Raw genomic sequence first — 72,089 nt, 5'->3', positions numbered from 1 at the left:
GGAAGGGAACTTGGATATTATTTTTATTATTTCTTATTAAAAATGCAGGTCCCTGGACCCAACTCCAGACCTACCAAGTAAAAGTCTGAAGTGGAGTCAGCAATGTACCTGTTCAACAATTTCTACGCATGATCCTAATGTCCACTGAAAGATGTGACATACTGAATGCTAGTCCAACCACCAGCATTTGTGTAGGAACCAGGTCCTAGGCAATATTACATTATGAATCTAAGATCTCACAACTATTTTAATGGACTAGAATTTCGAAAATTGATAATATAAAAACATAAAAATACAGTTAAAATACTGATAGTCTCTCCAAATTCTACCACATTAATACAAGTATTTTCACATTTGCATATTACTGTCTACCCGTGTCCTCAAACATGCAGATTGTTCTTAGTTGCAAACCCAGTGTATTTTCCCCTATTTTTCTTAACATTATAGTATAAACATTTCCCTCTAATTCTCAAGGTTTCACAATTAGTATTTCAATGAATGCATACTATATTTTATATTTTAGTAAACTACAGTCCTAATTTCATACATTTAGTTTAATTCCAAAGTTTTCCTCCTACAGAGTATTGCAATCATCATCTTCATGCCCAGAGTTTTTTTTTTTTCCTTCAGATATTTTTATTACAATACATTTCTATTAATGAGATTACTGAGTCAAATAGTATTTTCCCATTTGTGACATTTCCTATATGGTACCATCTATGCCCAGAGGATGGTTAAACAAGTTTATGCTGTCCTTCTTTTGCCATCTTCAGGGAATTAATGTACCACTGTCCCTGAAGCATCAACAGCTCCAAAAAGATATATATATATCTCACATAGATAATACATATAAAATTTATATGTTATGTATTTATAAAATTTAGGCATATGTGTATATATATATATGTATATATGATTGTAATATTAGATAAGAAATGATCTTGGCATTTTTCACAGAACGAGAAAAAAAATTTCACAATTTATATGGAAACGTAAAAGGCCCCAAATAGCCAAAGCAATCTTGAGAAAGCAAAACGGAGCTGGAGGAATCAGGCTCCCTGACTTCAGACTATACTACAAGGCTACATTAATCAAGACAGTATGGTACTGGCACAAAAACAGAAATATAGATCAACGGAACAGGATAGAAAACTCAGAGATAAACCCACGCATATATGGTCACCTTATTTGTGATAAAGGAGGCAAGAATATAAAATGGAGAAAAGGCTGCCTCTTCAATAAGTGGTGCTGGGAAAACTCGACAGTTACATGTAAAGGAATGAAATTTGAACACTCCCTAACACCATACACAAAAATAAATTCAGAATGGATTAAAGACCTAAATGTAAGCCCAGGCACTATAAAACTCTTAGAGGAAAACATAGACAGAACACTCTAATGACATAAATCACAGCAAGATCCTATTTGACCCACCTCCTAGAGAAATGGAAATAAAAAAAAAAACAAATGGAACCTAATGAAACTTAAAAGCTTTTGCACAGCAAAGGAAAACATAAACAAGATGAAAAGACAACCCTCAGCATGGGAGAAAATATTTGCAAAGGAAGCAACTGGCAAAGGATTAATCTCTAAAATTTACAAGCAGCTCATGCAGCTCAATATCAAAGAAACAAGAACCCAATCCAAAAATGAGCAGAAGACCTAAATAGACATTTCTCCAAAGAAGATATACAGATTGCCAAAAACACGTGAAAGAACGCTCAACATCACTAATCATTAGAGAAATGCAAATAAAAACTACAAAGATGTATAACCTCACACCACTCAGAATGCTCATAATCAAAAAAAAAAAATCTAAAAACAGTAAATGCTGGAGAGGGTGTGGAGAAAAGGGAACCCTCTTGCACTGTTGGTGAGAATGTAAATTGATACGGCCACTATGGAGAACAGTATGGAGGTTCCTTAAAAAACTACAAGTAGAACTACCATATGACCGAGCAATCCCATTACTGGGCATATACCCTGAGAAAACCATAATTTAAAAAGAGTCATGTACCACATTATTCATTGCAGCTCTATTTACAATAGCCAGTAGATGGAAGCAACATAAGTGTCCATCGACAGATGAATGGATAAGGAAGATGTGGCACACACATACAATGGATTATTACCCAGCCATAAGAAGAAACGAAATTGAGTTATTTGTAGTGAGGTGGATGGACCTAGAGTCTGTTATACAGAGTGAAGTAAGTCAGAGAGAGAAAGACAAATACCATATTCTAACACATTTTTATGGAATTAAAAAAAAAAGTTTACGAAGAACCTAGGGTCAGGATGGGAATAAAGATACAGACCTACTAGAGAATAGACTTGACATGGGAGGGGGAAGTGTAAGCTGTGACAAAGTGAGAGAGGGGCATGGACATAAATACACTACCAAATGTAACATCGATAGCTATCGATAGCTAGTGGGATGCAGCCACATAGAACAGGGAGATCAGTTCAGTGCTTTGTGACCATTTAGATGGGTGGGATAGGGAGGGTGGGAGGGAGACACAACAGGGAGGAGATATGGGGCTATATATCTATATCTATATCTATATATATCTGATTCACTTTGTTTTAAAGGAGAAATTAACACACAATTTTAAAGCAATTATACTCCAATAAAGATGTTAAAAAAATAAAAGAAATGATCTCCAATAGTTGCTTTGATTACTAATCATGGTTAATATTTTTACATGATTTTGTTTCTTATGCTTATTTCGTCCTGTAAAAATTCTGTTCCTGTTTATTATAAGTATCTTAATTTTATTCTCAGAAATGTGTGTTAAAAATAACACTCTTGATTCAACGTTCAGTATTCTTTCCTGCATCATGATGCTGCCCAAATAATTGGGATAAAGTGTTGACTGGATCTAGTCGTAAATATAGGTGGAATAACATATATATATATATATATATATATATATATATATATATATATATATATATATATATAGTGATTTGGGAGAGGTACTAGAAATGCCACTTTCTAAAGCATTTCACATTACTCCAAATCCAAATTTTTGAAATTCATTCAGTTATATTTTGGCTTTAAGGTCTTTAAAGACCTCAAACTATAGTTAACTGCTATGGATGGATCACTTCTATGGATTGAATGTTTCCGTCCCCATAAAAAATCCATATTTTGAAGCACTAATCCCAAATGTGATGATATTCAGAGGTATGGCTTTAAGGAGATTTTTAGGTTTTGAAGAGGTCATGAAGGTGGAGCTCCCCATGATGGGATTGGTACCATTATAAGGAAATGAAGATAACAGAACTCTCTCTGTCATGTGAGGATACAGCAAGAAGGTAGCATTTACAAGCCAGGAAGAGGTCCTTCGTAAGTACCCAGTCATGATTGCATCCTGATCTTGGACTAACCTCCAAACCTGTGAGAATAAGTGTTGTTTAAGCCATCTAGTTTATGGTATTTGTTATAGCAGCCTGAGCTAAAACAGTAATCAAAATTAAACTTGTAACACCTTAATGAGGAATTAGCTTGACAATTCAGGGAATAGTAGTAGAATATTTTCCTATACATAAAAGAGATTAGGAAATGTTCAGGAAATGGAACATCATCGAAGGAAGGCAGATCATGGAATTAGAGTTTATTCTTGAGAGTCACAGGTCAGCAAGAATACATCAAAACTAACGGTGAGTGAGGGGAAAGGGGTAGATTACTTGCACACTTAGAGCACAGCAAAGCAGCAGTATACAAACACATTTATATAACAGGCAAAAAGAAATCTTTTTAAACTATATGATTTTTTTAAAAATCAAAGAAGTCATCATGGACTAAATCAGTACTTTGTTCATCTTCCTTCCATTTATTTTATACTTTAGTATTTCTTAAAACGAAAACAAAACTGCTGTAGAGTTATCACAATTTTCTACTGCTGCTTTTATGTCCCTTAGAATTTCATTAGGCTTAATATGCCAGTTGCCAAGCCTGTGTCCCGCCCACCATCGAATTTGTCTGGCTTCTGGTCTGGAAATTTTGTTTGTTCCCTCAGTTAATATCATCTTTCAACGTCATACTCATATTCCATCTCATGATGCAATTTCACAGCCTGGCTATGGTATTAACGAGTTGGATATTCTTTCATAAAAACTTGCCCATTGTCTCTGTTTTTCAAAAACATTTCTTATATTTCATGACCCAGCTCAAATGTCTCCTTTTTATTTTTAATATCTTTATTGGAGTACAATTGCTTTACAATGGTGTGTTAGTTTCTGCTTTATAATGAAGTGAATCAGTTATACATATACATATGTTCCCATATCTCTCCCTTGTTGCGTCTCCTTTCCTCCCACCCTAAATATCCCACATCTCTAGGTGGTCACAAAGCACCGAGCTGATCTCCTTGTGCTATGCGGCTGCTTCCCACTAGCAATCTATTTTACATTTGGTAGTGTATATATGTCCATGCCACTCTCTCACTCTGTCACAGCTTGCCATTCCCCCTCCCCATATCCTCAAGTCCATTCTCTAGTAAGTCTGTGTCTTTATTACTGTCTTAACCCTAGGTTCTTCAGGACATTTTCTTTTCTTAAATTCCATATATATGTGTTAGCATACGGTATTTGTCTTTTTCTTTCTGACTTACTGCACTCTGTATGACAGACTCTAGGTCCATCCACCTCATTACAAATAGCTCAATTTCGTTTCCTTTTATGGCTGAGTAATATTCCGTTTTATATATGTAGCACACCTTCTTTATCCATTCACCTGATGATGGAAACTTAGATTGTTTCCATCTCCTGGCTATTGTAAATAGAGCTGCAATGAACATTTTGGTACATGACTCATTTTGAATTATGTTTTTCTCAGGGTATATGGCCAGTAGTGGGATTGCTGGGTCATATGGTATTTCTATATGTAGTTTTCTAAGGAACCTCCATACTGTTCTCCATAGTGACTGTACCAATTCACATTCCCACCAGCAGTGCAAGAGTGTTCCCTTTTCTCCACACCCTCTCCAGCAGTTATTGTTTCTAGATATTTTGATGATGGCCATTCTGACCGGTGTGAGATGATATCTCATTGTAGTTTTGATATGCATTTCCCTAATGATTAATGATGTTGAGCATTCTTTCATGTGTTTGCTGGGTGTCTGGATATCTTCTTTGGAGAAATGTCTATTTAGGTCTTCAGCCCATTTTTGGACTGGGTTGTTTATTCTTTTGTTATTGAGCTGCATGAGCTGCTTGTAAATTTTGGAGATTAATCCTTTGTCAGTTGCTTCATTTGCAAATATTTTCTCCCATTTTGAGGGTTGTCTTTTGGTCTTGTTTATGGTTTCCTTTGCTGTGCAAAAGCTTTGCAGTTCCATTAGGTTCCATTTGTTTATTTCTGTTTTTATTTCCATTTCTCTAGGAGGTGAGTCAAAAAGGATCTTGCTGTAATTTATGTCATAGAGTGTTCTGCCTATGTATTCTTCTAAGAATTTGATATTTTCTGGCCTTACATTTAGGTCTTTAATCCATTTTGAGCTTATTTTTGTGTATGGTGTTAGGGAGTGATCTAGTATCATACTTTTACATGTACCTGTCCAGTTTTCACAGCACCACTTACTGAAAAGGCTATCCATTCTCCACTGTACATTCCTGCCTCCTTTATCAAAGATAAGGAGAACATATGTGCATGGGTTTATCTCTGGGCTTTCTACCCTGTTCCATTGATCTATATTTCAGTTTTCGTGCCAGTACCATACTCTCTTGATTACTGTAGCTTTGCAGTATAGTCTGAAGTAAGGGAGACTGATTCCTCCAGCTCCGTTTTTCTTTCTCAAGATTGCATTGGCTTTTCGGGATCTTTGGAGTTTCCATACAAACTGCGAAATTTTTTGTTCTACTTCTGTGAAAAATGTCCATGGTAGTTTGATAGGGATTTCATTGAATCTGTAGATTGCTTTGGGTAGTAGAGTCTTTTTCACAATGTGGATTCTTCCAATCCAAGAACATGGTATATCTCTCCATCTATTTGTATCATCTTTAATTTCTTTCATCAGAGTCTTTTAGTTTTCTACATACAGGTCTTTTGTCTCCTTAGGTTCGTTTATTCCTAGATATTTTATTCTTTTTGTTGCAATGGTAAATGGGAGTGTTTTCTTGATTTCACTTTCAGATTTTCATCATTAGTGTATAGGAATGCCAGAGACTTCTGTGCATTAGTTTTGTATCCTGCTACTTTACCAAATTCAATGAATAGCTCTAGTGGTTTTCCTGTAGCATATTTAGGATTCTCTAGGTATAGTATCATGTCATCTGCAAACAGTGACAACTTTACTTCTTCTTTTCTGATTTGGATTCCTTTTATTTACTTTTCTTCTCGGATTGCTGTGGCTAAAACTTCCAAAACTATGTTGAATAATAGTGGTGAGAGTGGGCAACCTTGTCTTTTTCCTAATCTTAGAGAAAATGCTTTCAGTTTTTCACAATTGAGGACGATGTTGGCTGTGGGTTTGTCATATATGGCCTTTATTATGTTGAGGAAAGATCCCTCTATGCCTACTTTCTGCAGGGTTTTTATCATAAATGCTGTTCAATTTTGTCAAAAGCTTTCTCTACATCTATTGAGATCACCATATGGATTTTCTCTTTCAATTTGTTGATATGATGTATCACATTGATTGATTTGCGTATATTGAAGAATCCTTACATACCTTAAATAAATCCCACTTGATCATGGTGTATGATCCTTTTAATGTGCTGTTGGATTCTGTTTGCTAGTGTTTTGTTGAGGATTTTTGTATCTATGATCATCAGTGTTATTGGCCTGTAATTTTCTTTCTTTGTGACATCCTTGTCTGGTTTTGGTATCAGGGTGATGGTGGCCTCGTAGAATGAGTTTGGGCGTTTTCCTCCCTCTGCTATATTTTGGAAGAGTTTGAGAAGGGTAGGTGTTATCTCTTTTCTAAATGTTTGATAGAATTTGCCTGTGAAGCCATCTGGTCATGGGCTTTTGTTTGTTGGAAGATTTTTAAACAGAGTTTCACTTTCAGTACTTGTGATTGGTCTTTTCATATTATCTATTTCTTCCTGATTCAGTCTTGGCAGGTTGTGCATTTCTAAGAATTTGTCCATTTCTTCCAGGTTGTCCATTTATTGGCATAGAGTTGCTTCTAGTAATCTCTCATGATCTTTTGTATTTCTGCAGTGTCAGTTGTTACTTCTCCTTTTTCATTTCTAATTCTATTGCTTTGAGTTTTCTCCCTTTTTTTCTTCATGAGTGTGGCTAATCATTTATCAATTTTGTTTATCTTCTCAAAGAAAGAGCTTTTAGTTTTACTGATCTTTGTTATCGTTTCCTTCATTTCTTTTTCATTTATTTCTGATCTGATCTTTTTGATTCCTTTATTTCTGCTAACATTGTTTTTTGTTGTTGTTGTTGTTCTTCTTTCTCTAATTGCTTTAGGTGCAAGGTTAGGTTGTTTATTCGATATGTTTCCTGTTTCTTAAGGTAGGATTGTATTGGTTTAAACTTCCCTCTTAGAGCTGCTTTTGTTGCATCCCACAGGATTTGGGTCGTCGTGTCTCCATTGTCATTTGTTTCCAGGTATTTTTTGATTTCCTGTTTGATTTCTTCAGTGATCACTTCGTTTTTAAGTAGTGTATTGTTTAGCCCCCATCTGTTTTTATTTTTTACAGATCTTTTTCTGTAGTTTATATCTAGTTTCATAGCATTGTGGTCGGAAAAGATACTTGATACAATTTCAATTTCTTTAATTTACCAAGGCTTAATTTGTGACCCAAGATATGATCTATCCTGGAGAATGTTCCATGAGCACTTAAGAAAAATGTGTATTCTGTTGTTTTTGGATGCAATGTCCTATAAATATCAATTAAATCCGTCTTGTTTAATGTATCATTTAAAGCTGTGTTTCCTTATTTATTTTCATTTTGGATGATATGTCTATTGGTGAAAGTGGAGTGTTAATGTCCCCTACTATGAATGTGTTACTGTCGATTTCCCCTTTTATGGCTCTTAGTATTTGCCTTATGTATTGAGGAGCTCCTATGTTGGGTACATAAATATTTACAATTGTTATATCTTCTTCTTGGATCTATCCCTTGATCGTTATGTATTGTCCTTCTTTCTCTCTTCTAATAGTCTTTATTTTAAAGTCTCTTTTGTTTGATATGAGAATTGCTAGTCCAGTTTTCTTTTGGTTTCCATTTGCATGGAATATCATTTTCCATCTCCTCACTTTCAGTCTGTATGTGTCTCTAGGTCTGAAGTGGGTCTCTTGTAGATAGCATATATATGGGCCTTGTTTTTGTATCCATGCAGCCAGTCTGTGTCTTTTGGTGGGAGCATTTAATCCATTTACATTTAAGGTAATTATCAATATGTATGTTCATATTCTTATTTTCTTAATTGTTTTGTGTTTGTTATTGTAGGTCTTTTCCTTCTCTTGTGTTTCTTGCCTAGAGAACATCCTTTCACATTTGTTGTAAAGCTGGTTTGGTGGTGTTGATGTCTCTGAGCTTTTGCTTGTCTGTAAAGGTTTTAATTTCTCCAACAAATCTGAATGAGATCCTTGCTTGGTAGCATAATATTGGAGGTAGGTTTTTCTCCTTCATCACTTTGAATATGTCCTGCCAGTCCCTTCTGGTTTGCAGAGTTTCTGCTGAAAGATCACCTGTTAACCTTATGGGCATTCATTTGTGTGTTATTTGTTGCTTTTCTCTTGCTGCTTATAATATGTTTTCTTTGTATTTAATTTTTGACAGTTTGATTAATATGTGTCTTGGCATGTTTCTCCTGGGATTTATCCTGTATGGGACTCTCTGTGTTGCCTGGACTTTATTAACTCTTTCCTTTCCCATATTAGGGAAGTTTTCAACTATAATCTCTTCAAATATTTTCTCAAGCCCTTTCTTTTTCTCTTCTTCTTCTGGAACCCCTATAATTCAAACGTTGGTGCGTTTAATATTGTGCCAGAGGTCTCTGACACTGTCCTCAATTCTTTTCATTCTTTTTTTCTTTATTCTGCTCTGCAGAAGTTTTTTCCAATATTCTATCTTCCAGGTCACCTATCTGTTCTTCTGCCTCAGTTATTTTCGTATTGATCCCTTCTAGAATATTTTTTGTTTCATTTATCGTTTCATTTCATTTATTGTTCATCATTGCTTGTTTCATCTTTAGTTCTTCTAGGTCCTTGTTAAATGTTTCTTGCATTTTCACTATTCTATTTTCAAGATTTTTGATCATCTTTTCTATCATTTGTTCTGAATTTTTTTTCAGGTAGACTGCCTATTTCCTCTTCATTTGCTAGGTCTGGTGGGTTTTTATCTTGCTCCTTCATCTGCTGTGTGCTTTTCTGTATTCTCATTTTGCTTATGTTACTGTGTTTGCGGTGTCCTTTTTGCAGGCTGAAGGTTCATATTTCCCTTTGTTTCTGGTGTCTGTTCCCAGTGTCTAAAGTTGGTTCAGTTGGTTGTGTACGTTTCCTGGTGGATGGGACTAGTGCCTGTGTTCTGGTGAATGAGGCTGGATCTTGTCTTTCTGGTGGGAAGGTCCATGTCTGGTGGTGTGTTTTGGGGTGTCTGTGGACTTATTATGATTTTAGGCAGTCTCTCTGCTAATGGTTGCGATTGTGTTCCTGACTTGCTAGTTGTTTGGCATAGGGTGCCCAGCACTGTAGCTTGTTGGTCATTGAGTTAAGCTGGGTGTTGCTGTTGAGATGGAGATCTCTGGGAGGTTTTTCCATTTGATATTACACAGAGCTGGGAAGTCTCTTGTGGACCAGTGTCCTCAAGTTGTCTCTCCCACCTCAGTGGCACAACCCTGACTCCTGGCTTCATCACAAAGAGACTTTCATCCACATGGCTCAGAATAAAATGGAGAAAAAGTAGAAAGAATGAAAGAAAGAAAGAGGATAAAATAAAATAAAGTAAGGTAAAATAAAATAATGTTATTTAAATAAAAAGATAAATATTAAGAAAAAAAATTTAAGTAAAAGAGAAAAAAATGGACAGATAGAACCCTAGGACAAATGGTGAAAGCAAAGCTATACAGACAAACTCTCACACAGAAGCATACACATACACACTCACAAAAAGAGGAAAAGGGAAAAAAATACTAAATCTTGCTCTCAAAGTTCACCTCCTCAATTTGGGATGATTCGTTGTCTATTCAGGTATTCCACAGATGCAGGGTACATCAAGTTGATTGTGGAGATTTAATCTGCTGTTCTTGAGGCTGCTGGGAGAGATTTCCCTTTCTCTTCTTTGTTCACACAGCTCCTGGTTTTCAGCTTTGGATTTGGCCCCGCCTCTGCATGTAGGTTGCCGGAGGGCGTCTGTTCTTCACTCAGACCGGACGGGGTTAAAGGAGCCACTGATTCAGGGGCTCTGGCTCACTCAAGCCAGGAGGAGGGAGGGGTATGGTGTGCAGGCGAGCCTGCATCCGCAGAGACCGGTGTGACGTTGCACCAGCCTGAGGTGCACCATGCATTCTCCCGGGTAAGTTGTCCCTGGATCTCGGGACCCTGGCAGTGGCAGACTGCACAGTATCTCCAGAAGGGAGGTGTGGAGAGTGACCTGTGCTCACACACAGGCTTCTTGGTGGCGGCAGCAGCAGCCTTAGTGTCTCATGCCCATCTCTAGTGTCCGTGCTGTTAGCCGTGGCTTGCGCCCATCTCTGGAGCTCCTTTAAGCAGTGCTCTTTATCCCCTCTCCTCGAACACCAGGAAACAAAGAGGAGAAAATGTCTCTTGCCTCTTTGGCAGGTCCATACTTTTTCCCTGACTCCCTCCCGGCTAGCCGTGTTGCACTAACCCCTTCAGGCTGTGTTCATGCCACCAGTCCTCTCCCTGTGCACCGACTAAAGCCCGAGTCTCAGCTCCCAGACCCCACCCACTCCGGCAGGTGAGCAGACAAGCCTCTCGGGCTGGTGAGTGCCAGTTGGCACCGATCCTCTGTGCTGGTTTCTCTCTGCCTGCCCTCCGCACGCCTGTGGCTGCACTCTCCTCCATGGCTCCATATCTCTCCCCCTCCGCCACCCGCAGTCTCCACCCACGAGGGGGCTTCTAGTGTGTGGAAATCTTTCCTCCTTCATGGCACCCTCCCACTGGTGCAGGTCCCATCCCTATTCTTTTGTGTCTGTTTATTCTTCTTTTATTTTGCCCTATCCAGATACATGGCGAATTTCTTGCCTTTTGGGAGGTCTGAGGTCTTCTGCCAGCATTCAGTAGGTGTTCTGTAGGAGTTGTTCCACGTGTAGATGTATTTCTGATGTATCTGTGGCGAGGCAGGTGATCTCTGCGTCTTACTCTTCTGCCATCTTCCCCCCTCCTCAATATCTCTTTTTTTACCCTTGTTGAATGAGTGAACGAATAAGTTAATTCATGAACTGGGCACACTAAAAATTATACTATCTAGTATCATCTGCATTCTTAAAAGTGCCCAGCTATTCTTTCGTTCATTTCTTGCTAATTTCTAATAAATTACAAATTATTGACTTATTAAATAAATCTTGAGTGCCAGCCACTCTCTTGGGAATATTCGTAAAGAAACAAAATGTGTTATCCTCACAGAGTTTACTTTTTACCACAGGATACACAAAATAAACGTAACAAATAAGTAAATTACACTGTGGAAAGCAGGAAATTTCATAGGAAAAAAGTACATGTAGGGTTGGGGACTGTTGCTATTTTAGATAGTGTGGTTAGATTAACTTCATTGAAAAATTGATATTTGAGCAAATATTTGAAAGAGAAAATTAGCCACATGGAAATCTGAGGAAATAACATTCTAGATAGAGAAATGGACCAGTGAAAAAAGCCCTAAATAATATTCCTGGGATGTGTGGAAGGATGACAATATGGCTTCATCAGATTGATGAAGAGGAAAAGATGAGATCAGAGAGAACAGCAGGTCAGATTATCTAGGAACTTGTTGGCAATAGTAAGCAGTTTGACATTAATTCTGAGTGAAATGAAGTATTAGAGTTTATTATTGTTGTTTTTTTATGTTAGTTTCTCTTAGATTTAACTTAACTTTGTTAATTCTAAATATATTTTTAAACAACTTTATTGATTAAATATATGTTCAATAAAATTTATCCATTTAATTTAATCCATTTTAACAACTTGCTGAGATTTGTCAGACACACACATTTGTCAAAGCACTGCCACAACCAAGATTCAGAACATTTCACTCACTCCTGAAAGGTGCTCTACAAATTTTTAAGCAGAGGAATGACGTGTTCTGATGTATGTTTTCTAAAGGAACACTCTATTTACAATGTTGTGGATATAAAGAGGAAAGGTTAAAAGCTGGAAGATCTCTTAGGAGGCTACTGTAGTACTACAAGAGAGAGAAAATAGTGGCTGAGAGCAGGATGGCAGCAGTGTGGTTGACAAGTGGTCAGATTTTAGACATACCTTGAGTCAACAGGATCCAACAAGGATTGTGAAAGAAAAAGAATTAAGATGTCTCTAACGTAACCTACTTTTATTTTTAATGAAAATGAGTCTTGATTTTAGTGTTTTCTGTAATCTTTTGATAGATAACTATTATCGAGACAAGGGAATCCTCTATTCCTTTTTTTTAAAAAAAATATTTAATGGAGTATAATTGCTTTACAATGGTGTGTTATTTTCTGCTTTATAACAAAGTGAATCAGTTATACATATACATATGTTCCCATATCTCTTCCCTCTTGCATCTCACTCCCTCACACCTTCCCTATACCATCCATCTAGGTGGTCACAAAGCACCGAGCTGATCTCCCTGTGTGATGCGGCTGCTTCCCACTAGCTATCTATTTTATGTTTGGTATTGTATATATGTCCATGCCACTCTCTCACTTTGTCACAGCTTACCCTTCCCTATCCCCATATCCTCAAGTCCATTCTCTAATAGGTCTGTGTCTTTATTCCTGTTGAACCCATAGGTTCTTCATGACATTTTTTTTCTTAGATTCCATATATATGTGTTAGTATACGGTATTTGTCTTTCTCTTTCTGACTTACTTCACTGTGTATGACAGACTCTAGGCCCATCCACCTCACAACAATAACTCAATTTCGTTTCTTTTAATGGCTGAGTACTATTCCATTGTATATATGTGCCACCTCTTCTTTATCCATTCACCCGATGATGGACACTTAGGTTGATTCCATATCCTGGCAATTGTAAATAGAGCTGCAATGAACATTTCGGTACATGACACTTTTTGAATTATGGTTTTCTCAGGGTATATGCGCATAGTGGGATTGCTGGGTCATATGGTAGTTCTTTATCTAGTTTTCTAAGGAATCTCCATACTGTTCGCTATAGTGGCTGTACCAATTCACATTCCCACCAACACTGCAAGAGTGTTCCATTTACTCCAAACGCTCTCCAGCATTTATTGTTGCTAGATTTTTTGATGATGGCCATTCTGACTGGTGTGAGATGATATCTCATTGTAGTTTTGATTTGAATTTCTCTAATGATTAATGATGTTGAGAATTCTTTCATGTGTTTGTTAGTAGTCTGTATATCTTCTTTGGAGAAATATCTATTTAGGTCTTCTGCCCATTTTTGGATTGGGTTGTTTGTCTTTTTGTTATTGAGCTGCATGAGCTGCTTATAAATTTTGGAGATTAATCCTTTGTCAGTTACTTCACTTGCACATACTTTCTCCAATTCTGAGGGTTGTCTTTTGGTCTTGTTTATGGTTTCCTTTGCTGTTCAAAAGCTTTGAAGTTTCATTAGGTCCCATTTGTTTTTTGTTTTTATTTCCATTTCTCTAGGAGGTGGGTCAAAAAGGATCTTGCTGTGATTTATGTCATAGAGAATTCTGACTATATTTTCCTCTAAGAGTTTGATAGTTTCTCACTTTATATTTAGGTCTTTAATCCATTTTAAGTTTATTTTTGTTTATGGTGTTAGGGAGTGTTCTAATCTCATACTTTTACATGTACGTGTCCAGATCTCCCAGCACCACTTATTGAAGAGGCTGTCCTTTCTCCACTGTACATTCCTGCCTCCTTTATCAAAGATAAGGGGACCATATGTGTGTGGGTTTATCTCTGGGCTTTATATCCTGTTCCATTGATCTATATTTCTGTTTTTGTGACAGTACCATACTGTCTTGATAACTGTAGCTTTGTAGTATAGTCTGAAATAAGGGCACCTGATTCCTCCAGCTCCATTTTTTGTTCTCAAGACTGCTTTGGCTATTCAGGGTCTTTTGTGTTTCCATAAATATTGTGAAATTTTTTATTCTAGTTCTGTGAAAAATGCCAGTGGCAATTTTGTATGGATTGCATTGAATCTGTAGACTGCTTTGGGTAGTAGAGTCATTTTCACAATGTTGATTCTTCCAATCTAAGAACATGGTATATCCCTCCAACTATTTCTATCATTTTTAATTTCTTACATCAGTGTCCTATAATTTTCTGCATAGAGGTCTTTTGTCTCCTTAGGTAGCTTTATTCTAAGATATTTTATTCTTTTTGTTGCAGTGAAAATGGGAGTGTTTTCTTGATTTCAATTTCAGAATTTTCATCATTAGTGTCTATGAATGCCAGAGATTTCTGTGTATTAATTTTGTATCCTGCCACTTTACCAAATTCATTAATTAGCTCTAGTAGTTTTCTGGTAGCATCTTTAGGATTCCCTATGTAAAATATCATGTCATCTGAAAACAGTGACAGTTTTACTTCTTCCTTTACGATTTGGATTCCTTTTTTTTTTTTTTTTTCTGCAGTACACAGGCCTCTCACCATTGTGGCCTCTCCTGTTGTGGAGCACAGGCTCTGGACGCGCAGATCCAGTGGCCAGGGCTCCCGGGTCCAGCCGCTCCGCGGCATGTGGGATCCTCCCAGACCAGGGCACGAACCCGAGTCCCCTGCATCGGTAGGCAGACTCTCAACCACTGCACCACCAGGGAAGACCTGGATTCCTTTTATTTCCTTTTCTTCTCTGATTGCTGTGGCTAAAACTTCCAAAACTATGTTGAATACTAGTGGTGAAAGTGGGTACCCTTTTCTTGTTCCTGATTTTAGTGGAAATGGTTTCAGTTTTTCACCATTAAGGATGATGTTGGCTGTGGGTTTGACATATATGTCCTTTATTATGTTGAGGAAAGTTCCCTCTATGCCTTCTTTCTGCAGGAATTTTATCATAATAGGTGTTGAATTTTGTCGAAAGCTTTCTCTGCATCTATTGAGATGATCATATGGTTTTTCTCCTTCAGTTTTTTTAATATGGTGTATCACATTGATTGATTTGCGTATATTGAAGAATCCTTGCCTCCTGGAATAAAATCTGCTTGATCATGTTGTATAACCTTTTAATGTGCTGTTGGAATCCGTGTGCTAGTATTTTGTTGAGGATTTTTGCCTCTATGTTCATCAGTGATACTGGCATGTAGTTTTCTTTCTTTGTGACATCCTTCTCTGGTTTTGGTATCAGGGTGACAGTGGACTCACAGAATGAGTTTGGGAGTGTTCCTCCCTCTGCTATATTTTGGAAGAGTTCGAGAAGGATAGGTGTTAGCTCTTCTCTAAATGTTTGATAGAATTCGCCTGTGAAGCCTTCTGGTCCTGGGCTTTGGTTTGCTGGAAAATTTTTAATCACAGTTTCAATTTCAGTGCTTGTGATTGGTCTCTCATATTTTGTGTTTCTTCCTGATTCAGTCTTGGCAGATTGTGCATTTCTAAGAATTTTTCCATTTCTTTCATGTTGTCCATTTTATTGGCATAGAGATGCTTGTAGTAATCTCTCATGATCTTTTGTATTTCTGCAGTGTCATTTGTTACTTCTCCGTTTTCAATTCTAATTCTATTGATTTGAGTCTTCTCCCTTTTTTGCTTGATGATTCTGTCTAATGGTTTATCAATTCTGTTTATCTTCTCAAAGAACCAGCTTTTAGTTTTATTGATCTTTGCTATTATTTCCTTCATTTCTTTTTCATTTATTTCTGATCTGATCTTTATGATTTATTTATTTTGCTAACCTTGGGGGTTTTTCGTTCTTCTTTCTCTAATTGCATTAGGTGCAAGGTTATGTTGTTTATTCGAGATGTTTCCTGTTCCTTAAGGTAGGATTGTATTGCTATAAACTTCCCTCTTAGAAATGCTTTTGCTGCATCCCATAGGTTTTGGGTGTCGTGTCTCCATTGTCATTTGTTTCTAGGTATTTGTTCAATTCCTCTTTGATTTCTTCAGTGATCACTTCGTTATGAAGTAGTGTATTGTTTAGCCTCCATGTATTTGTATTTTTTACAGAACTTTTCCTGTAATAGGTATCTAGTCGCATAGCATTGCGGTTGGAAAAGACTTCATACAATTTCAATTTTCTTAAATTTACTAAGGCTTGAGTTGTAACTGAAGATATGATCTATCCTGCAGAATATTCCATGAGCACTTGAGAAAAGTGTGTATTCTGTTGTTTTTGGATGGAATGCCTTATAAATATCAATTAAATCCACCTTGTTTAATGTATCATTTAAAGCTTTTGATTCCTTAATTATTTTCATTTTGGTTGATCTCTCCATTGGTGAAAGTGGGGTGTAAAAGTCCCCTAGTATGAATGTGTTACTGTCTATTTCCCCTTTTATGGCTGTTAGTGTTTGCCTTATGTATTGATATGCTCCTATGTTGGGTGTATATATATTCCAATTGCTATGTTTTCTTCTTGGAATGATCCCTTGATCATTATGTAGTGTCCTTCTTTGTCTCTTGTAATAGTCTTTATTTTAATGTCTATTTTGTCTTATATGAGAATTGCTACTCCAGCTTTCTTTCGGTTTCCATCTGCATGGATTATCTTTTTCCATCCCCTCACTTTCAGTCTGTATGTGTCCCTAGGTCTGTAGTGGGTCTCTTGTAGACAGCATATATATGGGTCTTGTTTTTGTATCCATTCAGCCAGTCTGTTTCTTTTGGTGGGAGCATTTAGTCCATTTACATTTAAGGTAATTATCGATATGTATGTTCCTATTCCCATTTTCTTAATTGTTTTGGGTTTGTTATTGTAGGTCATTTCCTTCTCTTGTGTTTCTTGCCTAGAGAAGGTTCTTTAGCATTTGTTGTAAAGCTGGTTTGGTGGTGCTCAACTCTCTGATCTTTTGGTTGTCTGTAATGTTTTTAATTTGTCCATCAAATCTGAATGAGATGCTTGCTGGGTAGAGCAATCTTGGTTGTAGGTTTTTCTCCTTCACCACTTTAAATATGTCCTGCCACTCCCTTCTGGCTTGCAGAGTTTCTGCTGAACGATCACCTGTTAATGTTATGGGGATTCCCTTGTGGGTTATTTGGTTTTTTTCCCTTACTGCTTTTAATATGTTTTCTTTGTATTTAATTTTAACCATTTTATTTATATATGTCTTGGCATGTTTCTCCTTGAATTTATACTGTATGGGACTCTCTGTGCTTCCTGGACTTGATTAACTCTTTCCTTTCTGATATTAGGGAAATTTTCAACTATAATCTCTTCAAATATTTCTCAGTCCCTTTCTTTTCCTCTTCTTCTTCTGGGACCCATATAATTCGAATATTGGTGCATTTAATGTTGTCCCAGAGGTCTCTGAGACTGTCCTCAGTTCTTTTCATTCATTTTTCTTTATTCTGCTCTGCAGTAATTTTTTCCACTGTTTTATCTTCCAGATCACTTATCCGGTCTTCTGCCTCAGTTATTCTGCTATTGATCCATTCTAGAGTATTTTTAATTTCATTTATTGTGTTGTTCATCATTGCCTATTTCATCTTTAATTCTTCTACGTCCTTGTTAAATGTTTCTTGCATTTTCTCTATTCTATTTGCAAGACTTTGGATCATCTTTACTATCATTATTCTGAATTCTTTTTCAGGTAGACTGACTATTTTCCCTTCATTTGTTAGGTCTGGTGTGTTTTTATGTTGCTCCTTCATCTGCTGTGTGTTTTTCTGTCTTCTCATTTTGCTTCTTACTGTGTTTGTGGTCACGTTTTTGCAGGCTGCAAGTTCATAGTTCCCCTTGTTTTGGTGTCTGTCCCCAGTGGCTAAAGTTGGTTCAGTGGGTTGTGTAGGTTTTCTGGTGGAGGAGACTAGTGCCTGTGTTCTGGTGGATGAGGCTGGATCTTGTCTTTCTGGTGGGCAGGTCCACGTCTGGTGGTGTGTTTTGTGGTGTCTGTGGCCTTATTCTGATTTTAGGCACCCTCTCTGCTAATCAGTGGGGTTTTCTTCCTGTCTTGCTAATTGTTTGGCATAGGTTGTCCAGCAGTGTAGCTTGCTGGTCGTTGAGTGAAGCTGGGTGCTCGTTTTGAGATGGAGATCTCTGGGAGATATTAGCCATGTGATATTACATGGGGATGGGAGGTCTCTTGTGCTCCAGTGTCCTCAAGCTGGCTTTCCCACCTCAGAGGCACAGCACTGACTCCTTGCTGCAGCACCAAGATCCTTTCATCCACATGGCTCAGAATAAAAAAGAGAAAATGTAGAAGGAAATAAAGAGGATAAAATAAAATAAAACAAGATAAAGTAAAATTATTAAAATAAAAAATAATTATTAAGAAAAAATTCTTTTTAAAAAGTAAAAAAATGAAAAATAAGTAAGTATGGGCAGAACTCTAGGACAAATGTTGAAAGCAAAGCTATACAGACAAACTCTCACACAGAAGCATACACATACACAGTCACAAAAAGAGCAAAAGGGGAATAAATAATAAATCTTGCTCTCAAAGTCCACCTCCTCAATTTGTGGTGATTAATTGTCCATTCAGGCATTCCACAGATGCAGGGTACATGAAGTTGATTGTTGATATTTAATCTACTGCTCCTGAGGCTGCTGGGTTTAATTTCCCTTTCTCTTCTTCTTTCATACAGCTCTGGGGCTCATCTTTGGATATGGCCCCACCTCTGCATGTAGGTCGCCAGAGGGTGTCTGTTCTTCGCTCAGACAAGACGGGGTTAAAGGAGCCGCTGATTCAGAGGCTCTGGCTCACTCAGGCTGGGCGGAAGGAGGGGTACGGAGTGTGGGTCGAGCCTATGGTGGCAGAGGCCAGTGGGACGTTGTACCAGTGTGAGGTGCGCCATGCGTTCTTCTGGGGAAGTTTTCCCTGAATCCCAGGACCCTGGCAGTGGTGGGCTGAACAGGCTTCCCGGAAGGGAGGTGTGGATAGTGACCTGTGCTCGCACACAGGCTTCTTGCTGGTGGCAGCAGCAGCCTTAGCGTCTCATGCCTGTCTCTGTGGTCCATGCTGTTAGATGTGTCTCTCTCCCGTCTATGGAGCTCCTTTAAGCATCTCTCTTAATCCCCTCTCCTCGAGCACTAGGAAACAAAGAGGGAAGAAAATGTCTCTTGCCTCTTTGTCAGGTCCAGAGTTTTGCCCGGATTCCTCCCAGCTAGCCGTGGTGCACTATCCCCTTCAGGCTGTGTTCACGCCACCAGTCCTCTCCCTGCGATCTGACCAAAACCCACGCCTCAGCTCCCAGCCCCCTCCCACCCCATTGGGTGAGCAGACAAGCCTCTCGGGCTGGTGAGTTTTGGTCAGAACCGATCCTCTGTGTGGGAATCTCTCTGCATTGCCCTCCGCACCACTGTTGTTGTGTTCTCCTCCACAGCTCCAAAGCTTTTCCCCTCCACCACCTGCGGTCTCTGCCCACGAAGGGGCTTCCTAGTGTGTGGAAACCTTTCCTCCTTCACAGCTCCCTCCCTGAGGTGCAGGTCCCATCCCTATTCTTTTGTCTCTGTTTTTTTCTTTTTTCTTTTGCTCTACCCAGGTATGTGGGGAGTTTCTTGCCTTTTGGGAAGTCTGAGGTCTTCTGCCAGCGTTCAGTAGGTGTTCTGTAGGAGTTGTTCTACATGTAGATGTATTTCCGATGTATGTTTCGGGAGGAAGGTTATCTCCACATCTTACTCTTCCACCTTCTTCCCCCTCTCCCCCTCTATTCCTTTTTAAATTAGTGTTTTCATCTTAAATAAATGCTGAAATTTATAAAATACTTTTCTGAAGACCTACAATTCTTGTTTTCAGAATAAAGTAGATAAGGAAAGAATATAAAGTTGGAATGTTTATGATATTTCGAGTATTTCTATTCTCAGGCAAGACTAGCTTCAAGCGAGAAGACAGTGAAAGATGAGCTGCAGGCGTTTTCATTTCCTGGGGGAAAAGCTTAAGTTTTATGACAGAAATAGGCATGTATCTGTGTATGTGCTCTGTTCAGCTCAGTGTTTGGCACAGAATATTTGCTCAAGAAATATTTGTTGACAGAGGAAACAAAGAAGTGAGAATGGATGATTCTACTGAACACCACAAATTATTCTAAATATAAACTTTCAACTTGTAAGATAACAAAACCGGAGGTTGCTCTGGCAACATCTCAAAGTTGATCAGTCATATATATGTATTAACTTTCTTCTACAAGCCAAACAGTGTTCTGGGTGCCATGGTTAATTAAAAAAAAAGATTTGATTACTGTCCATGAAGGGCTTTCAGTCTGGTTGGAAGACAATATTAGGATCAACCTGACAAATAAATAACAATGTAAGTGTCATAGTGTTTTTAGGGGAAGTTGAGCTTTGAAAAAGATACCTACAGAAGGGGAAAAAATTGTAGGAAAAAAACGAGAGTAATATTAATAAAATAATAAAGGCAATAATATCACTAATAAAGTCTTACACTTGTGTAGTGATTTAACATTTACACAACCCTTTCACATCTTCTTTGTCATTGAAACTGAACAACAATTTGTTTTAATGAGTAGGTTATGTACTGGTATTCTTTTTGTCAGATGACTTAACCCAAATCACAAAATAACTGCTACTTAATTGTGGAGTTAAGTCTCAAATCCATTTTTTGTGTCTCCTCCAAGTTAGAAATTGATTGAAAAGAGGAGATAGCCTACAAGAGTATGGATGAGAAATAGTCTAGGTATATAGATTTGGAAATACCCACAGAAAAGTGGAAATTGAAGTCATAATAACAAATGAATGCTTCCAAGTACAGTGTGTAAAGTGGAAGTCCAAAAACTGAACGCCTGGAAGAAACTTTGAGTTGCATATGGGAGGAAGAAGAAGTGACAGAAATGAATATAAATAGTGGTTAGGAAGGATGAAAGAAAACAATAATAGTAGAAATTCCAAAAAGTTACAGTGGGAGACACATTTCCAATGAAAGCAAGAAGTCACTAGGTAATGAAGATGGAAACAAGGACATAGTATTTTGTAAAAGGTTATTACAGGGGACCATTAAAAGAGTGCCTTTAAGAGAAGAACTAGAGAAGGGGACAAGAAAGGAGAATTGAAGAGAAAAGTAAGAGCACTAAGAAAAAAGTTACAAATACAATGGTTAAAGCTATAAAGGTAATTAATAAATGAACTAAAAATAGCTACAATCATACTAGAAAAAGAGAAAATGAATAAAAGCTTCAACCATTTTGGAAGAAAACCAACAAAAAATGTATAAAATTGAGAAGAAACCATATAAATATGTCATTTAGAGATATGGAAGTAATCAGCAAACAAAAACACATTAATATGTGCCTATGTCTTTCTGTATGTATGGGGGATTAAATTATACTGATACATCTATATCTCATCATCAAATAGAGTGAGATGACCTCAAATTAATGGTAGCTTTGGATAAAAAGATCAGATTAGGTAATTATAGTGAGATTGGAATTGACATACATACACTAATATGTATAAAATAGATAACTAATAAGAAACTGCTATACAAAAAAAAATAAAATTCAAAAAAAGATAATTATAGTGTCAGAAAAAAATGACTTCCTAAGTCATGACTGTATATTGTACATACATTTTTTAACATCTTTATTGTTGTATAATTTATAAATAATTGATTTTCTGCTTTATAACAAAGTTAATCAGCTTTACATATACATATATCCCCATATCTCTCCCCTCTTGCATCCCCCTCCATCCCACCCTCCCTATCCCACCCCTCTAGGTGGTCACAAAGCACAAAGCTGATTTCCCTATGCTATGGGGCTGCTTCCCACTAGCTATTGATTTTATATTTGGTGGTGTATATATGTCCATGCCACTGTCTCACTTTGTTCCAGCTTACCATTCCTCCCCCCCTTGCCCTCAAGTCTATTCTCTAGAAGATCTGCATCTTTATTCCCATCCTGACCCTAGGTTCTTCATAATCGTTTTTTTTTAGATTCCATAAAAATGTGTTAGAATATGGTATTTGTTTTTCTCTCTCTCACTTACTTCACTCTGTATGACAGACTCTATATCCATCCACCTCAGTACAAATAATTCAATTTCACTGCTTTTTATGACTAATATTCCATTGTATATATGTGCCACAACTTCTTTATCCATTCATCTGTTGATGGACACTTAGGTTGCTTCCATGTCCTGGTATTGTAAATGGAGCTGCAATGGACATTGTGGTACATGACTCTTCTTGAATTATGGTTTTCTAAGGGTATATGGCCAGTAGTGGGATTGCTGGGTCGTATGGTAGTTTTATTTTTAGTTTTATAAGGAGCCTCCATATTGTTCTCCATAGTGGCTGTATCAATTTACATTCCTACCAATAGTGCAGGAGGCTTCTGTTTTCTCCACACCCTTTCAGCATTTATTGTTTGTAGATTTTTTTGATGATGGACATTCTGACTAGTGTGAGGTGATACATCATTGTAGTGTTTTTGTTTTTTGGTTTTTGTTTTTTGCGGTATGCAGACCTCTCACTGTTGTGGCCTCTCCCGTTGCGGAGCACAGGCTCTGGACGTGCAGGCTCAGCAACCATGGCCCTCGGGCCCAGTCACTCCATGGCAAGTGGGATCTTCCCAGACTGGGGCAAGAACCCGTGACCCCTGCATTGGCAGATGGACTCTCAACCACTGTGCCACCAGGGAAGCCCCATCATTATAGTTTTTATTTGCATTTCTCTAATGATTAGTGATGTTAAGCATTCTTTCATGTGTTATTGGCAATCTGTATATCTTTTTTGAAGAAATGTCTATTTAGGTCTTCTGCCCATTTTTGGATTGGGTTGTTTGTTTCTTTGATATTGAGCTGCATGAGCTGCTTATAAATTTTGGAGATTAATCCTTTGTCAGTTGCTTCCTTTGCAAATATTTTCTCCTTTTCTGAGGGTTGTCTTTTCATCTTGTTTATGGCTTCCTTTGCTGTGCAAAAGCTTTTAAGTTTCATTAGGTCTCATCTGTTTATTTTTGTTTTTATTTCAATTTCTCTAGAAGGTGGGTCAAAAAGGATCTTAGTGTGATTTATGTCATAGAGTGTTCTGCCTCTGTTTTCCTCTAAGAGTTTAATAGTGTCTGGCCTTACATTTAGGTCTTTAATCCATTCTGAATTTATTTTTGTGTATGGTGTTAGGGAGTGTTCTAATTTCATACTTTTACATTTACCTGTCCAGTTTTCCCAGCACCATTTATTAAAGAGGCTCTCCTTTCTCCACTGTATATTCTTGCCTCCTTTATCAAAGATAAGGTGTTCATAAGTGCGTGGGTTTATCTCTGGGCTTTCTGTAGTGTTCCATTGATCTATATTTCTATTTTTGTGCCAGTACCATAGTGTCTTCATTACTGTAGCTTTGTGGTATAATCTGATTTCAGGGAGCCTAACACCTCCAGCTCCATTTTTGTTTCTCAAGATTGCTTTGGGTATTCAGGGCCTTTTACGTTTCCATCCAAATTGAGAAAATTTTTGTCCTAGTTCTGTGAAAAATACCTTTGATATTTTGATAGGCATTGCATTGAATCTGTAGATTCCTTTGGATACTATAGTCTTTTTTACAATATTGATTCTTTCAATCCAAGAACATGGTATATCTCTCCATCTGTTTGTATCAATATTAATTTCTTTCATCAGTGTATTAGAGCTTTCTGCATACAGGTCTTTTGTCTCCTGCATACAGGTCTTTTGTATTCCTAGGTATTTTATTCTTTTTGTTGCCATGGTAAATGGGAGTGTTTCCTTAATTTCTCTTTCAGATTTTTCATCATTAGTCTATAGGAATGCAAGAGATTTCTGTGCATTAATTTTGTATCCTGCTACTTTACCAAATTCATTGCTTAGTGTTATTAGTTTTCTGGTAGCATGTTTAGGATTCTCTATTTGTAGTATTATCATGTCATCGGCAAACAGTGACAATTTTACTTCTTATTTCCTGATTTGGATTCATTTTATTTCTTTTTTCTTCTCTGATTGCTATGGCTAAAACTTCCAAAACTATGTTGAATAATAGCAGTCAGAGTGGGCAACCTTATCTTGTTCCTGATCTTAGTGGAAATGGTTTCACTTTTTCACCATTGAGGTTGATGTTGGCTGTGGGTTTGTCATATATGGCCTTTATTATGTTGAGGGAAGTTCACTCTATGCCTTCTTTCTGAAGGGTTTTTATCATAAATGGGTGTTGAAATTTGTCAAAAGCTTTCTGTACATCTATTGAGATGATCATATGGTTTTTCTCCTTCAATTTCTTAATATGGTGTATCACGTTGATTGATTTGCTTATATTGAAGAATCTTTGCATTCCTGGAATAAACCCCACTTGATCATGGTGTATGATCCTTTTAATGTGCAGTTGGATTCTGTTTGCTAGTATTTTGGTGAGGATTTTTGCATCTATGTTCATCAGTGATATTGGCCTGTAGTTTTCTTTCTTTGTGACATCTTTGTCTGGTTTTGGTATCAGGGTGATGGTGGCCTCGTAGAATGAGTTTGGGAGTTTTCCTCCCTCTGCTATATTTTGGAAGTTTGAGAAGGGTAGGTGTTAGCTCTTCTCTAAGTTTTTGATAGAATTTGCCTGTGAAGTCTTCTGGTCCTGGGCTTTTGTTTGTTGCAAGATTTTTAATCACAGTTTCAATTTCAGTGTTTGTGATTGGTCTGTTCATATTTTCTATTTATTCCTAGTCCAGTCTTGGCATGTTTTGCATTTCTAAGAATTCATCCATTTTTTCCAGGCTCTCCATTTCATTGGCGTAGAGTTGCCTGTAGAATATTGGTGTGTTTAACGTTTTTCCAGAGGTCTCTGAGACTGTCCTCAATTCTTTTCATTCTCTTCTCTTTATTCTGCTCTGCAGTAGTTATTTCCACTATTTTATCTTCCAGGTTATTTATCCACTCTTCTTACTCAGTTATTCCACTACTGGTTCCTTCTAGCAAATTTTGCATTTCACTTATTGTGTAGTTCATCATTGATTGTTTGCTCTTTAATTCTTCTAGGTCCTTCTTAAACTTTTTTGGTATTTTCTCCATTCTATTTCCAAGATTTTGGATAACTTTTACTATCATTATTCTGAATTCTTTTTCAAGTAGACTGCATATTTCCTCTTCATTTCTTTTGTCTGCTGGGTTTTTACCTTGCTCCTTCATCTGTTGTGTGTTTCTATGTCTTCTCATTTTGCTTAACTTACTCTGTTTGTGGTCACGTTTTTGCAGGCTGCAGGTTCGTAGTTCCCTTTGTTTTGGGGGTCTTCCCTCAGTGGCTAAGGTTGATTCACTGAGTTGTGTAGGCTTCCTGCTGGAGGGGACTAGTGCCTGTGTTATGTTGGATGAGACTGAATCTTGTCTTTCTGGTGGGCAGGTCCACATCCAGTGATGAGTTTTGGGGTGTCTGTGACCTTATTATGATTTTAGGCAGCCACTCTGCTAATGGATGGTGCTGCATTCCTGTCTTGCTAGCTGTTTGTCATAGAGTTCCCAAACTGTAGCTTGCTGGTTGTTGAGTAGAACTGGTTTTGGTGTTGTGATGGAGATCTATGGGAGGTTTACGCTGTTTAATATTACATGGAGCTGGGAGGTCTCTGTTGGACCAATGTCCTGAACACGGCTCTCCCACCTTAGAGGCACAGACCTGACACACGGCCAGAGCACCCAGACACTGTCATCCACACGGCTGAATATAAAGGGGGGGGGGAAAGAAAGAAACAAGAAAAAAAAATGTAAATAAATAAAATAAAATAATTAAAGTAAAAATAATAATTAAAAATAAAAAAATAAAATGTAATTACAAAAAGCAGGAAAGAAGAGAGCTACTAAACCAAAAACAACAAGTCCACCAATGAAAACAAGTGGTAGAAAGTATACTAAACAAACAAACAAACAAACAAAAATGGACAGGCAGAACCCTAGGACAAATTGTAAAAGTAAAGCTATACAGACAAAATCACACAGAAGCATACACATACACACTCACAGAGAGAAAAAAAAGGAAAAAAATAATATAATTGCTCCCAAAATCCAATGCCTCAATCTGGGATGATTCGTTGTCTATTAGGATATTCCACTGGTGCAGGGTACAAGTTGATTGTGGAAGTTTAATCCGCTGCTCCTGAGGCTGCTGGGAGAGATTTCCTTTTCTCTTCTTTGTTTGCACAGCTCTTGGATTTCAGCTTTGGTTTTGGCCCTTCCTTTCTTTCTAAGTCGTCTGAGGGCGTCTCTTCTTCACTCAGAAAAGACGAGGTTAAAGTAGCAGCTGAGGGCTTCCCTGGTGGCACAGTGGTCAAGAATCTGCCTGCCAAAGCAAGGGACACGGGTTTGAGCCATGGCCCGGGAAGATCCCACATGTCGAGGAGCAACTAAGCCCATGTGCCACAACTACACTGCCTGAGCTTTAGAGACCACGAGCCACAACTACTGAGTCCATGTGCCACAGCTACTGAAGCCTTTGTGCCTAGAGCCTGTGTTCTGCAACAGGAGAAGCCATGACAATGAGAAGCCCGCACACTACAACGAAGAGTAGCCCCGGCTCACTGCAACTAGAGAAAGCTGACGCAAAACAACGGACACCCAACACAGCCAAAAATTAAAAAATAAAATAAGAAATTAAAAATAATAAATAAAGTAGAAGCTGATTAGGGGGCTCTGGCTCACTCAGGTCAGGGGGAGGTAGGGGTGTGGAATGTGGGGCAAGACTGTGGTGGCAGAGGCCAGTGTCACATTGCAACAGCCTGAGGTGTTCTGTGTGTTCTCTCAGGGAAGTTGTCCCTGGATCACAGGACCGTGACAGTGACCGGCTGCACAGGATCCAGGAGGGGAGGTGTGGATAATGACCTGTGTTCACACACAGGCTTCTTGGTAGCTGCAGTAGCAGCATTAGCATCTCATGCTCATCTCTGGGTTCTGCACTGATAGCCACGGCCCAAATCCATCTCTGGAGCTCATTTAGGCAGTGCACTTAATCCCCTCTCCTCGTGCACTGTGAAACAAAGAGGCAAGAAAAACTGTCTTGCCTCTTTGGCAGTTCCAGACTTTTCCCCAGACACCATCCTGGCTAGCTGTGGTACACTAACTCCCTTCAGGCTGTGTTCACACAACCAACCCCAGTCTTCTCCCTGGGATCAGACCTCTGAAGCCTGAGCATCAGCTCCCAGGCCCACCTGCCCCAGCGGGTGAGCAGAAAAGCCTCTCGGGCTGGTTAGTGCTGGTTGGCACCGATCCTCTTTGCGGGAATCTCTCTGCTTTACCCTCTGTGCCTCTGTTGCTTGCTTTCCTCCATGGTTCCTAAGATTCTCCTGCACCACCTGCCATCTGCACCAGTGAAGGGGCTTAGTGTGTGGAAACTTCTCCTCCTTCACAGCTCCCTCCCACTGGTTCAGGTCCCATCCCTATTCTTTGTCTCTGGTTTTTCTTTTCTCTTTTGCACTACCCAGGTACGTGGGGAGTCTCTTGTATTTTGGGAGGTCTGAGGTCTTCTGCCAGCGTTCAGTAGGTGTTCTGTAGGAATTGTTCCACATGTAGATGTATTTCTCTTATATTTGTAGGGAGGAAGGTGATCTCCACATTTTACTCTTCCCCCATCTTGAAGGTCTCCTCCTGTACATACATCTTTGAAATTTTTCCAAAACTCAGAATCAGAGTGGTCCTTAAGAATTCCTCTATCTTTTCTTAAGAAGGATTCTATGGAAGAGTCTGAGAAGTATAGGTGTTAGCTCATCTCTAAATGTTTGATAGAATTTGCCTGTGAACCCAACTGGTCCTGGGCTTTTGTTTGTTGAAAGATTTTTAATCACAGTTTCAATTTCAGTGCTTGTGATTGGTCTGTTCATATTTTCTATTTCTTCCTGATTCAGTCATGGCAGGTTGTGCATTTCTAAGAATTTGTCAATTTCTTCCAGGTTGTCCATTTTATTGTCATAGAGTTGCTTGAAGTAATCTCTCATGATCTTTTGTATCTCTGCAGTGTCAGTTGTTATTTCTCTTTTTCATTTCTACTTCTATTTATTTGAGTCTTCTCCCTTTTTTCTTGATGAGTCTAGCTAATTGTTTACCAATTTTGTTTATCTTCCCAAAGAACCAGCTTTTAGTTTTATTGATCTTTGGTATCATTTCCTTCATTTCTTTTTCATTTATTTCTGATCTGATCTTTACGATTTCTTTCCTTCTGCTAATTTTGGGGATTTTTTGTTCTTCTTTCTCTAATTGCTTTAGGTGCAAGGTTAGGTTGTTTATTCTAGATGTTTCCTGTTTCTTAAGTTAGGACTGTATTGCTATAAACTTCTCTCTTAGAACTGCTTTTGCTGAATCCCATAGGTTTTGGGTCGTCATCTCTCCATTGTCATTTATTTCTAGGTATTTTTTTGATTTCCTATTTGATTTCTTCAGTGATCACTTGGTTATTAAGTAGCATACTGTTTAACCTCCAAGTGTTTGTATTTTTTACAGGCCTTTTCCTGTAATTCATATCAAGTCTCATAGCATTGTGGTTTGAAAAGATACTTGATACAATTTCAATATTCTTAAATTTACAAAGGTTTGATTTGTGACCCAAGATATGATCTATCCTGGAGAATGTTCCATAAGCACTTGACATAAATGAGTATTCTTTTGTTTTTGGATGGAATGTCCTATAAATATCAATTAAGTCCATCTTGTTTAATGTATAATTTGAAGTTTGTGTCTCCTTATTTATTTTCATTTTGGATGATCTGTTCAATGGTGAAAGTGGGGTGTTAAAGTTCCCTACTATGAATGTGTTACTGTCTATTTCCCCTTTTATGGCTCTTAGTATTTGCCTTATGTATCGAGGTGTTCCTATATTGGGTGCATAAATATTTACAATTGTTATATCTTCTTCGTGGATCAATCCCTTGATCATTCTGTAGTGTCCTTCTTTGTCTCTTTTAATAGTCCTTATTTTAAAGTCTATTTTGTCTGATATGAGAATTGCTACTCCAGCTTTTGTTTGGTTTCGATTTGCATGGAATATCTTTTTCCATATCCGCACTTTCAGTCTTTATGTGTCCTTTGGTCTGAAGTGGGTCTCTTGTAGACAGCACATATATGGGTCTTGTTTTTGTATCAATTCAGCCAGTCTAGGTCTTTTAGTGGGAGCTTTTAATCCATTTACAGTTAAGGTACTTATCGATATGTATGTTTCTATTCCCATTTTCTTAATTGTTTTGGGTTTGTTATTGTAGGTCTTTTCCTTCTCTTGTGGTTTTTGCCTAGAGAAGTTCTTTTAGCATTTGTTGGAAGGCCTGTTTGGTGGTGTTGAACAGTCTCAGCTTTTTCTTATCTGTAAAGATTTTAATTTCTCCATCAAATCTGAATGTGATCCTTCCTGGGTATAGTAGGAACACTCGCAATCTCATTCTATGAGGCCACCCTCACCCTGATACCAAAATCAGACAAGGATATCACAAAGAAAGAAAACTAGAGGCTAATATCACTGATGAATATAGATGCTAGAATCCTCAACAAAATACTAGCAAAAAGAATCCGACAGCACATTAAAAGGCTCATCTCACATGACCAAGTGGGGTTTATTCCAGGAATGCAAGCATTCTTCAATATACGCAAATCAATCAATGTGATACACCATATTAACAAACTGATGGAAAGAAACCATATGATCAGCTCAGTAGACACAGAGAAGGCTTTTGGCAAAATTCAACACCGATTTATGATAAAAACACTGCAGAAAGTAGGCATAGAGAGAACTTTCCTCAACATAATAAAGGCCATATATGACAAAGCCACAGCCAACATTGTCCTCAATGGTGAAAAACTGAAACCATTTCCACTAAGATCAGGAACAATGTAAGGTTGCGCACAATCACCACTCTTATTCAATATAGTTTTGGAAGTTTTAGCCACAGCAATCAGAGAAGAAAAAGAAATATACCGAATCGAAATCAGAAAAGAAGAAGTAAATCTGTCACTGTTTGCAAAACACCTGATACTATACATAGGAAATCCTAAAGATGCTACCAGAAATCTACTAGAGGAATCAATGAATCTGGTAAAGTAGCAGGGTACAACATTAATGAACAGAAATCTCTGGCATTCCTATATAGTAATGATGATAAATCTGAATGTGAAATTAAGAAAACATTCCCATTTACCACTGCAACAAAAAGAATAAATATATAGGAATAAACCTCCTAAAGGATACAAAAGACCAGTATTCAAAAAATTATAAGACACTGATGAAAGAAATGAAATATGATACAAATAGATGGAGAGATATACCATGTTCTTGGATTGGAAGAATCAACATTGTGAAAATGACTCTACTACCCAAAGCAATCTACAGATTCAATGCAATCCCTATCAAACTACCACTGGCATTTTTCACAGAACTAGAACAAAAATTTCACAATTTCCATGGAAATACAAAAGACCCAGAATAGCCAAAGCAATCTTGAGAACGAAAAACAGAGTTGGAGGAATCAGGCTCCCTTACTTCAGACTATACTACAAAGCTACAGTAATCAAGACAGTATGGTACTGGAACTGAAACAGAAATATAGATCAATGGAACAGAATAGAAAGCCCAGAGATAAACCCATGCACATATGGTCAACTTACCTTTGATAAAGGAGGCAGGAATGCACAGTGGAGATAGCACAGCCTCTTCAATAAGTGGTGCTGGAAAAACTGGCAGGTACATGCAAATGTGTGAGGTTAGATCACTCCCTAACACCATACACAATAATAAGCTCAAAATGGATTAAAGACCTAAATGTAAGGACAGAAACTATCAAACTCTTAGAGGAAAATATAGGCAGAACAATGTATGACATAAATTACAGCAAGATCCTTTTGGACCCACCACCTAGAGAAATGGAAATAAAAACAAAAATAAACAAATGGGACCTAAGATAACTGCCAAGCTTTTGCACAGCAAAGGAAACCATAAACAAGACCAAAAGACAACCCTCAGAATGGGAGAAAATATTTGCAAATGAAGCAACTGACAAAGGATTAATCTCCAAAATTTACAAGCAGCTCATGCAGCTCAATAACAACAAAACAAAAAACCCATTCCAAAAATGGGCAGAAGAGCTAAGTAGACATTTCTCCAAAGAAGATATACAGATTGCCAACAAACACTTGAAAGAATGCTCAACATCATTAATCATTAGAGAAATGCAAATCGAAACTACAATGAGATATCATCTCTCAGCAGTCAGGATGGCCGTCATCAAAAAAGCTAGAAACAAAAATGCTGGAGAAGGTGTGGAGAAAAGGGAACACTCTTACAATGCTGGTGGGAACGTGAATTGGTACAGCCACTATGGAGAACAGTTTGGAGCTTCCTTAGAAAAGTACAAATAGAACTATCATACAACCCAGCAATCCCACTACTGGGCATATACCCTGAGAAAGCCATAATTTAAAAAGAGTCATGTACCAAAATGTTCACTGCAGCTCTATTTACAATTGCCAGGATATGGAAGCAACCTAAGTGTACATCATTGGATGAATGGATAAAGAATATTTGGCATATATTCACAATGGAATATTACTCAGTCATAAAAAGAAACGAAATTGAGTTATTTGTATTGAGGTGGATGGACCTAGAATCTGTCATACAGAGTGAAGTAAGTCAGAAAAAGAAAGACAAATACTGTATAGTAACACATATATATGAAATCTAAGAAAAAAAATTTCATGAAGGACCTATGGGTAAGATGGGAATGAAGACACAGGCCTACTAGAGAATGAACTTGAGGATATTGGGAGCGGGAATGGTAAGCTCTGGCAAAATGAGAAAGTGGCATGGACATATATACACTAACAAACTTAAAATAGATAGCTAGTGGGAAGCAGCCACATAGCACAGGGAGATCAGCTCAGTGCTTTGTGACCACCTAGAGGTGTAGGATAGGGAGGGTTAGAGGGAGAGAGACACAAGATGGAAGAGATTTGGGAATATATGCATATGTATAACTGATTCACTTCATTATAAAGCAGAAACTAACACACCATTGTAAAGCAATTATACTCCAATAAAGATGTAAAAAGAAAAATAAGGATTATATGAGGTAATTATGTTCATTCAATGTCACCATCATTTCTTGAGTTCTAGTAGTTCAGTTACCTCTGCTACCTCATTAGGGGTATTCCCTTCCTATTCTAACCCAATTATGAGCAGATATATTGCTTCTTTCAGCCACCATTAGAGAACACTAAACACTTCCTCCTGTGCTGTCTACACCAGTGTCAATTTATAGTTCATGTAGTTTGATTCCTCATTTTGGAGATGAAACAACAGGCCCAGAATAGGGAAGAGGTTCACTTGCCTTATTTTATCATGTTGCAACATGTGTTTTAGGAAAAATGTATATATGTAACCTAGCCCCACAGTTACTATCTGTTTAACTTCAATTTGTTTTTTGGCTGATTTCACGTAGAATAAATACTTTGAAGTGCATTCCAGTTTTATACAAATAATACCTACTTTCCTTGAATAACAACAATGAATCACCTTGTAACCTCCTTTTTTGAGGTGTTTTCTGATTATTTGGTTGGCCTTCTTTGGCCCTTAATTAATTCTAGAATTTGACAAGATGAGCTATTTAATCAAATGCTTAGTATTGAGTATAATGGCATGTTAACCTCTGTGTGCTCAGTAAATGACAATACCTGTTGGAAAATGAAATAAGCTATCAATTATCTGATTTTATTAAGCAGAGGGTGACAGCTAAAATATAGATTGGTTTGTTTATTAACTTAAACATTTTGTACTAAATGTGTTTTTTTTTTTTTACCTTGTGTTCATAGAGCCTGGATGAAATTAAAATCTACATGTGTCATTATTTGAGGAATCTTGATAAGGTTGGGGCTCCTTCAATATGCATAATACAATATCAGATACTATATTAGGTATTTTATATAGTTCTTTTCCCTGTAAAATGTCCTGTTAATGTCCCATTTTGCATTGAGGAAAATGATGCTCCAAATGATTAAGAAAGTTCCTCAAAAGTATCCTGCTACTAAGTGGTAGAGTAAGGATTCAAATCAAATCTGTCTTACTCCAAAGCTGTAGTAGCAGCCATTAAATTATACAACATGTATGACACTTCCTATTTTCAAACTGCTTTAGTTCTTTGGGGAGAGATTAGGAAATCTCCTTTGTTTACGCATTTCAGTATAGTAAAACTTCATTTATTGCAATGCTCAGAGTTTTGGAGTTGTTGACAGTTTATTATTTACTGAGGACTAGTTTTTAATTTTTTAACCCCTGTTGAAAACTACCTTATGGATAAGATAATTTCTGCCAATATAGAAATCCAAGAATAAATAAAAGAAATTACAGATACATTTGATTATATAAAAATTTAAAAAATTGCACAGCAAAATAAACCATAAAAAATTAATAGACATGTGAGAATTGTGGACAATCCAACAAAGAAGACAGATAAAGAATTAACTTCCAAGTATACAAAGGGTCTTTCATAAATTGACAAAAAAATTATAAATAACTGATGATAAAAATGAACAAAGAATACAAAGGAATGATTCTTAAATGATTAAACCCAAGGTGACACAAAACATTCAAAGGATGTTCAAACTCAATTGTTGTCAGGGAAATGCAAATAAAAGTATCAATGATATAATTTTGTATCCATTGGAGTGTCAAAAGGAAGAACTATTGCTGACTGGGATGCAGCGAAGTATATAATATTATTTATTGCCTTTAAATAAAACAATAACAAAACCTCACTCTCTCTCATGTTTTCTACACCACTCCTCCCATCCTCCAATCCCCTTCACCACATGTGGATGTGTTTGTGTGTGTGTGTGTGTGTGTGTGTGTGTGTGTGTGTGTGTGTTTGAAGGTTTGATACAGTACAGTGACTCTTAGAGAAATGTATGGAATGATACATAGTAGACTGTTGATAAATGTCATTTAGGGAGGAGATAAAAAGTAACAATGGATGGGAGTAGAAATGGGGAGTGGGGAGAAAGCAAAATTAAAGGACTGAAGTAAAACAAATCTGGAATGTATAATATCCCATCATGTAAAATTATGTGTGTTTTCATAAGTGAGTTGGAAATAAAAACAAGAGTGTTAGATATATGTCTACTGAATTTTAAGGATGACCAGGGTATCATCAAGTGATAAAGTAACATATAAAGTACTGCATATGCGTGATTTTATTTCAGTCAAAACAATTTATCTATCTATCTGCTTACTTATGCTTGTAAGTAGAAGATGATGTAAATGAAAAAAGGACACGAGGTTGCTAACACTGGTTACCACAAGAGGATAGAAATGTAGGGACATTTGGAATGGAGGAATGGGCATGAGGATATAAATGATTTTCTTTATATATTTTGTATTACTCTGGTTGTAATAATAAATACGTATTAATTTTGTTACTAAAAATACATATAAAGGAAAGTTAACCATACAGAAAGAAAATCAGTAAGAAAACATTGGCTTTAAATGACACATTAGACAAGATGAACTTTATACTGAGCATTTCATGCAAAAGTAATGAAATACACATCATTCTCAAGTGCACATGGAATGTTCTCAAGTATAGATCATGTTAGGCCACAAAGCAAGTCTTAATAAGTCTAAGAAGAAGGAATTTATATCAAACATATTTTCCCACCACAGTGGCATGAAAATAGAAATAAATTACAAGAAGAAAACTGGAAAAAATGACAGATATGTGGAGCTTAAACAACATGCTACTGAAAAAAAATGAATGTTTCAAAGAAGAAATAAAACTATACCTTAAGGCAAATGAAAATGGAATTACAAGTTATCAAGTAATATGGAATGCAGCTAAAGAAGTCTTAAGGAGGAAGTTCATCATGATAAATGCTTGCCTCAAGAAACAAGAAAAAATTTAAATAAGCAAACTAACTTTACACCTCAAGGAACTAGAAAAAGCAAAACAAACTAAGCCCAAAGTTAGAAGAGAGAAGGTAGTAAGAAAGATTAGAGCAGAAATAATAAATGAAATAAAGCCTAAAAGGCCAATAGAAGAGATCAGTGAAACTAAGAGTTGGTTCTCTAAAAAATTAAAAAGATAAACAAATCTTTAGTAAAATCACCAAGAAGAAAAGAGAGACGATTCATATAAATAAAATTAGACAAGTAAGAGGAGACATTACAACAGATAGAATAGAAATACAAATGATCATGAGACTACTATAAACAATTATACACCAAAAAATTGTACAACTTAGAAGAAATAGATAAACCCTAAAACAATATGACATACCAAGACTGAATCATGAAGAAATAGAAAATCTGAACAGACAGATTACTAGTAAGCAGATTGAACCAGTAATTTAAAACTTCCCAAAAAACGAAAGTCCAAGACCAGATGGCTTCACTGGTGACTTCAACCAAATATTTAAAGGATAATTAATACAAATCCTTCTCAAACTCTTTCAAAAATTAGAAGAAGAATTAACACTGCCAAACTCATTTATGAGGCCAGCATTACTCTGATACTGAAACCACACAAAAACACCACAAGGAAAAAAAAAGGATCAATATCCCTGAGGAACATAGATGCAAAAATCCTCCATAAAATATTAGCAAACTGAATTCAACAATACATTTAAAGGATCATACACAATGATTAAGTGGCATTTATTCCAGGGATGGATGGATGGTTCAATATCTGCAAATCAATATGTTATATCACATTCATAAAATGAAGCATAAAAACATATGACCATCTCAATAGATGTAGAAAAATCATTTGCAAGATTCAACATTTATTTATAATAAAAACGCTCAAAATGTTACATAAGGAATATACATCAGCATAATAAAAGTCATATATGAAAAACCCACAGCTAACATCATATTCAATGATATAAAACTGAAAGCTATTTCTATGAGATCAGGAACAAGAAAAGAATGCCCACTCCACCACTTATATTCAATGTAGCATTGGATGTCCTAACCAGAGAAGTTAGGCAAGAAGAGGAAATAAAAAACATCCAAGTCAGAAAAGAAAAGAAACAGTAACTATTTGGAGATGACTTGATACTACAAATAGAAAAACTTAAAGATTGCACCCAAAATGGTGAGAACTAACAAATACATTCAGTAAAGCTGCAGGATATAAAATCAATAAACAAAAATCTGATGTGCTTTTCTACACTAACAATGAACTAACAGAAAGAGAAATTAAGAAAACAATTCCATTTATATTTGTATCAAAAAGAATAAAGTACCTAGAAATAAATTAACCAGGAGATGAAAGACCTGTTCACTGAAAACCACAAGTCATTGATAAAAGAAATTGAAAAAGACACAAATAAATGGAGAGCTATTCCATGTTTATGTATTGAAAGAATTAATATTGTTGAAATGTCTGCACTCCCCAAAGCAATCTACAGATACAAATCAATATCAAATTTCCAATGGCATTTTTAACAGAATAAAACTAAAAATCCTAAAATTTGTATGGAACCATAAAAGACACCAAGTAGCTAAAGTAGTCTTGAGGAAGAACAAAGCTGGAGGCACCATATTCTTTGATTTAAAACGATATTACAAAACTATAACAATCAAAACAGTATAGTTTTGGCATAAAAGCAGACACTTAGATCAATGGAACAGAATAGAGAACCCAGAAATAAACCCACCCAGATACAGTCAATTTATTTACAACAAATGAGCCAAGAATATACAATGAGGAAATGACAGTCTTCAATAAATTGTGTTGAGAAAAGGGAAGAGCCAAATGCAAAATAATGAAAGTGTACTATATTTTATACCATACACAAAAATTTACTCAAGACAAATCAATGATTTGAACATAAGACCTGAAATCATAAGATTCCTAGAAGTGAATACAGGCAGTAAGATTCTTGATATAAGTCAGTGATAATTTTTTGGATTTGACACGAACAGCAAAGGCAACAAAAACAAAACTAAGCAGGTGGGACTAGATCAAACTAAAAAGCTTTTGCATAGAAAAAAAACTATTAACAAAATGAAAAGACAAACCTACAGAATGGGAGAAAATATTTGTAAATTGTATATCTGATAAGTGGTTAATATTCAAAATATGTAAATAACACATAAAACTCAAAAGGAAAATAAACAATTCAATTAAAACATGGACAGAGGATCTGAATAGTCGTTTTCCCAAAGAAGGCATATTGATGACCAACAGGTACATGAAAATGTGCTCACTATCACTAATCATCAGGGAATTGCAAATCAAAACCACAGTGAGATATTGCCTCACATCTATTAGAATGGTTATTATCAACAAGACAAGAAAAAATTGTTGATGAGGACTGGGGAAAAGGGAAACCTTGTGCACTATTGGTAGGAATGTAAATTAGTGTAGTCACTAGGGAAAACTGTATGCAGGTTTTTCAAAAAGTTAAAAATAGAACTACCATATAATCCAGCGATCCCACTTCTGGTTAATCAGAAGAAAATGAAAACACTAACTCAAAAGAATATTTGCACCCTCATGTTTATTGCAGTATTATTTACAATAGGAAAGATATGAAAACAACATGAGTATCTATCAATGGATGAATAAAGAAGTTGCAGAATATATATTCATACCTATATATGTATGTGTGTGTGTGTGTGTGTGTGTGTGTGTGTATATATATATATACAATGTAAAAGTATTCAGCCATAAAAAAGAAGGAATTTGTGAGACATTCAAGATGGCAGAGGAGTAAGACGTGGAGATCAACTTCCTCCCCACAAATACATCAAAAATACATCTACATGTGGAGCAAATCCTACAGAACACATACTCAATGCTAGCAAAACACCTCAGACTTCCCAAAAGGCAAGAAAATCCCTATGTACCTGGGTAGGGAAAAAGAAAAAATAGAGACAAAAGGATAGGGATGGGACCTGCAACTCTGGGAGGGAGCTATAAAGGAAGAAAAGTTTCCACACACTAGGAAAACCCTTCACTTGCTGAAATGGGGGGTGGGTGGGAGGGAAGCTTCAGAGCCACGGAGGAGTGCTCAGCAACAGTGGTGCAGAGAGCAAGGAGGAGAGATTCCCACACAGAGGATTGGTGCTGACCAGCACTCACCAGCCTGAGAGGCTTGTCTGCTCACCCATGGGTGTGGGTGGGGACTTGGAGCTGAGGCTCGAGCTTTGGAGGTCAGATCCCAGGGAGAGGACTAGGGTTGGCTATGTGAACACAGCCTGGAGGAGGCTAATGCACAACAGGTAGCTGGGCGGGAGTCCGGGAAAAACTCTGGACCTGGCTAAGAGGCAAGAAACCATTGTTTCGGGGTGCACGAGGAGAGGAGACTCCTCCCCTGTCTGCCCACAGAAGGCAGAGCACTGCCTAAATGAGCTCCAGAGATGGGAGCAAGCTGCGGCTATCTGATCAGACCACAGAGACAGGCATAAAAAGCTAACACTGCAGCTGCAGCCACCAAGAATCCTGTGTACAAGCACAGGTCACTATCCACAACCTCCTCTGGGAGTCTGTGCAGCACACAACTGCGTGGGCAGTGTGATCAAGGGACACTTCTCCAGGAGAAAAAATAGAGTGACTCAGACTGTTGAAATGTCTTGCGGGCCTCTACCATAACTACAGTACCTTTCCCTCCCCCTGACCTGAGTGAGCCAGAGCCCTAATCAGTTGTTGATTTAACCACTTCCTGTCTGGGCAGGAACAGATACCTGAGGGTGACCTACACACAGGGGTGTGGCCAAAACCAAAGTTGAACTCCAGAAGCTGTGAGAACAAAGAAGAGAAATAGAAATTTCTCCATGCAGCCTCAGGAGCAGCAGATTAAATCCCCACAATCAGCTTGATGTACACTGAATCTGGGGAATACATGAATAGACAAAGAATCATCCCAAAATTGAGGAGGTGGACTTTGGGAGCAACTGTATACTTGAGGTTGCTGTCTGCAAATGATTTGTTTCTGATTTTTACATTTATCTTAGTATAGTTTTGAGCGCTTGTTACCATTGGCATATTTGTTTATTGGTTTGGTTGTTTTGGTTTTTAAATTATTATTATTTTCTTAATTTTAAATTATTATTTTTATTATTATTTATTTTCTTTGCCTTTTTTCTCCCTTGTCTTCTGAGCTGTCTGGCTGACAGGGTCCTTGTGTTCCGCCCTGGTGTCAGGCCTGACCTTCTGAAGTGTGAGAGGCAAGTTCAGGACATTGGAACACCAGAGACCTTCCAGAGCACATACTATCAATCAGTGAGAGCTCTCCCAGAGGTATCCATCTCAACGTTAAGACCCAGCTAAACCAAATGGTCAGGAGAGTCCAGTGCTGGATGTCCAATGCCAAACAACCTGCAAGACAGGAACACAACCCCACCCATTACCAGAGAGGCAGCCTAAAATCACACTAAGTTCACAGACAGCCCAAAACACACCACTGGACGTGGTACTGCCCACTAGAAAGAAAAGATCCAGTCCCACCCAACAGAACACAGGCACCAGTCCCCTCCATCAGGAAACTGACAAAAGCCATTGAATCAACCTCACCCACTGGGGGGAAAACACCAAAAATAATGGGAACTACAAACCTGAAGCCTGCTAAAAGGAGACCATAAACACAGTAAATTAAGCAAAGTGAGAATAGAGAGAAACACACAGCAGATGAAGGAGCAAGGTAAAAACCCAGAAGACCAAACAAATGAAGAGAAAATAGGCAGTCTACCTGAAAAAGAATTCAGAGTGATGATTGTAAAGACGATCCATGATCTTGGAAATAGAATGGAGAATATACAAGAAACATGTAACAAGAATCCAGAAGAACAAAAGAGCAAACAAACAATGAAGAACAACACGATAAATGAAATTAAAAATTCTCTAGAAGGAATCAATAGCAGCATAACTGGTAAAAAACGTATAAGTAACATGGAAGATAAAATAGGGGAAATAACTGCTGCAGAGCAGATTAAAGAAAAAAGAATGAAAAGAATTAGGAACTGTCTCAGAGACCACAGGGACAACATTAAAGGCTCAAATATTCGAATTATAGGGGTCCCAGGAGAAGAAGAGGAAAAGAAAGTGTTCAGAAAATATTTGAAGAGATTATAGTTGAAAACTTCTCTAACATGGGAAAGGAAATAATCAATCAAGTCCAGGAAGTGCAGAAAGTCCCATACAGGATAAATCCAAGGAGAAACATGCCAAGACATATCATTAAAACTATCAAAAATTAAATAAAAAGAAAAAATATTAAAAGCAACAGGGGAAAAGCAACAAATAACATACAAGGAATCCCCATAAGGTTAACAGCTGAAGCTTCAGCAGAAACTCTGCAAGCCAGAAGGGAGTGGCAAGACACATTTAAAGTGATGAAAGGGAAAAACCTACAACCAAGATTACCCTAGCCAGCAAGGATATAATTCAGATTCAATGGAGAAATTAAAACGTTAACAGAGGAGCAAATTTAAGAGAATTCAGCACTAACAAATCAGCTCTAAAACAAATACAAAAGGAACTTCTCTAGGCAGGAAACACAAGAGAAGGAAGAGACCTACAAAAACAAACCCAAAACAATTAAGAAAATGGTAATAGAAACATAAATATTGATAATTACCTTAAATTTAAATGGATTAAATGTTCCAACTGAAAGACACAGGCTTGCTGAATGTTTACAAAAACAAGACCCATACACGCTGTCTACAAGAGACACACTTCAGACCTTGGAACACACACAGACTGAAACTGAGGAGATGGAAAATGTTATTCCATGCAAATGGAAACCAAAAGAAAGCTGAAGTGGCAATTCTCATATTAGACACAATAGACTTTAAAATAAAGTCTATTACAAGAGTCAAGGTATGACACTACAAAATTATCAGGGGATCAATCCAAGAAGAAGACAATGATTGTAAATATTTATGCACCCAAAATAGGAAAACCTCAATACATAAGGCAAATGCAAACAGCCATAAAAGGGGAAATCAACATTAACACAGAAATAGTAGGGGACTTTGAACCCCACTTTTAACACTGAACAGATCATCCAAACTGAAAATAAATAAGGAAACACAAGCTTTCAATGACACATTAAACAAGATGGACTTAATTGATATTTATAGAACATTCCATCCAAAAATAACAGAATACACTTTTGTCTCACGTGCTCATGGAACATACTCCAGAATAGATCATATCTTGGGTGACAAATCAAGCCTTGGTAAATTTAAGAAAATTGAAATCATATCAAGTACTTTTTCCAACCACAACACTATGAGACTAGATATCAATTACAGGAAAAAAATCTGTAAAAAATATAAACACATGGAGGCTAAAAAATACATCACTTAATAACCAAGAGAACACTGAAGAAATCAAAGAGGAAATAAAAAATACATAGAAAAAAAGACAAAGAAAACATGACAACCCAAAACCTATGGGATGCAGCAAAAGCTGTTCTAAGAGGGAAGATTATAGCAATACCATCCTACTTCAAGAAACAAAAAACATCTCAAATAAACAACCTAACCTTACACCTAAAACAATTAGGGAAAGAAGAACAAAAATCCCCAAAGTTAGCAGAAGGAAAGAAATCATAAACATCAGATGAGGAATAAATGAAAAAGAAATGAAACAATAGCAAACATCAATAAAACTAAAAGCTGGATTTTAGAGAAGGTAAACAAAATAGATAAACCATTAGCCAGACTCATCAAGAAAAAAAGGGAGAACACTCAAATAAATAGAAATAGAAATGAAAAAGGAGAAGTAACAACTGACACTTCAGAAATACAAAGGATCAGGAGAGATTACTACAAGCAACTATATGCCAATAAAATGGACAACTTGGAAGAAATGGACAAATTCTTAGTAAAGCACAACCTTCTGAGACTGAACCAGGAAGAAATAGGACATATAAACAGATGAAACCCAAGCACTGAAATTGAAACTGTGCTTAAAAATCTTCCAACAAACAAAAGCCCAGGAAAAAATGGCTTCACATGCGAATTCTATCAAACATTTAGAGAAGAGCTAACACCTATACTTCTCAAACTCTTGCACAATATAACAGAGAAAGGAACACTCCCAAACACATTCTACAATGCTACTATCACCCTGATAAGAAAACCAGAAAATGATGTCACAGAGAAAGAAAATTACAGTCCAATATCACTATGAACTTAGATGCAAAAATCCTCAACAAAATTCTAGCAAAAAAATCCAACAGCACATTAAAAGGATCATACACCATGATCAAGTGGGGTTTATCCCAAGAATGCAATGATTCTTCTGTATATGCAAATCAATTAATATGAAACACTATATTAACAAACTGAAGAATAAAAACCATATGATCATCTCAATAGATGCAGAAAAAGCTTTGACAAAATTCAACACCCATATATGATTTAAAAAAACCCTCCAGAAAGTAGGCATAGAGGGAACTAATCTCAGCGTAATAAAGGCCATACAGGACAAACACACAGCCAACATTGTCCTCAGTGGTGCAAAACTGAAACCACTTTCACTAAGATCAGGAACAAGACAAGGTTGCCCACCCTCACCACTATTATTCAAAATTGTTTTGGAAGTATTAGCCACAGCAATCAGAAAGAAAAAGAAATAAAGGTAATCCAAATCAGAAAAGAAGTAAAGCTGTCACTGTTTTCAGATGCCATGATATTTTACATACAGAATCCTAAGGATGCTAACAGAAAACTCCTGTAGCTAATCAATAAATTTGGTAAAGTAGCAGGATACAAAATTAATGCACAGAAATCTCTGGCATTCCTATACATTAATGGTGAAAAATCTGAAAAGAATTTAAGGAAACGCTCACATTTACTATTGTAACAAAAAGAATAAAATACCTAGGAATAAACATATCAAAGGAGACAAAAGACCTGTAGGCAGAAAAGTATAAGACAGTGATGAAAGAAATTAAAGATGATACAAACAGATGGAGAGATATACCATGTTTTTGGGTTGGAAGAATCAACATTGTGAAAATGACTCTACTACACAAAGCAGTCTACAGATTCAATGCAATCCCTATGAAACTACCACTGGCATTTTTCACAGACCTAGAAAAAATCTTTCACTCTTTGTATGGAAACACAAAAGACCCTGATTAGCCAAAGCAATCTTGAGAAAGAAAAATGGAGCTGGAGGAATCAGGCTCCCTGACTTCAGACTATACTACAAAGTTACTGTAATCACGTCAGTATGGTACTGGCAGAAAAAACAGAAATATAGATCAATGGATCAGGATAGAAAGCCCAAAGATAAACTCACACACATATGGTCACCTTATTTTTGATAAAGGAGTCAAGAATTTACAGTGTAAAAATGAACGCCTCTTCAGTAATTGGTGCTGGGAAAACTGGACATCTATATATAAAAGAATGAAATTAGAACACTCCCTAACACCATACACAAAAATAAACTCAAAATGGATTAAAGACCTAAATGTAAGGCCAGACACCATCAAACTGTTAGAGGAAAACATAGGCAGAACACTTTATGACATAAATCTCAGCAAGATCCTTTTTGACCCACCTCCTAGAGAAATGGAAATAAAAATAAACAGATGGAATCTAATGAAACTTAAAAGGGTTTGCACAGCAAAGGAAACCATAAAGAAGACCAAAAGACAACCCTCAAAATGGGAGAAAATATTTGCAAATGAAGCAACTGAAAAAGGATTAATCTCCAGAATTTACAAGTAGCTCATGCAGCTCAGTATCAAAAAACCCCAAGAACCCAATCCAAAAATGTACAGAAGACCTAAATAGACATTTCTCCAAAGAAGATACACAGATTGCCAACAAACACATGAAAGGATGCTCAACATCACTAATCATTAGAGAAATGCAAATCAAAGCTACAATGAGGTATCACCTCACACCAGTCAGAATGGCCATCATCAAAAATCTACTAACAGTAAATGCTGGAGAGTGTGTGGAAGAAACAGAACCCTCCTACACTGTTGGTGGAATGTAAATTCGTACAAGCATTATGGAGAACACTATGGAAGTTCCTTAAGAAACTAAATATAGAATTATCATATGATCCAGCAATCGTACTCCTAGGCATATACCTAAGGAAAACCCTAATTCGAAAAGATACATGCACTCCAATGTTCATTGCAGCACTATTTACAATAGCCAGGACGTGGAAGCAACTGAAATATCCATTGATAGAGGAATGTATTAAGAATATGTGGTACATATATACTATGGATATATCTCAGCAATTAAAAAGAACAAAATAATGCAATTTGCAGCAAGATGGATGGACCTAGAGGTTTTCATACTGAGTGAAGTAAGTCAGAAAGAGGACAAGTATATGATATCACTTATCTGTGGAATCTACAAAAATGGTACAAATGAACTCATTTACCAAACAGAAATAGAGTTACAGATGTAAAAAAGAAACTTTTGGTTACCAGGGGGGAAAGTGGGGAGAGGGATAAATTGGGAAATTGCGATTTACATATACACACTACTATATATAAAATAGATAGCTAATAAGGACCTACTGTATAGCACAGGGAACTCTACTCAATACTCTGTAATGACCTATATGGGAAAAGAATCTAAAAGAGTGGATATTTGTATATGTATAACTGATTCACTTTGCTGTACACCTGAAACTTACACAACATTGTAAATAAACTATACTCTAAGAAAAATTATTAAAAAAGGAAAAAGACAAATACTGTATGATCTCAGTTATATGCAGGAATTTTTTTTAAAAAAATGAAAACAAAAAACTGAATTACAGAAAATGGATTGGTTTTTGTCAGATGTGGAGAGGCTAGGGAGTGGACAAAATGGGTCAAAATGGTTAAAAAGTACAAACTTCCAGTTATGAAATGAATAAGTCATGGAGATACAATGTACAGCAGGGTCACTGTAGTCAATAATACTGTATGTATATTTGACAATGCTAAGAGAGTACATTTTAAAAGTTTTCATCACACAAAAAAGTATTTTGTAACTATTCATGGTGATGGAGGTTAAATAGACTTGTTGTGGTAATAATTTCTACAACTATACAAATATCGAATCATTATGTTGTATATCTGAAACTAATATAGTGGTGTATGTCAATTATATCTAAATAAAATTAGAAAGAAAAAAATTAGAATGGAAAACAAAACACTCTAAATTAAGACTAGTTTTCTACTCCAGTAAGTGTAATATAAAGAATTCTTCATTCATAGTTGAGGAGCATGTCAAGCTTTACAAACATAATTCAAATATGAATTATTTTAATCCAGAACAGAGCTGGCCCTGAAAAAAAGCACTAGCCTTACTTTTGTGTTGCTGTGAAAATCAGTAGGACTCCAGTGAGAGGAATAAGGGCATGGTTTTTCAAACTTATACTAAAAAAGACCTAAGATGCATTAACACAGTATGGTCATAAATATCTCACTCAAAAGTGAGAAGTATACATATATTTTCTTTTCAGACATCAATTAGAATGTAACTTGCACTATTGTGATTTCTCCCCTTCCAAAATGCCTGTTGTTTATTCATTTTAGTCTAATATTGCTAGAGTAGGAATGCCTGGAAAAATGGATGTCAGAAAGTCCACGAGTGTGATAGGATCTGCAGCTCTTTTAGAGAGATCAAATTCTTAACCAATCGAATGCAGTCCAGGTGCTGCTTTTGAACTGCGGATACAGAAATGAAAATACAGATCAGGCTCACTGTTGCATGGAGCCTGAATTCTAATGGTGAATATAACTAATAAACACATGAATAAATATAGAATTTTATATAAAGATACATTCTATGAAGAAATATAAGGTAGGATTCAGGTTAGAAGAGTGACTAGACAATTGTTGTGGGAGGGGATAACATAGGATATAGTAATCAGGAAAGCCTTCTCTAAAGAGATAATATTTATGCTGAAAAACTAAATGATGAGAAGGAGTAGTTATACAAAGATCTGGGGAGAAGCATTCCAAGCAGAGGGAACAGCACATGCAAAATCTTGGCAAGAAAATAATCTTGGTGTGTATGAGAAACAAAAAGAATGTGGTTTGGCTAGATCATAAAATAAAATGGAAAATTGGTTCAAGATGAGGGTGGAAAATAGGCAGGAGCTGGAATAATATATGCAGTGAAAGGTAGGGTAAGCAGCCTTGGTTTATTCTGAATATAATGGGAAACCACGAGAGTGTTTTAAGCAGTGGAGTGTAGAAGTAGCAAGGCTAGCTAGGAACTCTTGCAGTATTCCAGCAAAGATTATGATGATGATTGGGACCATTTAGGTGGTAGTGATTGAGAAGGTAGGAGTGGACTGATTCAGGATATATTTTGGAGATAAGGTAGACAAGTCTTACTGATTGATTACATGTGGGGAATGAGGAAATGAGCAGAATCATATATGATATCCAGATTTTAAAAGATTAAATGGGTGGATCACAATGCCATTTATTAAGATGGAGAATACTGGGGAGGAATAGGTTTGGGGATGGGTTAAGAGTATTATTGAGATATATTAAGCCTGAGATGTCTAGTAGGCTCTACACTGAAATTTTCAAGTAGGCAATTAGATATAAGAATTTGGAACTGTTTGGAAAGACCAAAGTTGGATATATTAATTTTGGAGTTATCAATACATAGATGATATTTAAAACTGTTGAATGAGATGAACTTATGAAGGAGAATTTTAGATAGAGAAGTTCCAGGACCAAGTCTTAGATCATTCCAACATTAAAGGTGAGGAAGAGTAGGATACAATAAAGGTGGCGAAAAGCTACCAGTAAGTAGAAAGAACAGGAGAGCATAGAGTCAAGTAAAGTGTTTTTAGAAAGAAGAAGTGGTGGGTTTAAATGCTGCTGGACTATAGAATAACATGAGGAGAGAAGAGAGACCAGTATATGTGAATACAAGAAGGTATTTGGTAATTCTGAAAAGAGCAGTTTTAGTGAAATAGTAGGTATGGAAGAGCATAAATAGATGGTAGCTATGCACATGGAAGTTTATTAAAGAGACTTGGTGTGAATATATACAAGGCCAGAACATACCCTGAAAGTTCTTTTTTACAGTTAAAATTAATCATCGGTCCAAAGAATTTTGTTGTATTGTTTTCTTGTATTTTACTTATTTTTCATAAAAACTGCTTTTGGAAAGAATTCAGCTTTTTGAGTGTCCCTTTTTCTCATTTATCTTAAAAATTATCCACCAACATATTTTCATTCCTTATAAATCTTGCTCTTGTGACTATCCACCCATTGACTTAACCTCTAAGACTGAACTTTAAATAATGGAGTCATTACTCAGCTTTGAGTGTCAAAGCTGACATTTTGAGTTCACCAGGAGAAAAATGGACTTAAAAACCAAGCTTTCTGAGAGAGATAAAAGGAATTTATAAATCCCTCCCACAAATGGAAAATATATGAAGAGCAAATGGAGGTCAATATATAAGGTTTTATTATAAACAAAGGATAGAAAAAACTTGGAATACAAGGTAAAGGGAGATTCTCACCAATCCAGAAGAGGAAATAGAAGCTCTCTGAGAGGGAAAAACAAAAATAGGGGGACAGGGAGGAAGAGGAGAAAGGGCGGGAAAAAATTAATTAAGTATAAAGCTCAAGGTCGAGACCCAGCCATATCTACAGATGTTCTGAATTTAGCAGCACAGAGAGCATCAGACCTACCATGCTGAGAATAGACAATTAACACTGTGCAAAAGTAGAGGAAACACAGACTTATTCCCAGAAACCATGCAAATGAATTACACTTCAACCAAAGATCAGAGAGCAAAAAAGGGAGGACAACAATGGGAAGAGCAGCCCTTCCATCCAAAATGAGATGTCTAACTAAGCTTCCCCTTACAGCCAGGTTTTGAAGGAAGGGGGATTGAAAGTGAGATCTTCTAAAGGAGAGAAATAGAAACTTTAAATTTACAGAGTATTTACCTCCAAAGAGATTGGATTGACCTTGAAGAGACTGCTATAAACCAGAGAAAATCTAGTTACTTCCAGCAAGTTAACATTTTCCCCTTAATTATCAGTAAGAAAGATCGCTCATAAAGATATGGATTAAATAATTAAATATGGTTTTTGCATATCTGAATCCTAGTATACTATGTTTCTATCTTGCTGTGTCTGAATTTGGTTGAGTTTTTACTATATGCAACAACTGCCTAGGAAATGTCTTTATTTCTCACTAAAATCTGTCCTTTAGAATTTTTAGTCATTTTCCTTTTGGTTCTTTCATAAGTATAGAACAGTTAATCACTTTTGTAATATGACTTTTTAAAAATAATTATAAATATTTTCTTAAATCACAAGCCAGTTCTCTCTGCTCCAGTCTAAATATTATTTTTAACTTTTTGACATTTGTTTTGCAAATCTTTTGAGTCCTTTGGAAGTACTCTTCATCTTTCTCATCTGTGAGCCCCAAACTTGTCAGTATTCCAGGAAAATGGAATTATTCTTCAGAGAACATATAAACTCAAAATTTAAAACTATCTTTCATTTTTAATCCAATTTTCTCTAAAAATAAAACAGGAGTAATCATACCAAAGGAGCATATCTTGGTTTTGGAGGTGGAGGAGGATTCTGGCACCCACAGAGACGTTTGGCCTTAGGTGATGGCAGTAAAGTCTCACAAGGAAGTAGTGGTGGTCTTTCTCTTGATGGAGGAACTCTACCTGTACCTACTTTTTTCCCTTTTTCTTTGAATGTAGTCTTTTTGGATGGCATTTTGAAATTTCTCTTTGGTTCCAGTGCTTCCTTCTTTGAAGCTGTAGATGTGGCATCTGATTCATCAACTATCCTTTTAGGCCTAAGTTTATATAGTGACTCTTCAGATTCAGCATCTGAACTTTTCAATGTTTCAGGCTTCTTTAGGTTTTTCTCGGAAGACACATCAGATTCAGCATCACTAGACTCTAGGTCCTTCTTTGCATCCTTCTTTTTTGCATCTTTTTTGAATCTTTCTTAACCTTCTTTTAATCCTCTTGTCCGTCTTTGATTCCCAATCAGACTTGGTTTCAGTAGACTCTTCAGACTTCATTGCAGACTTCCTTTTGTCATCTTTCTTTGAATTTTTTACCCATTTTTGTATCCCCTTCAGATTCAGAATCAGCATCAGTAGACACAACATCCTTCTTGGCATCCTTTTCCTTGTCATCTTTCTTTGAATTTTTCTTTGCATCTTTTGAATCTACAGATTCTTCTGCATCCTTCTGGCCATCTTTTTTGTCATCTTTCTTTGAATCTTTCTTTGCATCCTTTGAGTTTCCAGATTCTGCATCAGTAGACTCTGTGTCCTTCTTTGCACCCTTCTTGCTGTCTTTCATTGCACTTTTCTTATCTTTCTTCTCATCTTTCTTTGCATCTTTTGAATCTTCAGATTCAGCATCAGAGCCCTTCCCCTTTGTATCCTTTTTTGCATCCTTCTTTGGAAGCTTTTTAAAATTATTCTGTGAGTAGTTATTTAACCACATATCAAATTCCATGGGTTCAGCACCAGACTCCTCTAAATACATCATTAAATCCATATTTGAACTACTTTTTGAGCAAATCTCTGATTTGGCATCACGATTGTTCTTTCAGCTCCTATAATACTTCTTTGTACATATGGATTCAAAATCCATCTCCCTGGAATCCTTTGAATATCTCTTATCTTTTTTTTATCCTTTATTGAGACTGACTTAGAACCTTTGGATTCTGGGTTTGCTTCTGAATTGGACTTTGACTTCTTAGATAGTTGACTTTCATGTGATGATTTTGATGGAGTTTTAACTGCTTTATTTCCTCTTTTAGGTTTCTCATTATTTACTGTTTTCTTGGATTCTAAAGTTGTTTTGTGTGGGCCTATAGCTTTCTTGGAAACTTTCTTCAAATTTATTCCTTTTTTGTCATCTTTGGACTTTTTAGATTCTGCCTTTTTAGAATGAGTGATAAGAGTATAAGAATGTCTGAGTGAAGCCTGTCTCCTGATAGTTAAATTAATAGATGACCTTTGAAATGTTTTTCTTAATGAATGTATTATCCATATATGAGCTGGCTTCTGAGCTTCATCTAAATTTCTTTTGTCATGTCTATGAAAAAAATTTGGTTAGAATAATGATGTGTTTTTTGAATTAGTTATATCTTGTTATATTGAAACATAAAAATAGTCTAGCTTTTAGATAACCATCTATTTAAATAGTTTTTTTTTTCCTTTTCAACATTCTATGTGTGTTTGTGTGTGTATGTGAGATAACTCCACTTTGGAAATAAAATAAATTTAAGAGGAACCTTAGAATTTCCTCAGTGATTAATATTAGGATCAGAGCAGGCCCACATGATCCATGACATTTCAGGTCCTGTCCTCACAACTGATAATATGTTCCATTTGGACTCCTACAGGGGAGAGATCTTTTGGAACATTTAATGTACCCCTCAGCCCCAAGTCAGATCAGAAATAAGCTGATGCCCTTGAAGGTTGTTATGATAATTCTTATGATAGGCTACAATTTTATAGACTTCAGGTCTAGCTTGATTTCTACACCTACTTTCAAGGTCTCTGAACAGATTGAAAGCCTAAGATCCCTGCTGTGAAATACTGCCAAAAACAAAGACATAAAATAAAACAAATATTATATACACATTTCTTAGTGTAACAATAGTGTATATTTTTTACTCCAACCCAAACATTTCTCAAATCTGGTTGTCATAGTGGCCACATAGACTAATTTACATTTACTTCTTATACTCCTTCAGCTATCCATTAGGGATATCACCAGTCAGTGAAATTGTTATATGGAATTAAAGGAGGACAATGAAGAGAAGCATGAAACTTTGATCTCTACAGATGTAAAAATGACCATTGAATAAATGCATTGACTGTGACCCTGCTTTGGGAGATACTTTTAAAATATATTTTGATATCTGGGTGACCTCGGTAGGCTAGCTTTTCTTTTTGTTAGTTGATAGAATAACTTCACTTTATAAAAGCAGTAGAAAACGTGAATCTCCAAGTATCTAGTATTTGAATGCCAGATTAAAGAAAATGGAAAGGCCCTGAAACCTCATCAAGATGGGCTCCTCAAGTAGTGAAATTGAGACTGTGATTAAGAATCTTCCAACAAACAAAAGCCCAGGAACAGATGGCTTCACAGGCGAATTCTATCAAACATTTTAGAGAAGAGCAAACACTTATCCTTCTCAAAATCTTCCATAATACAGCAGAGGGAGGAACACTCCCAAACTCATTCTACGAGGCCACCATAACCCTGATATGAAAACCAGACAAAGATGTCACAAAGAAAGAAAACTACAGGTCAATATCACTGACGAACATTGACGGAAATATGCTCAACAAAATACTAGCAAAGAGAATCCAACATCACATTAAAAGGATCATACACCATGATCAAGTGAGGTTTATTCCAGGAATGCAAGGATTTTTTCAATATATGCAAATCAATCAATGTAATACACCATATTAACAAATTGAAAGAGAAAAAACATATGATCATCTCAATAGATGCAAAAAAAGCACTTGACAAAATTCAAAAAACATTTATGATAAAAAACTTCCAGAAAGTAGGCATAAAAGGAACTTACCTCAACATAATAAAGGCCATATATGAAAAACCCACAGCCAATGGTGGTGAAAAACTGAAAACATTTTCAATGGTGAAAAACTGAAAACATTTTCACTAAGATCTGGAACAAGGCAAGATTTTCCTCTCTCAACACTATTATTCAACATAGTTTTGGAAGTTTTAGCCACAGTGATCAGACAAGAAAAAGAAATAAAAGGAATCCAAACTGGAAAAGAAGAAGTAAATCTGTCATTGTTTGCAGATGGCATGATACTAAACATAGAGAATCCTATAGATGCAACCAGGAAACTACTAGAGCTAATCAATGAATTTGGTAAAACAGCAGAATATAAAATTATGCACAGAACTCTCTTGCGTTCCTATACACTAATATTGAAAAATCTGAAAGAGAAATTAAGGAAACACTCATATTTATCATTGTAACAAAAAGAAGAAAAAACCTAGGAATAAACCTACCTAGGGAGAGAAAAGACCTGTATGCAGAAAACTATAAGACCCTGATGAAAGAAATTAAAGATAATACAAACAGATGGAGAGATACACCATGATCTTGGATTGGAAGTATCAACATGTGAAAGTGACTATACTATCGAAAGTAATCTATAGATTCAACGCAACTCTTATCAAACTACCAATGGCAGTTTTCACAGAAAGAAAACAAAATACTTCACAATTTTATGGAAACACAAAAGACCCTGAATAGCCAAAGCAATCTTGAGAGAGAAAAACGGATCTGGAGGAATCAGGCTCCCTGACTTCAGATTATACTGCAAAGCTACAATAATCAACACAGTATGGTACTGGCACAGAAAGAGAAATATAAATCAATGGAACAGGATAGAAAAGCAAGAGTTAAACCCATGCACATATGGTCACCTTATTTTGATAAAGGAGGCAAGAATATGCAGTGGAGAAAAGACAGCGTCTTCAATAAGTGGTGCTGGGAATACAGGACAGCTGCATGTAAAGAATGAAATTAGAATACTCCCTAACACCATACACAAAAATAAACTCAAAATGGATTAAAGACCTAAATGTAAGGCCAGAAACTATCAAACTCTTAGACAAAAACATAGGCAGAACACTCTATGGCATAAAACACAGCAAGATCCTTTTTGACCCATGTCCTAGAAAAGTGGAAATAAAAACAAAAATTAACAAATGGGACCTAATGAAATTTAAAAGCTTTTGCATATCAAAGGAAAACATAAACAAGACAGAAAGACAACCCTCAGAATGGGAGAAAATATTTGCAAGGAAGCAAGTGAGAAAGGATTAAGCTCCAAAATTTACAAGCAGCTCATGCAGCTGAATATAAAAAAAACAAACAACTCAATGCAAAATGGGCAGAAGACCTAAACAGACATTTCTCCAAAGAAGATATACAGATTGCCAACAAACACATGAAAGAATTCTCAACATCATAATCATTAGAGAAATGAAAATCAACACTACAATGAGATATCACCTCACAGTGCTCAGAATGGTGATCATCAAAAAATCTACAAACAATAAATGCTGCTGAGGTTGTGGAGAAAAGGGAACCCTCTTGCACTGTTGTTGGGAACGAAAATTGATACAGTCACTATGTAAAACAGTGTGGAAGTTCCTTAAAAAAGTAAAAATAGAACTAACATACAACCCAGCAATCCCACTACTGGACATATACTCTGAAAAAAACATAATTCAAGAAGAATCATGTACCACAATGTTCATTGCAACACTATTTACAATAGTCAGGACATGGAGCAACCTACATGTCCATCGACAGATGAATCAATAAAGAAGATGTGGAACATATATATAATGGAATATTACTCAGACATAAAAAGAAACGAAATTGAGTTATTTGTAGTGATGTGGATGCACCTAGAGTCTGTCATACAGAGTGAAGTAAACCAGAAAGAGAAAAAAAAATACCATATGCTAACATATATACATGGAATCTAAAAAAAAGAAAAATGGCTCTGCAAAACCTAGGTGCAGGACAGGAATAAAGACACAGACCTGGATAATGGACCTGAGGATACAGGGAGGGGGAAGAGTAAGCTGGGGTAAAGTGAGAGAGTGGCATTGACATATATACACTACCAATTGTAAAATAGATAGCTAGTGGGAAGCAGCTGCATATCACAGGGAGATCACCTCGGTGCTTTGTGACCACCTAGAGGGGTGGGTTATGGAGGGTGGGAGGGAGATGCAAGAGGGAGGAAGTATAAGGATATATGTATATGTATAGCTGATTCACTTTGTTATAAAGCAGAAACTAACACAGCATTGTAAAGCAATTATGCTCCAATAAAGATGTTTAGAAAAAATTGTCTCCTCTTCTAAGACTCAAATTTTATATGTTGTTTTGTGGCCGGTTAAATTTTCCTGATAGATCCCTCCAGTTGCAACATTAGATTCTCCAGCTTACCTAGACTATGAGGTATATAATGCCTTTGAAATTGAGAACCACGTATAAATAAAGTTTAATCTGAAGTAGTTGGAGGCAATCTACTATACAGGGAGTTATAAATTTAGAAATATCTGCTTCCAATTGGTAATAAAATTCAAATTTTATATATATATATATAATTTATATTTATATATTGTCTCATCTTAAATTTCGTAATAAATGACATTAATATTTACAAGAACTGCAGTTTGTGTTTCTGAAGGTCTTAATCTCTTTTTACTACCTGGCTGTGGTTGTTTGGGAAATGTAAAGTGAAGTATTGTTGATTCCATAATTTTCTGCTTGATTCCCTGACTGAAATAAGAGAGAATAATCGACAATTTGCAGTTAATAGCCAGACTTTCATCAGCCCTGAACTATTCTTGAGCAATAAATATATTAAGTTGTCACTCAAAATATAGCTTTCCCCCCTGGAGTTTGTAGTTTATTTCCATATTAGTTAGGAAAGATAAAAACTGATTTCTCCATTTAGCACCAAAATAACTTTAAAATGACATTGGTAATTTTATTTTCTAGATGAAACCAATTTTCACAGTTACATAAATCATAATAATTACAATAATACAATCAAACTGTAAGAAGGGAAAATAGAGAAAAATTCACTGTTTCCATCAAAACATCTCCATCAACTCAACTGTGTTGTTTTTTTTCTTTATGTCATTTTGGTTGGATTGCAGCAAATATAACGTCTTTTTTTATAATCCCAATAATAGCTAGCACAATCCCAAGAATAGTCAGTACAACTCTTGATTCCTTAAACCTAAGTGCATCTTTTAGTTCTCCTCTGACCCCAATGACCTCCCAAGTCACAGAAATTACGGCCATAGACCCAAATGCTACATGAAGGTCTGAAACCCTTATTTAAAGAAAGGACATGAAGCTTGTCTTTTTGCCTTGTTTATGGTTTCCTTTACTGTGCAAAAGCTTTTACGTTTCATTAGGTCCCATTTGTTTATTTTTGTTTTTATTTCCATTTCTCTAGAAGGTGGGTCAAAAAGGATCTTGCTGTGATTTATGTCATAGAGTGTTCAGCTTACGTTTTCCTCTAAGAGTTTGATAGTGTCTGGCCTTACATTGAGGTCTTTAATCCATTTTGAGTTTATTTTTGTGTATGGTGTTAGGGAGTGTTCGAATTTCATTCTTTTACATGTAGCTGTCCAGTTTTCCCAGCACCACTTATTGAAGAGGCTGCCTTTTCTCCACTGTATATTCTTGCCTCCTTTATCAAAGATAAGGTGACCATATGTGTGTGGGTTTATCTCTGGGCTTTCTATCCTGTTCCATTGATCTATATTTCTGCTTTTGTGCCAGTACCATACTGTCTTGATTACTGTAGCTTTGTAGTATAGTCTGATGTCAGGGAGCCTGATTCCTCCAGCTCCATTTTTCTTTCTCAAGATTGTTTTGGCTATTCGGGGTCATTTGTGTTTCCATACAAATTGTGAAAATTTTTTTCTGGTTCTGTGTAAAAAACCAGTGATACTTTGATAGGAATTGCATTGAATCTGTAGATTGATTTGGAGAAAATATTTACAAATGAAGCAACTGACAAAGGATTAATCTCCAAAATTTACAAGCAGCTCATGAAGCTCAATATCAAAAAACAAAGAACCCAATCCAAAAATGGGCAGAAGACCTAAATAGACATTTCTTCAAAGAAGATATACAGATTGCCAACAAACACATGAAAGAATGCTCAACATCGTTAATCATTAGAGAAATGTAAATCAAAACTACAATGAGATATCATCTCACACTGGTCAGTATGACCATCATCAAAAAATCTAGAAACAATAAATGCTGGAGAGGGTGTGGAGAAAAGGGAACCCTTTGTTGGTAGGAATGTAAATTGATACAGCCACTATGAAGAACAATATGGAGTTTCCTTATAAAACTAAAAAGAGAACTACCATCTGACCCAGAAATCCCACTACTGGGTATATACCCTGAGAAAACCATAATTCCAAAAGAGTCATGTACCACAATGTTCTGTGCAGCTCTATTTACAGTAACCAGGGCATGGAAACAGTCTAAGTGTCCATCGACAGATGAATGGATAAAGAAGATGTGGCACATATATACAATGGAATATTACTCAGCCATAGAAAGGAACAAAACTCAGTTATTTGTAGTGAGATGGATGGACCTAAAGTCTGTCATGCAGAGTGAAGTAAGTCAGAAGGAGAAAATCTAATACCGTATGGTAACACATATATAGGGAATCTAAAAAAAAACAAAAAGTTCATGAAGAACCTAGGGGCAAGATGGGAATAAAGACACAGACCTATTAGAGAATTGACTTGAGGACATGGGGAGGGGGAAGAGTAAGCTGGGACAAAGTGAGAGAGCAGTAATGTATATATGGACATATATGCACTACCAAATATAAAATTGATAACTAATGGGAAGCAATTGCATAGCACAGGGAGATCAGCTCGGTGCTTTGTGACCAGCCAGAAGGGTTGGATAGGGAGGGTGGGCAGCAGGGAGACGCAAGAGGGAAGAGATATGGGGATATATACATATGTATAACTGATTCACCTTGTTATAAAGCAGAAACGAACACACCATTGTAAAGCAATTATACTCAGAAAGGGCATGTACACATTTGAGGGCACCAGAATAGAGTGATTAGGAGGATCAAACTATCTGGGAACTATCAAAAGAAGAGGTATTGAGATAATTCAGATACTTCTCCTGGAGATGAGGAGGTTAATGAGAGATGCGATCATTATACTCAAACATTTAAAGAGCTGGTATATACAAGAATGGTAGGAAAAGTAACAATAGGATTGCTGCAACTGCTAACACTTATACAGTGTTTACTATATGCTAGACTATGTTTTAAGCACTTTACATATATCAACTTATTAATCATCACAACCCTTTGAATTAGGTAATATAATTTATAATTGCCTCCATTTTACAGATATAGAAAAATAGAGCACTGAGAGAGGTTAAATTACTTGCCCCAAAATCATAAAGTAAGTAGAAGAGTTAAGATTCAAACACAGATAGTTTGGCTCCAGAATACATGCTCTTAATTACAATGTTAGAGATTTCACCTACATGTTTCATGAGGGAATAACTAGACCAATGGATAAACGTTGTAGCAGTGCAAGTGGATTTCAGCTCAATATATTAAGGAGAACTCTTCTATAGTTGTAGCTTTTCAACACCTGGAATATCCACTTTCATTTTCTGACTATATTTTCCTTCTCTACTTTGAGTTTTGTAATGGTGAATTTTAAAAACAAGAAAACCTTTTGCAAATAAGTTTGATTTTTATAATTAGGAAGAACTAAATATTTCCTTTTAAAATAGCTAGTAGAAACCCACATCAAGTCCAGAAATACTTTAAACGCGCACACACACACACACACACACACACACACACACACACACACACACACCAATATACATGATTCTCTTAAACTTTAGCAAAAATTCAGGGCATTTAAGCTTTATCACATTGAATGGAAGAGACTAGTCATTTTCCATAAAATTATTTTCAAATATAATCTAAATAATATTGAGCTCCAAAGACTAAATCCTTACTTGGTAAGGAATTATCATATGTTCTGATGTTTACTTCTCGTCTGTTAAAAAAAAGAAAATGTTTAATTGAATTTGTATTATGGCTAATAATAATAATGACTATTATTACTAAGATGCCTTTAATAGTAATGCTTTGAGAAATCTTGGAAAGTACTCATTTATTCTGGTAATAATTATACTGTCCATCGAGGATACACACGGTATAATTTATTTTTATTTTTATTGTTTAATTTTTATGGGCTATTTTTAAATTTTTTATGTTTTAAAAAAAATTATTTTATTTATTTTTAAATATTACTTCCTTATTAATTAAGGGGAACAGTAGGTTGTGACCACTGTTAATTCTGAGATTGTACTTATATACACAAATACTTTAGAGCATGATTTTTTGACTGACCTAAGCCATCAAGTTTGTAAAAACAAACAAAAATAGGTCAAAATGATCAAATATATTTATATATGAGTCAAATTTATTTTCATTTCCTAAGTACAGCTTTGGTACCAGCACAAAGCCTGGTCCATATTCATCATTAAATAACTACTGACTTACTTAGAAAGATTTTGGAGACACTGAGTAATAAAAATATCTAGTCCAGTGGTTCTCAACTAGAGGTAAACATGATAATTAACTTGGACATTTTTAAAATGTAAACATGTCTGAGAACTGCTCCTGGACCCATGAAGCAGAATATCTGTATGTGGCTTTATCAAGCCTGTATTTAAAAACTCTCCAAGTTATTTGGAAACTCAGCTGAAGTTAAGAATCACTGCTTTGAATTGTTTTGAAACAGGAAACTTCATAGATTTCTGAAATAGTCAAAGCTTGTGGTTTTGCTTTTACAAAATATAGATCAATTGTCTATTAGTTTGTGTTGAAACCATATTCATTCTATAGAGTAGCTAGAAGATTATATGGCCTGGGAGTTTGGAAATTTAACAGTTTGGAAGTCTGACATGCTGGCTGGATCACTGCTTTCACATCCTGGGAAAAATACTTTGCATCTGCATTGATTTTGACTTATTTCCTACAGTCTAAAGTAATTTTTTTCAAACTTTCTTTTGAGCACAACTCAATAATTGTGATGTGTGTATAATTCATATTCTACTGTAATAATATACCTTATAAATTATATATTAAGATAGAAAAATTTGATATGAAATAAAATATATAAATTAAAATTCTCATATCCTGTCCCTACAATCCAATGGATTGTCCTGCACATGCACCTCACTTTGGAAAACACTAGAAAGGGCAATCAAGGAACAGTGAGAAATGGGAAAATTCTGCCAACATGCTTGTCTTATATAGATGTGGGCTTAGTCTCAAATTATTGGAAATTCAAATATAGTTAAACCTCTGAAAAGTTTTATTCATTTCAAAATATACATTTTTAGTGCTATAAATGATTATGTGTATATTCCTTTGGTACATAGGTGATCCAAATCTGTATCCTGACATAAAGGGAAAAATTAGTAATAGAAGCCAGAAGAGAATGGAAGGGTATATTTAAAATTCTAAAAAAAAAAAAAAAAAAAAAAAACATGCAAATTTAAGATTCTTAACCCAGCAAAATTATTCTTCAAAAATGAACATAACTTGTTTCTCCATTCAACCGATGATAGACATTTAGGTTGCTTCCATCTCCGGGCTATTGGAAATAGAGCTGCAATGAACATTTTGGTACATGACTCTTTTTGAATTACGGTTTTCTCAGGGTATATGCCCAGTAGTGGCATTGCTGGGTTGTATGGTAGTTCTATTTGTAGTATTTTAAGGAACCTCCATATTGTTCTCCATAGTGGCTGTATCAATTTACATTCCCACCAGCAGTGCAAGAGTGTTCCCTTTTCTCCACACTCTCTCCAGCATTTATTGTTTCTAGATTTTTTGATGATGGCCATTCTGACTGGTGTGAGATGAAATCTTATTGTAGCTTTGATTTGCATTTCTCTAATGATTAATGATGTGGAGCATTCTTTCATGTGTTTGTTGGCAATCTGTATATCTTCTTTGGAGAAATATCTATTTAGGTCTTCTGCCCATTTTTGGATTGGGTTGCTTTTTTTTTGTTATTGAGCTGCATGAGCTGCTTGTAAATTTTGGAGATTAATCCTTTGTCAGTTACTTCATTTGCAAATATTTTCTCCCATTCTGAGGGTTGTCTTTCTGTCTTGTTTATGGTTTCCTTTGCTGTGCAAAAGCTTTGCAGTTCCATTAGGTCCCATTTGTTTATTCCTGTTTTTATTTCCATTTCTCTAGGAGGTGGGTCAAAAAGGATCTTGCTGTGATTTATGTCATACAGTGTTCTGCCTATGATTTCCTCTAAGAGTTTGATAGTTTCTGGCCTTACATCTAGGACTTTAATCCATTTTGAGCTTATTTTTGTGTATGGTGTTAGGGAGTGTTCTAATCTCATAGATTAGAATCTCATTTTAAATCTCATTAAAAAAATCTCATTTTACATGTACTTGTCCAGTTTTCCCAGCACCACTTATTGAAGAGGCTGTCTTTTCTCCACTGTATATTCTTGCCTCCTTTATCAAAGATAAGGTGACCATATGTGCATGGATTTATCCCTGGGCTTTCTATCTTGTTCCATTGTTGTACATTTCTGTTTTTGTGCCAGTACCATACTGTCTTGATTACTGTAGCTTTGTAGTATAGTCTGATGTCAGGGAGCGTGATTCCTCCAGCTCCATGTTTAGTTCTCAAGATTGCTCTGGCTATTCGGGGTCTTTTGTGTTTCCATAAATATTGTGAATTTTTTTGTTCTAGTTCTGTGAAAAATGTCAGTGGTAGTTTGATAGGCATTGCATTGAATCTGTAGATTGCTTTGGGTAGTACAGTCATTTTCACAATGTTGATTCTTCCAATCCAAGAACATGGTATATCTCTCCATCTATTTATATCATCTTTAATTTCTTTCATTAGTGTCTTATAATTTTCTGCATACAGGTAAAATAGAATATTACTCAGCTGTTAAAGGAAACGAAATTGAGTTATTTGTAGTGAGGTGGATGGACCTAGAGTTTGTCCTACAGAGTGAAGTAAGTCAGAAAGAGAAAAACAAATACCATATGCTAACACATATATATGGAATCTAAGAAAAAAAATAAGGTCATGAAGAACCTAGGGGTAAGAAGGGAATAAAGACACAGACCTACTACAGCATGGACTTGAGGATATGGGGAGGGGGAACGGTAAGTTCTGACAAAGTGAGAGATTGGCATGGACGTATATACACTACCAAATGTAAAATAGATAGCTAGTGGGAAGCAGCCGCACAGCACAGGGAGATCAGCTAGGTGGTTTGTGACCACCTAGAAGGGTGGGGTAGGGAGGGTGGGAGGGGGGGAGATGAAGAGGGAAAAGATATGCGAACATATGTATATGTATAACTGATTCACTTTGTTATAAAGCAGAAACTAACACATTCTTGTAAAGCAGATATACTCCAATAAAGATGTTAAGAAAAAAAAAGAAGAAGCTTGCATTTCTGGGGAATGGTAAAAATACTAATTTGTGGTAAACATCAATAAATCAAAGGATTATGCTTTCATTTTTAAGCTAACCACAAAAGAATAATGAAAGGCATTTGCATAAAATAATAGAGAAAGAAATGTAAATAAAATGTTTTATTAACATAAAGGGAAGCAATAAAGGAGAAATAACAAAAAATATGGGACAAATAATAAACAAAAAATTAAATATTATATTTAAATCCAAACATAAAGTAACTACATTAAAAGCAAATGGAGTAAGATTAATAAGTTATAGAAATATTCTGTATAACATTGTGCCTATAGTTAACAATACAGTGTTTTACACACAAAAATTGGTAAGAGGATTGTTCTCATGTTAAGAAAAGTATATGGACTAAGTACACCACTTAAAAAATGAAAATGTCACAGGGGATTATAGGAGATACACCAAGAATATAAGGACACATAATGGTTAATTTTTTTTTTAATGGAGAAGGGATACACTGTGCTCACCAATGGATAATAACCTCCAAATGTAAAATAGCTAGCTAGTGGGAAGCAGTCACATGGCACAGGGAGATCAGCTCGGTTCTTTGTGACCAGCTAGAAGGGTGGGATAGGGACGGTGAGAGGGAGGGAGACACAAGAGGGAAGAGATATGGGGATATATGTATATGTATAACTGATTCTCTTTGTTATAAAGCAGAAACTAACACACCATTGTAAAGCAATTATACTCCAATAAAAATGTTAAAAAAAAAAAGCTCATGGAGCTAAACTAATTTAACTAAGTTAACTTTAAGATAAATAAAAATAAATGGGGACATTTTATAATGGTACAAAGCTCAATCCAATAGAAAGATGTAGTAATTCAAGATTTTTATGTACCCACTGACATAGTTTTAAAAAATATAAAACCAAAATTTTAAAAGGAAAAGTCATAATGTGCAAACTGACAATTATAGTTGGAGACTTTGGCATACTCATTTTAATAACTAATAGACCAAGAAGACAAAAATTATCAGTAGAGATATAGAAAATTTGAATAATATAATTAATACAACTTGACATAGTATAAAGACTTTACAGCAAACAACTGCACAATATACATTTTTTTCAAGTTCACATGGAACAGTTAACAAAAGTGACAATAGACTAGGCAATAAGCAAGTCTCAATAAGTATCAAAGTACTGAAATCATATGGTATATGTTTTCTGATCACAGTTGAATAAATCTAGAAATCAGTGACAAAAAAGTACTAAAAAATATCTAACAATTGGAAATTAATAATACAAACTATGGATTAAAGAATAACAAGGGAAACTAAAAAATATTTTGAACATTATTTTGAATAGCATAAAGAAAAATAAAATAGTTAAATATCTGTGGGATATAAAAACTTATTAAAATCTTTATAACTTTCAATTTGTATATTAAAAAGAAGATAGGCTGAAAAATCAATGACTTAAATATCCATTTCATGAAACTAGAAACAAAACATCAGATTGAAGCCAATATATTTAAGAGGAAAAAAATAATAAAGACACCAACAGAAAAAAATGAAAGAAAGCAAAAACTTTATGCCAATATATTTAAAAATTTAGACAAAATAAATAAGTTCCTTAAGAAAGAACACATGTGAAATCTGAAATAAGAGGTAATGGAAAATATGAATTATTGTATGTATATTAAAGACATTGCCTTTATAATTAAAAATGTACTGACATAGAGAATCCCAGGTGTGGATGTCTTCATTGATTAATTTTCCCAAACACCTAAGGAAGAGGTAGTAACAGCTATTCAAAAACTCTTCCAAATAATAGAATAGTGGACTCACTTATCAATTTGTTCTATGAGAAGAGCATAACCTTGATACCAAAGTCTGATGGGGTCATTAATAGGAAAAAAATTTACAGACCTATATCTCTCATAAACATGCCTGAATAGATGCCTGAATCCTTAAACATTTAAACGAATTTAATACATAGAAAGGATATTCTATCACAATCAAATGCGATTTATTTCAGGTTACTTTAACATTTGAAATTCACCACATGAACACATTAAAACAAAGAAGGGAAATTTATATAAACATTTCAATATGCAGATAAAATCTAACACATTCATGGTAAATTTTTTAGCAAACAAGGAATAGAAGAAAACTTCCTTAGCCTGATAAACAAAATGTACAGAAAACTAGAAAAAAATGTTAATACCCAATGGTGAAGCATTAGAAACATTCCCCTTAAGCTCAGGAACAAGAAAAGGATATCTTTTAGTACAACTTCAATGTAACATTTTACTGGGGGGTCCCAGCTAGTGCAATAAGGCAAGAAAAATATAAATAAAAATTCTAAGAATAGAAAAAAAAAGAAATAAAACAGTTAGTATTTACTGGCAGCATGTTTACATAGAAAATCAATAATATCTACAGACACACAATTAGAATTACTAAAAGAATTTAACTAAATTGCTAGATATGAAGATTAAATGTAAAAATCAATTATATTTTTATATACAACAAAACAATTAAAATCATTGTAATAATAACATTTATATATAACATAAATACCAAATACTTAGATATAAATCTAAAAATATATGTGCAATGCCTCTACACTGAAGGGTACAAATCAATATTAAGATAAATTAAAGAGAACATAAGTAAATGGAGGTATATACCATGTTCAGGGTATGGAAGATTCAATATTGTTAGTTTAGCAATTCTTACCAAATTGATACATTGATTCAATGCAATCCCAGTAAAATTTGTTTTGACTTTTTTTGATAACTGACTAGATAATTCTAAATTTTATATGGAAATAAAAGAGGCAAGAATATATAAGACAATTTGAAAGAAAAGCAATAAATGTGAAAGATATATATTACCAAACATCAATATATATACTTATTATAAAGTGACAGCAATTAAGATAATCTAGTATTGGCATGAAAACAAATAACCAACAGAACAGACTAAGAAGTTCAAAAAAAGTGACCTATATAGATATGGTCATATGCACTATCCCAAAGTTGTTATGCATCACAGAAAAATGTTATTTTCAATAAACAGTACTAGTCATTTGGGTATCTTCAAGGGAAAAAATATGATTCTTAACCTGATCTAACATTATACACCCAAGTCAATCCTAGCTATATTGTAGACCTAAAGTTGAAAGGTAAAATAATAAAGTTTCCAGGAGGTAACATAGGAGACTATCTTAATGATAGTGGAATAAACGTTTCTTTAACAGGACACATAATTCCATAACCATAAGGGAATAGAATGACATATTTGGCTTCTGTTATCCGATTGTTATAAACTGTACTACTCTTCCCTTTTACAGTAATGGAAATGTAAAAAAAAAATGAATAGAAGAAAAGACACAGTTCTTTCAATATTTTTCGTGAGAAATGGTATAGTCATGACAATAGTAATAACAATAAATAATATGCTTTTTATGTTTTCATAGTGTTTTGTTGTTTAAAACGTACTTTCAAATATACTATATCATTTAATATAATTGTATAATTTTTATTTGCTTGATTTTTTCTGAAGTGAAATCTTGCTCTCAAAATTCTTTATTTCTTCTCAGTTTATGTATCTCTTACTTTAAATCTACCTTTTATAAAATGCCTTCCTTCTTGTCCTATTGTTTTTGCTCCACTTTTATTTCACTCATTACTTTTCTTGAAATTGTATTCCCTGGTAATTGACTGAGTTAATCCTTCAAATTTGAATAAGAAATTATTATATGGTTTTCATTAATTTATTCACTCAGCTAATAAATATTGAGCACTGTGAAAAGCTGATAAATGACCCTCAAAATATTCATATCCAAATCATTGGAACCTGTGAATGTTGCCTTATATGGAAAAAAGGGACTTTGCATATCTGATTACTTTAAAACCTTGAGATCAGGAAATTATCCAGGAAGGCACTCGATGTAATCACCAGACTTCTTTTACAGAGGGTAACAACAGGGGTAGAGGAGAAGAAGGCAGTCTGGTGGTTAAATCAGAGATTGGAATGATGCACTTCAAAGAAAGAGGGAGGAGACACAAGCCAAAGAATTCAGGTAGTCTTTAGAAGCTAAAAACAGACAAGGAAATGGGTTATCTCCTAAGAGCCTCTAGAAGAAACCAGCCCTGTTAACACCTTGATTTTAGGCTAGTAAAACTGATTTCAGATTTCTGACCTCTAGAACTGTAAGAAAATAAATTTGCAGTTTAATCTACTGATTTTGTGGTAATTTTTCACAGTAATAACAGAAAATTAATACAAATCTTGGTGTCAGTAGTGAGTGCTGCTGTAACAGATACCTAAAAATGTGGATGTGACTTTGTTTTTATTTAAATTTTATTTATTTAATTTTTGGCTGAGTTGCTTAGCATGTGGGATCTTGGTTCCCCAACCAGGGATCAAACCCATGCCCCCCTGCATTGGAAGCACAGACTGTTGACCACTGGACCACCAGGGAAGTCCTCTGGATGTGATTTTTGAACTGGGCAGTGGGCAGAGGCTGGAAGCATTTAGAGAAGCTAGGTTTTTTTCAAGCCTAGATTTGCCTTGAGAAAACTGTTTGTAGTTATATGAATGTTAAAGACTCTGCTGATGAGGACTATAGAAAAAGCAAGGAGCATGATAGAAAAAGCCTATATCACCTTAGAGAATATATAAATTGTTAAATACAGAGTATTGGTTAAACATGGATGTTAAAGGTATTGACGATGAAGGTTCCAAAGGAAGTAAGGAGCACATTAAAGAAAGCTTATATCATCTTAGAGAATACTTATATTGTCATAAACAGAATTTTGGTTGAAATGTGAACATTAAAAGTATGGCAGGTGAATATTTAGCAGGAAGTGAAAAACATGTTATTGGAGACTGAAGGAAAGGAGGTACTTTATATAATTGTTAGAACTTAGGTTAATTGTGTTCTATGGTTATGTGGAAAGCCATTATTGTAAGTGACAAACTTGAATTTTTAGCTGGGGAGATTTTCAAGTAAAGTATTGAAGGTACAACGTGGTTTCTTCTTGCTGTTTTTAGTAATATGTGAAAGGCGAGATATAAGATTGAGGGAATAATTATTAAGAAAAAAGAACCAGGACTTGATAATTGGGAAATTCTCAGCGTATCCAGATTTAAATAGATGCTGAAATTAAGAGGTTCACTGGCAGGAAAGTGTGCTCTGGAGAGAAAACTAAGAGTGTGGCTGGACAAATTTTCCTAGTAAAGAAGAGATTAGGCACATGACTCATGTGTCTACTTAGCCATCTTAGCAAAATACAGAAATAGAGATGAGATTGTACGCGAAAGATATGTGGAGAAGCCTCTTGTCTAATGGCATAAATCCTCATGATATACACAAGAGGCCTACAAGTTTTTTGAGAATGTTATAAAAGCAGAAACACTTCCATCTTGACCCAAAAGGGACAGAAATACAAAAAAATAAATAAAAGGCCATTAAACTGCCAAAATTCTATAGGCAGGAAACAGGCTGACAAAACTATTTAGTTGTAAACATGTACTATCCTTCAAGAAAAAAACAGAGCTGAAGTCCCAGAGGATGTAGCCTGAAGCCACAGTGGATTATTCCCAGGTATTAAACCTAATGGAATTTTCCCAGTTAGATTTAGAAACTTCTTAAGACTGGTGACTCCTTTCTTCCATTCATCTTTGCCCTTTTGGAATGGGAGTGTCTATGATTGTTATCCTATCTTGTCCAACCATTGTATTTTGGGAGCAGAAAATGTGTTTCTAATTTTTCAGCTCAATAGATGGAAAGAAATTTTGCTCCAAGATAGATCATACATAGTATTTCACTTACACCTGATTGTGATGATTTAGAATATGGGATCTTGGAGTTTTCAGCTGGTAAAATTCAGATAAGATTATGGACTTAAATTAATACTGGAATGGACTGATACTTTTGGGGATGTTGTGTTGAGAGCAATGTATTTTGCTTATGGGAAGGACATGCATCTTTGGGGTCCAGGGAAGACTGTGGTAAATTGAATAATAAACCCCAAAGATATCCATTTCCTAATCTCTAGAATTTGTGATTATTACTTTATATAGCAAAAGGGAAGTTGTAGGTATGATAGTTAAGTATCTTGAGTTGGAGAGATCATCATGGATTATCCAGGTGGATCCTAAGTGTAATCACAATAGTTTTTTTAAAGAGAGACTCTGAGGGAGATTTGACTGAAGAAATAGAGGAGACAATATGACAACAGTCACACATCCAAGAAATGCTGGTAGCCACCAAAACTGGAGGAGACACCAAATGAGTTATCCCCTAAAGATTCTGGAAGGACTCAGCCCTGCCAACACCTTGATTTTAGCTCAAAACAACTCATTGTGAACTTCTGCTTTCCAGAGCTATAAGATAATGAACTTATGTCATTTTAATACATTTAGCTTATGGTAATTTGCACATTGGCCATTGGAGACTAATACACAAGGTAAGAGGATTTTACAACAATCTAGATATGAGATCAAGATGATTTAGATTTTGGTGGCACAATTGGTGATGATAAATGACTGAATTCTAGGTATATTTTTTAAGTGGTCGCTATAGGATTTGCTGATATACTGGATTTTAGCTGCTAGAGAAAGAGAACAGTCAAGGATGACACCAAAAATGTGTTGGTGTGTGTGTGTGTGTGTGTGTGTGTGTGTGTGTGTCTGTGTATATTTGAACAACCAAATGAATAGTGGTGCCAATTTTTGAGAAGAAGAATATTTGTTAATGACCATGTTTAGAATGAAGCAATAATTTTGCTTTCATATTGAGTTTGAGATATTAGATATTCCTATGGAGATGTCAATAAGGCAGTTATATATATATATGGCAGTTATATATATATATATATAAATTATAGAAGAGATCTGGTTGGAATAGAGAACTGGAATTCATGAACATATAGATGATATATAAAACCATGGGACTGGTGATATTGTATATTAAACAGTTATAGATAAGAAAGAGAAGAGGTCCAAGGCCTGAGTTTTTGGGTTTCCCAACATTTAAAGATTGGAGAGAAGAAAGAACAGCAATAGAGTCTGAAAAGGAATAACTAGTATGATGGAAGTGATAACAAAAGAGGATAGTAATACAATAACCAAGAGAAAAATAATATAAAAAGGAGGATCAACTGTATCAAATGTTGCTAGTGGATTTTAAAATGTAAAGGTCATTGTTTCCATGGAGTCTAGGGTAGTTTGAGAGAAAGTCTAGGGTAAGTTTGAGTGAAAAGGGAAACTAGTAATAGTGAGTGGACTGGGGATTCGGGTATGAGGGTTGGAGACCTAGTATGGGAAAGTAACTTTTTATGACTTGTCTTTTTGTTCTTTTAAAATTTTCTACCATATATATGTATTAACCATTTTCATTAAAATCTGGTTAAAATAAAGATTGTTTATGGGAGAAAAGGAAGTGGAGATAACTAATACGGAGAATTACTTCAAAAATTTTGCTATATAAAGGTGATAGAAAATGGGGTGGTAACTGAAAGAGGCTGTGTGGTCAAGGGAATATTTTTTAACACTAGGAACTCATTCTGCTTTTTTTTTTTGATATGCTGATGGGAATGATCCTATTGAGAATTAAGAAAAATATGATAGAGTCATGTCAGCAACATGGCTGAATAAGACATCCCTCACTCATACCACATGCTCACCCCCCCGCAACAATAACAATTTATCCATCCACAGACAAAAGTGCCTTTGTAGGAGCCGTGGGATCCAATACAACATGCCAAAGGACCAAGGAATAATCTTGCTCACCTGTGTGTTGGATAACAGGCCTTGGTCCCAGCTGTGGACTCTGCAGTGACCCAAAAACTATCCTCGGCCACTCTCAACTATGGTCCAGGATTCCCTGGAGAACGTTGTCTTAGACAATCAGCCACAGATGAGAAAGCACCTGTGGAAGTCCAGGTTTCCAGGGGAGAGGTTCCAGGCCACATGAGAGCAAAAAAAATACAAATTTGGGTGCTTGGAAAGGGTAAGATCAATAGTTGACTTTACAGGCATCACCCCTTGCCTAGGGCAGCACAGTTCAGGGCCAAAAGAAACCTCCTTGTCCTGTGATTTCTCCCATGGGGAACAGTGAGGTTGTGTAAGTGAGCACCCAGCTTCCTCAGCTGTGTAGAATGCTGCCAAAGAGGATCATTTCTCTCTCACCATATCCAGAGTACTGATTTATGAGCAGCAAGGGTAGAAAGAGGTTGAGAGAAGAGCAGATATGGCCCTCAGAGGGAATTAAAGGGAAGTAAATCCTACTGTGTTGCAAACTACATCAAGAAGCTTACCCACAAGCTGCTGGGATGACTTGCTCATGGATCCCCCCAACTGGCCCACAGGCACCCCAAAATTCCATGTGCCTCACCCATATATACTCCCACCCTGTGGCTGGCTCCCTGTGCATGCCTTTAATGGTGGTGAGAGTGAACTTTGAAAGATGAATAGTGAGCATGCACAGAAAGCTGACATGAATCTGTGAGTCAAGGAGAGACCACAAACATGAGCTTCTGTTCTACCCCTAGGAAAGTAAAAGGGAGACTGTCAGCAGTTGGCCTGATGCACTACAAGATTGAGAGATGGTACACAAGCTTAAGAATTCTGCAATAAAATGGATCAAGAAGTATGGAGCAGGAATAGCCATAGAGGGTCTGAGAAAGCCTCAGAATCCCTAGCAGGGCAGATGGAAGGTATTTATCTCCCAAAGAATGGAGAAAGTCACTGCAACTTCAAATGTGAAGACAGCAAGGCAAAACTTCATGAAAAATGAAAAATCAAGGAAACATGGTACCACAAAAGGATCACAATTATCTTCCAGTAACTAATCACAAAGATATAGAGACTTTTAATTTACCTAATAAAGAATTCAAAATGGCTGTTTTGAGGAGGTACAAGAAAACACAGAAAGACAATTCATTGAAATCAGGAAAACAATACACAAACAAATTGATCAGTTTAACAAAGAGGTAGAAATCATAAAGAAATAAACAGAAATTCTCAAGCTGAAGAACATGGTGAATGAAAAAAAATGCAATAGAGAGCACCAACCAGAATAGATCAAACAGAAGAAAATAATCTATGAATTAGAAGACGGGACCTTTGAAATTATTGAGTCAGAATAGAACAAAGGAAATAAATGAAAAAGACTTAAGAAAGCCTGTGCGATATATGAGATACCATCAAAAGAACAATTTGTTTCTGACTTCAATAGTCAGAAATCTCACAAGCCAGGAGAGAGTGAGATGGTATATTCAAAGTGATGAAAGCAAAAAACAAAAAAAAACAACCAAAAAAACTGCCAACCAAGAATACTTTACCCAGCAAAATTTTCCTTCAGAAATAGAGGAGAGAAAAAATTCCCCAGATTAACAAAATCTGACAGATTTCATTACCACTAGAACTTTCTTACAAGAAATATTGAAAGGAGTTCTTCAAGATGAAATTAAAGGACAATAATTAGTAACATGAAAACATATGCATATATTTAACACATTTGGAAAAGTAGTATATAGTCAAATTCAGAATACTCTAATACTGTAATATGATGATATATTAACCACTACTTAATTGAAGTTGAGTATTTATCAGTGTAAAATAGAATATTACATCAATGACATTTTTTGGTAAGACTGATGGTAACCACAAAACAAAAAACTATAATAGATACACAAAAGATAGAGGAAGTAGAGAATCAAAATATATTACTATGGATAATAATCAGTTTACAAAGGAAGGCAGCAAGAGAGGAAAAAGAAACAAGGGAACTATGAAACAGCCAGAAGGCAATTAATAAGATGATATTAGTAAGTCCTTATTTATCAATAATTACTTTAAATGTAAATGGATTAAGTTCTCCAAACAAAAGACATAGAGTGGTTGAACGAATACAAAAACAAGACATAACTATATGACACTTACAAGAGACTCACTTCAGCTTTAAGAACACACATAGGCTCAAAATGAAGTGATGGAAAAATATATTCCATACAAGTAGATATCAAAGGAAAACAGAGGGAGCTATGCTTACATCAGACAAAATAGACTTTAAGTCAAAAACTGTAATAAGAGAAAAAGAAGAGAAATAGAATTATAAAGGGATCAATTCATCAAGAGAACATAACAATGGGAAATATATATTCAGCAAAGAATTAGAGTACCTAAATATATTAAGCAGATACTAACATGTGTGAAGGCAGAAATAGACACAAATACAATAATAGTAGGGGACTTCGGTAGCCACTTGCACCAATAGATAGATTCTCCAGACATAAAATCTATAAGGAACCATTAGATTCGAAATATATTTTATACCAAATGGGTCTAACTGACATATATGTAATATTCCATCCAATAGCAGCAGGATACATATTCCTCTCAAGAGCAGTCTCCAGGAAAGATAATATAATATATCACAGAACAAGTCTTAGACACTTTAAGAAGATTGAAACCATACCAAATATCTACCAGCCACAATGGTATTAACATGATTATACACTGTGATAAAAAAATTAGTAAATGTGATAATCCACATTAATAGAATAAAAGATAAAAATCTTATAATTATCTCAGTAGATACAGAAAAAGCACTGACAAAATACAGCATTCTTCCATATAGGAACAAACTCTCAATAAATTGACTATAGAAGAAATGTACCTCAATGTAATAAAGGCCATCAATGACAAACCCTCATCTTAAATTACTCTGAATGGTGAAATGCTGAAATCTTTTCCTCTCTGATCAGGAACAAGTGTGACCACTCTTGCCACTCTTATTCAACATAGACAGGAAATCCTGGCCAGATCAATTAGGCAAGAAAATAAATACAAGGCATCCAAATCAGGAAGAAGTCAAATTATTTCTGTTTGCAGATATATGATCTT

At 35.8% G+C, this 72,089-nt stretch overlaps 1 protein-coding gene across 1 annotated transcript; it reads right to left on the bottom strand.

Annotated features, from left to right (window-relative positions):
* Positions 1 to 48,630: 48,630 nt before the first annotated feature.
* Positions 48,631 to 69,567, bottom strand: CYLC1 (cylicin 1; the record flags this gene model as incomplete). The annotated part of the gene is given in 11 exon segments (XM_082646845.1): positions 48,631 to 49,051; positions 49,053 to 49,163; positions 49,165 to 49,670; positions 49,674 to 49,753; positions 49,756 to 50,162; positions 54,312 to 54,314; positions 54,316 to 54,385; positions 54,388 to 54,429; positions 57,694 to 57,734; positions 62,899 to 62,952; positions 69,500 to 69,567. Coding segments are annotated over 11 exon segments (1,803 nt in total).
* Positions 69,568 to 72,089: the final 2,522 nt, after the last annotated feature.

The sequence above is a fragment of the Grampus griseus genome (genome assembly GCF_964374135.1).
Source record: "Grampus griseus genome assembly, chromosome: X".
Classification (NCBI taxonomy): Eukaryota; Metazoa; Chordata; class Mammalia; order Artiodactyla; family Delphinidae; genus Grampus; species Grampus griseus.
This window is presented reverse-complemented; position numbering and strand designations above follow the sequence as displayed.